Source organism: Apodemus sylvaticus, chromosome X, assembly GCF_947179515.1.
Source record: "Apodemus sylvaticus chromosome X, mApoSyl1.1, whole genome shotgun sequence".
Lineage (NCBI taxonomy): Eukaryota > Metazoa > Chordata > Mammalia > Rodentia > Muridae > Apodemus > Apodemus sylvaticus.
In genome coordinates, this window is record NC_067495.1 from 54774575 (window position 1) to 54836175 (window position 61601).

The 61601-nt window shown below is 45.3% G+C and overlaps 1 protein-coding gene, 1 non-coding gene and 1 pseudogene across 2 annotated transcripts; 1 reads left to right on the forward strand and 2 right to left on the reverse strand.

The window, feature by feature from the left end:
• Positions 1-12102: 12102 nt before the first annotated feature.
• Positions 12103-12221, reverse strand: LOC127675825 (5S ribosomal RNA). The gene has a single exon (XR_007975516.1). It is a non-coding gene; the product is annotated as a 5S ribosomal RNA (ribosomal RNA).
• A 23011-nt stretch (positions 12222-35232) lies between these two features.
• On the reverse strand, positions 35233-38160 carry LOC127674480 (transcription factor SPT20 homolog). The gene is made up of 2 exons (XM_052170246.1): positions 37697-38160; positions 35233-37552 (listed from the first exon to the last, which is right to left on the reverse strand). Exons 1-2 carry the CDS (start codon positions 38158-38160, stop codon positions 35233-35235), a joined length of 2784 nt encoding a protein of 927 aa, XP_052026206.1.
• Positions 38161-48018: 9858 nt separating this feature from the next.
• Positions 48019-50495, forward strand: LOC127674481 (coiled-coil domain-containing protein 167-like; annotated as a pseudogene).
• Positions 50496-61601: the final 11106 nt, after the last annotated feature.

The following is a 61601-nucleotide window of genomic DNA, read 5'->3' on the forward strand; positions in this document are numbered from 1 at the left end:
CTTGGAGGGTGGGGCTTAGGGTGTGGACATCCAAAGTTGAGAAATGTCCTTTGAGAACCGCCCCCAGATGGGAGAAGCCAGCAGCAAGCCCATCGGGGTGTGTGTGTGTGTGTGTGTGTACCCCTTTTTCTGCACTACCTGGAGGTGTGAAACATCAGGAAGCATATACTAGAGACCATTCCGGGCGTAGTAAAGTATACAATAGCCACAGTGAGGGAAGGGCAAGCCAAGCTGAAGAGAGAAAAAGAACAGAGTCAGGGCTGGTTCAAGTCTTGGTTTAACTTCTCCCCTTGGTTAACCACCCTCATATCCACCTTGTTAGGACCTCTAATTGTTCTCCTGTTGTTGCTGACTTTTGGACCCTGCATATTGAACAAGCTTATAGCCTCCATAAAAGAGAGGATAGGAGCAGTGCAGCTGATGGTCCTGTGTCAACAACATGAGACCCTGAGGACAGGACCTGAAGAATATGAGTTAGTTACCCAAGACCCCTGAGAATAGCTCCAGGATTGGAGCTTGTACAAGAAAAAGGGGGGAATCAGGGACTGTAAGGGTTTTTCCAGTCACACATCCTCCTTACAGTTTCACTCTCTTGTCTGGTGTCAAGGCTAGGCCAAGTTCCATTCTGTACCCACAGGAATATTCTTGAGTAAACAAATTCTCAGAATGTACTGACTGATAGTCACCTGACCTTCTGGAAAGTCCCAGGTAGAGTTCAAATGCGTGTCATGCTTGCTAGCCAATATATTTAAAGGTCAATATGCTTAGCCAATAAGTTTGAACTGTAGCCTTGCTGATATAACCTGTGCCCCTAAAGCGTATAAAGACTGCTCGTAATAGCCATTCAGGGGTCACCTTCTAATCACTTCCCTTGAGGGACTAGTTGAAGGTTGACCCTGATGCACTGGAAAAATAAACCTCTTGCTTTTGCATCAAAAAGAAAAAAGAAAGAAAGAAAAGAAATTCTTAGGCAAATGGATGAAACTAGAATATATCATCCTGAGTGAGGTGACCCAATCACAAAAGAACACACATGGTATGCACTCACTGAGAAGCGGATATTAGCCTAGAAGCTTGGATTACCTACAATACAACCCACAACCATACGGAGCTTAAGAAGAAGGAAGACCAAAATGTAGATGCTTCAATCCTACATAAAACAGGGAACAAAATAATTACAAGAAGTAGAGGGAGGGAGGGGCCTGGGAAGGAGAGGGGAGCGGGAGGGAAAGGGTGGGCAGGATCAGGTATTGGAAGGGACAGGAGAGAAATATAAAGGGTCAGGAAATTGAATAGAAACATATAGCACTAGGAGATGGGAAACAGGGTGTAGCTACTAGAAAAGTCCCAGACTCCAGGGAAGCAAGAGGCTCACAGGTGATAACTTTAGCTAAAATACCCAACATAGGGGAGACAGAACCTGTGGAGACCACCTCCAATAGACAGGCACAGCCCCCAGCTGAGGCATGGGGCTACCCAGACAGCTCAAAAATTTTAACCCAGAAATTTTCCTGTGTAAAGGAAATGTAAGGACAAAGAGTAGAGCAGAGACTGAAGGAAAGGCCATCCTTCAGTCCTACCCGGGGATCTATCCCATCTGCAGACACCAAACCCAGACACTATTGCTGATGCCAAAAACCAATTGTTGACAGGAGCCTGGTATGACTGCTCCCTGAGAGGCTCTACCAGCACCTGACCAATACAGATGCAGATATAGCCAACCATCAGACTGAGCACAGGGTCCCCAATGGAGGCTAGAGAAATGATTGAAGGAGCTGAAGGAACTTGCAGCCCCATAGGAGGAACAACAATATGAACCAACCAGTACCCTCAGAGCTCCTAGGGACTAAACCACCAACCAAAGAGTACACATGGAGGGACCCATGGCTCCAGCTGCATATGCAGCAGAGGATGGCCTTGTTGGACATCAGTGGGAGGGGAGGCTCTTGGTCCTGTGGATGCTCATAGCTAGAGCAGTGAGGCTGGAGTCAGGGAGTGGGTAGGGGAGCACCTTCACAGAGGCAAAGGGGAGAGGGAGAGGGGCGATAAGATGGGGGGCTTGTGGAGACGTAACCAGGAAGGAGGGTGTCATTTGAAATGTAAATGAAGAAATAATAATAAGAAGAAAGATCTAGAAGCTGAGTCCCAGGGTAGTTGTGGGACAATATAGGTGGTCTCCAGGTTCAGAGGAACTAGTTTGGATTCTCTCATAGGGTAATTCAAGAGGTATCTTCCTGGAAAACAGTAAGAATTATCAACAAGCTCAGATTTTAACACATCTTTTCTGACTTCAATGTAATGGTGTAAAAATCCATCCAAGAGAGGGTGTTATATGCTGACATTGTCTTCCAACCAAACATATTTATTGAATATATTCTGTCTGTTCAGCATGACACTGATGTTTAAGCACCTCGTCTTACTGTTTCTATGGCTGTGAGAAAACACCGCGACCAAAAGCAAGCTGGGGAGGAAAGGGTTTATTTGGCTTACACCTCCACTTCACAGTTCATCATCAAAGGCCATCAGGACAGGCACTGAAACAGGGCAGGAACCTGGAGGCAGGAACTGATCAGGTTACCTGCTAAGCTTGTCTGTGCTTGCTGTCCCCTGATCTCCTTTGTTCCTCAGAATGGATGCGGTAGCATCCATAGCAGTGGAGAAATGGATGCCAGGTGTGTATGGCAGAGAGAATAGGGAGATCGAAGAATGGCCAAACCAGGAACCAGCTGAACAGCAATGAAACAAAGAAGAAAGTACTCTGACACATCACCAGGCACAGTGTAGCCATATACACTGGGAAGCTCTACTCTGAGATAAGATTCCAGGACCCATGTCTTCACTGTTGTTATAGAGTACAATAACAATGACCTTGCTGGGGATAGTGGCACATGCCTTTAATCCTAGCACTTGGGAGGCAGAGGCATTCAGCCTGGTCTATCTAAAATAAAAGCCCTCTGAGCAGTACCTGGCACCATTGTAACCATTATGGAACGGTTTGTCTTTGTCAACATTATTATGACTGTTGCCAAAAAAGTTTACATTTTCCTCTTCAGACTCCCACTCACTTTTAAAATGAGGCCAAAAAACAAAGCATGCATATTTTAGAAATTTTACAAAGAAAATAAGTCTATTTTAAAAAGTCCCACATCTAGTCAGTTGCTTATATTGCCAGGACAAAAGGTAATTTGACTTTGCTCAATTTGGCACTTGAGCACATTTTGGATGACTGCGGCCATGCACAGTCAAACAGGACTAGACTTGGGTTTTTATTGGGTTCGTAATACTCGACCATAATTCCAGGCATAACACCACATCTCTGCTCTCTATGTCTATCCTACTTGGAAAGTTCCCAGAGGAGAAGAACGGTCACTCCCGTCTGGGCATCTGTCAGAAAGCAGCAGCACTAAGCCAGCCTTTGCCGAATGCCCTGAATGGCGATGGGCCTTGCTTGCTTGCCACAGTTGTAAGCAGGCTGCGACTCCTCCGGCTCAGTGTCCTCGGCTCACAAATGCCAAGTTGTAGCAGAAATAAATATAAGGAGACAAGAAGATCTCAGTGGAGTTTGATGAGATTCTTCTTACAGATTTGTGTGTGTGTGTGTGTGTGTGTGTGTGTGTGTGTGTGTGTGGTTTTTGTTGCCGTTGTTGCTGTTTAATGACTGTTTTCTCCAGCAACTTCAAATGTTTTCTCACACGGTACACGGCCCATCAAAGCCACCACCCGTTTCCACTCACAGGTTCAGAAATGAAGAAGGCTGGCCAGGGTTGCACCCCATGAAAACACGGCATCTGTTCGCAGCTGGTTATTTTTGCTAGCTGCCTGCCAAAAACCACAAGCCAACGGAGGATTCCTTCTCAACATACATAACTACCCTAATTGACACAAGTTCCTCTCTCTATGAAGGAGGCATACCAAGTGACAGTGAAATGCAATAGGAGAATGTGAGGCTTACTGTCACATAAAATGGCCGTTTCTAAACTTGTGTTTTTCAGACAACGAAAAGTGGAGGGGGCAAGAGAGAAGATTGAACAGACTTGTCCATTTCAGTGGTTAATTCTGCTTCCAGCCTCGCTACTGTATGCCCTCCCACTTCCTCTGATCTTCTTTCCAGTTGGCCTGGGGGTCAAAGCTGAGAGCACTGGACCAATCAAACTCTTCCTTTTTAGAAAGACATTTCTGCAGTGTTCCCCTGCGAACCCAGCATGCTTACTGGAAACGAGGTAGGGGACAGAAGCGATGCAAGAATGAGTGTGCACTCTCATAGCACCAAAGAACAGGCTCCTCCTTCAAATCAGGAGCAGCTTTTAAATCACACGGAGCATCAGCAAAGGCAGAAAATGGATGTGCGTATATGAAAAATGTGCTGACGGATTATGCAAAGCTTCGAGTCTGCTTCCAAAAGCTGATAAGAAGTGGAAGAAAGCAATCAAGGCTTGACTCTGTGTAGCAAAGCCCAGGAAAGATCCAGGGCTGTATTGTCAGTACTGTTTCTCCTCCTGCATAATAGATCCTCTTCTCCCTTCCACAAGCAGTTTACAAGGCTATGTTTAGAATAGACGTCAGAGCTCTGAAACCAACTCGCAGAAGCAAGACTTTCCCAAGGGTGCCACTTAGTGGTGCCTTTGTTTATTGCAATATAGCTTAGCCCTGCTGCAGATTCAGAAGGATGCCGAAACACCAATCAATGGGATCAAGTCCCTCCATGATTTACAAAGTTGAACTTTTGGGACTTGGCATTGGAATGGTGTGTGGTGAGTATCAAACACACAGGTGTCGTGATATGATTAAAATGTTAAGGTGAGTGCACAAGGCAGAAACCGTGCATCAGGAAACAGGTCTGCTTGTATACTTGGCTGGTTTTATGAATCATCATATCCAGGACTTTTTCTTCATCTCTTCTGTATCAAGCCATGAAAAGATTTACAAAGGACTACTGAGAAAAGAATTCTGAAAGTGCATCTTCTGGGGATCGGACTTAGGTGCTGCGCAAGACACACACACACACACTAACAATGATAAAAAAAAAAAAAATACTGGCCGGGCAGTGGTGGCACACACCAGCCAGGGCTACACAGAGAAACCGTGTCTTGAAAAACCTAAAAAAACAAAAAAACCTTTAAAATATCAATACAAGTATTTGATATGTAGAGAACCCTGGCATAGCTTCATAGCCTCTACAATGATTCTGCCTCCCATAGCCTTGGCAGATCAATTACTTTGAGTTTAGCCTTTGCTTTAGTGAGGAAAGCCACTATGCTGAAGCAGGTTTTCAAGACAGTTTGTTCCTAAGCATACGGAAGCTCAGACTGAATGGGACTGCACTTCTGCGGAGTGTCCGCCCTTGCCCCAGCGCAGCGGTCTTCCAAGGTGCTTCCTCAGCAGCTCCCACAGAAGCTCAGTGCCCTTCTTCCACACATCTCCTCTGCCACCACAAGCTTTCATTTGCCGTAGTATTTAGAGACTTTGTTCCCAGGTTCCCCTCCCACCCCCCAGACAATGCTTCTTTGAAAATCTGGCACACAAAACCAAATGCACTTCCCCCAATGACAGCCTGTTCCACCTACGGATGGCCTCACTTGAACCTGTTCAAAACACACAGACACCCATATGTCTGCCTCTCTCTAGTTTAACTTTCAACTTTTCCAGTTTAAAGAGCAACAACCAACAATAAGATGGGGGGGAGAACAAGCAAAATCCTAGCTGTGTGGAATTCTTCTTCCCCATCCCACCACCCTTTATCTCAGCAAGCCCATTCCTTCTGTATTTCTGATTCAAATGTAACAGACAATGCCTTCTCGTGGCTAAATTGAACTTGTCTCAAACTTGAACCTTTTCTAGCATGTTGACTTCTGTTCTGAGAAGTGCGGGGCATCTTTGTGTCTCGCCTCTCCTGATGCCGGCTTTCTGGTTTTTGCATGCGGCCCTGTGGAAGCAGAGATGCTGGAGAGCCGTGGGCTTTGCAGTGCTTTAGCGCCAGTGGTTCTTCTCTTCTGCAGTTTCCTCTTGAAGACACCATTTTCTTTTGCTCATATATACATACCTCTTGGATTCTGTGGCCATGATCTCTTGCCTGTATATTTTGGAGAATTTTTGCAATCTTCTTTCCTGAACTCCACACACATTCCTGGGGATCCTTTTTTTTAGGCACGCCCAATTATTCTTGTCCTTCTCCCCCTACATCTTGTTACCCCTGCCTGTCACCTCGTGGACAATAATTAGGATTGGTCTATCAGCTCTCCTCTGGGCTTTAACAACACCGTAAGGTAATGAGAGATAAACAAAAGAGATGTGACAAATGATTAAAGCCAGAAATGAGGCTAGGAAGAAATTCGTAAAACAGATGTAGAAAGAACTCCAGGAGGCCTGACTGTGTTTCAATTTTTTTTTTCTTGGGCTCAGTTCAAGTCCAATAGACTGAACAGAAATACATGAAGTCACAATGGGTGGAAGGTCTTTCTTGGTTCTTACCTTGCGTATACTAATTCTTGACCCAGTAGCACCACATGTCTTCTGGGACTTCATAAACTGGACCTTATACTATTCCTCTGCCATGGGTATTCAGGAAACAGAGGATTCTGAACGTATAATTTGAAGGCATCAGCTGAAGGCCTGAGCAGAGCTGCAGCTAAGTACCCCACCTAACAAAAGTCCTGCAGTCAGACGCCACCTACAGTCAGCAGCCATTGTCTTTATTTGCTAAATGAAAATTCCCTACTCACCTGGCAAGCACTGGCTGGCAATGTCCTGGCTGCATGCGCTCTGCACTTTACCAGCCACACAGTGCTGACAGCTGTGCATTGCAAACAACTTCTGCTCTGCCTGGGACTTCCTTCGTACCCCTGGGATGCAAACAGCCTCGGGCCATTAGCAAAAGTGATTTGATGTCAAAATACACCCACAAGGAACAACTTGGAGGCATGTGCTCTGTATTCCCCCAGATGAGCCCAGCAGGATTGAATCCCTGTTGCCCCGTGTGCTAAGCCACTCATAGATGCCAGCAGCACTGTTCACAGGTGCCAACATCACTCGGCATTGATTGACAGCTTGGCCTGATCCTGCCTCCCATGCATCCATGCTTGCTGTGTGCATGGCCACTAGTAATCTGCTTGCTCTCAGAGCCACTCTCAGGGCCATTGGTAGCTGGGGAAGGGGGCCGAGTGTAAAATACTCTTGTGCCTATAACTAAGTTTCACTCCTTGGTCACTCTTCCCTGGAAAGTGGGCACAGGGACAGTTGCAGGGAAGCTAACATTGTGTACTCTACCCCTAGGCTGACTAGCTAGCTGCTTGTGCCTCCTCAGGAGCACAAGCATGAAGAGTTTTCATTTTTCTTTGTTGGCTCAAAGGTAGAGCATTTGGAAGACCCCACCTACAAGGTACCTGGGCTCACTTTCATCACCTCCCTGTCAGCTTCTACAGACTCCCTAAGCATCAGGTTCTCAGGATATTGTCCAAGGATCACCATATTCCAAGTTACCTGCGATGTGTATTGAAAATAAGATTGCTGCAGTCTCGTCAAGGAGATGTGGCATTCCAGAAATGAAGCCAGGGAACACAATTTTCATTTTTAGTTTACTTTCAATGCTGGAAGTCAACCTCTGTAAATGCTAGCCATGAGGAATAGATAGTTTAAACAGTTTCTTGAGGGAATCTTAATCAGCCTGACATTTTCAGTGCGCCGATCTGAAGTTTGTCAACAACCAGCAGAATCAATTTAGCCCATTAGTTATTTGCCCAGATACCTTCAGCCAAACACAACATTCAGTGTTGGGGGTTTCATCCCATGATTCCCTTTTCCTGTTTCTATCTTCACCCCCTTTAGTTGGGTGGGGATTCTCCTGTCCTCTCCAGCTTCTGACACTGCTTTAACTATACAGAGGGTATAAGTGCCTGGGCTTAGGACTGGAGTTTAGCCCATGAGAAGTAGTGATGATATCTATGAGCGTGTAAAGGTCCAGCTTCCTTATCTGGGATGTGAGTGACCCTCAAGAGAGAGCTCCCAACACTTGGGAGATATAAGCAAGAAGGTCAGGAGTTCAAGGCCAGTCTAGACCACATAGTGAGTTCTAGGTCACCCCAGACTACATGAGAACCAGTCTCACAAACAAACAAAGTCCCCTGCAGAAGTCTGGAGAAGGGAGTTTGCTCGGCTTCCTCCATTTCTCTGCCTTCCGTCTCCATTCCCTTCCCTGCTTCCTCTGGGAACACATCCTTAGTAAACCATTTGCATGATGGTCTTCATCTCAGCGTCTGCTTCTGGAAACATTTACCCAAGGATCTATTTTGCTTCAATTTTTGACCTTTGTGACAACTTGAACGTGGTTAATTACACTGTAAGCAGTGCAGAGCTAGACAGTGGCAGCACATACCCTTTAATCCAAGCACTCGGAAAATAGAGGCAGGCAGAGAATCTTGAGGAGTTTTTGAGGTGTAGTTTGAGGCCAGACTAGTCTACAAAGTGAGTTCCAGGACTGCCAGGACTACACAGAGAAACCCTGTCTCAAAAAACAAACAAACAAACAAATAAATAAATAAATAAATAAAATTTAGCTGCAAATTGTTTACAAAGAGCTAGAGCTAGTGATATAGCTCCATGCTTGCCTACCATCTATCTACATAGGTTCTGATTCAATCTTCAGAGCAGAGGCAGAAGAGGAGGTGGTGGGGGAGAGAGGAGGGGCGTAAGTCATGTTTAAAGAATGTATAGGTCATTTGAGTTTGCTTTCTTTTCATACTCTATTATGTCTTCCTTTCTGTCCATAAGAGCTCATATTAGTCAGCACTAACCCTTTAGTATTCTAGGTACTGTGTATGTCTTTTACATGTTTATAAGAATTCTATGGCATTGGCACTTTTATCGCATCATTTTGTGATGAGGAAACTGAGCACACAGCAAATGACTTGTTCAAGTTCCTATAACTAGTGAGCGGCAGAATCAACCCTTAAGATGGGTGATTTGGTTCTTGTAGTTGAGGATGTGGCTCAGTCCTTTCTGGGAGCCACAGTGTATTTACTTACTTGGCATTACTTTGACAGTATGGCCTGCCTTGTTTACCATGCATTTGGTATGGCTAGCTTGTCTCACCCCAAAGACAGTAAGGCCCTTGACAGTAGGTCCAACTCTTTATACTATTTACAGCTTCTTGGGCCGGGGACAAGATGTACCCTCTGGGTACTTATATCAGTGTCCCTTCAACTTCTTGATGGCCTTTTGCTGTTGCTGTTGTTCTTTCTTCAATCACCTCCACTAGTTGCGAGTCTGGATGCCGTCCCATTCCTTTTTGTTCATCACCATCCTGTGGCATGTCCATAGATTGTGTAAATTTTTAGATACTATAATCCAAGTTGTACACGGGTAGCAAAATTCACGATAGCAGTAAAAATTAAGCCAATATAAATCCTCTAGTCTTCAGACACAAATCAATACATGTTTTGCACACTTTACTGTGTTTTCCAGTTGGGTAGTTACCTTTAACATGTAGCTTTTTAATGAAACTTTAAGTTAACTTAAAATCCAGTCTTTTAGTCACGCTGAGCATATTTCAAGTGCACAGTGGCTACACATGGCTAAATAGACACTGCAGAGACAGAATGGAACACTCGCACCATGAAAAGTCCTCTTGCTGGTATTCCAGAGGCCAGCCACAGCCGTTTTTTCCTTTGAAGACTGAATAAAATTATTTCTTTCCAGTTTCCATGGGCTCCTACCCACAACCACTAAAATTGCATACACATCCTCCCTCCTGTACAAGGGGTCTATTCATGTTTTTCTTCTTATGCAGGAGGCTAATATGGGACTTGGGATGTGGATGAAAGATGATATTGGCAGGAATCCCCTCCCCCATCCCAGCAGTCCCAGAGGACGTTTGGAGTTCTGCCGCCTGTAGTCCTGCTTCTTTACTTTCAGAAACCTTCAGTAGGGTCCCAACCTCCCTAAGGCTGTGACCTTTACTACAGTTCCTCATGTTGTGGTGATTCCCTGAACCATAAAATTGTTTTCATTGTTACTTCATGACTGTGATTTTGCTACTGTTATGAGTTGTAATGTAAAAACCCTGTGTTTTCTGATGGTCATAGGTGACCCCTGTGACAGGGTTGTCCAACCCCCCAGAAGAGCTGCGACTGACATGAGAACTGCTGTTCTAGAACATAAAGCTTCATCCCTCATCTGCTAGCACAATGCTCTCTCCAAGTTCCCAGGCCTTGACACAAAACTAAGTGATGTCGGTTTTCTCCTTCAGTGTTGCACTTACTAGTTAAAGTCAAAATAGAGCAGCTCAAACATTAAAAAAAAATCAAGCAAGCTAACCAAAAAAATATCCAAAGGACTTAAATAGAATCACAAATTATGAGAGAAATAAAAAGTAAAATCATAACAAGGGCGAACAAACATGACGGCATTTGCCTTTACTCCTACGGGGTAGGCATATGCTAGCAGATTTCTCAGTCTGAAGCCAGGGCCACATAGTAAGACTAATACACACACACACACACACACACACACACACACACTGCCTTAGTGTTTCTATTGCTTTGATGAAGCAGCATAACTAAAAAGTAACTTAGGGAACAAAGGGTTTATTTCACTTATACTTGTAGGTAACAGTCCGTCACTGAGGGAAGCCGGAGCAGGACCTCAAGCAGGGCAGGAACCTGAAGGCAGGAGCTGATGCAGAGGCCACGGAGGGACGCTGCTTACTGGCTTGCTTCCCCTGGCTTGCTCAGCCTGCTTTCTTATAAAACTCAGGACCACCAGCCCAGGGATGGCACCACCCACAATGTGCTGAGGCCTTCCCAATCAATCAGTGATTAAGAAAATGCCTTACAACTTCCTCTTCTGGTATGTCTGAAGACAGGAACCGTGTACTTGTATACATAAAATAAATAAATCATTTAAAAAGAGAGAAAGAAATGCATATATATATATATATATATATATATATATATATATATATATATATATAGGGTGTGATGGCACATGCCTTTAATCCCAGAAGTCTGGTTTACAGAGCAAGTTCCAGAACAGCCAGAATTACAGGGAGAAACCCTGCCTTGAAAATCCAAAAGCAATGAAATAAAATAAATACGTCTGAAAAAAGAAAGAAAAGAAAACGTTTTACAGGCTTGCTGACAGTCCCATCTTCTGGAGGCATTGAACCGAGGCTCCACCCTCTCAGATGACGTAAGCGTCTGTCAAGTTGACATAAAACTATCAAGTTTCTAGTACCAAACATGCTTGTAAAATATTTGAATAAAATGGTTGCATGAGTTGAATTTTGTCACACAAATAGGAACTGATGTCTGGGCTAGTGAATTAGACAAAGGCCACAGCATACATATGCTAACAAACTTCTAGATTCCTACTTTGTCATTATTAGAAGTACATTTTGCTCAATTTAGCACAGATTTCCCTTAATATATCTTCCTTACTATAATGTGAACTTTTCAAATGCAAAGCTTTTATAACATTAGTTAGTTAATGCTAAAAAATGCATTACAAACTCTAAAATATCTCAAATAAATTTTATGTTTTTGCAACCTAAAAAAAAAAACAACTATCAAGTTTCCACAATGTCAAATTTACTGAATGCGAATAAAGTCAGGAGGTTTAGTGGCTTTAACGACAGCAATTTGCCATAAAGCCTGCCAAACTTAGTAACTTGGCCTGCGCAAATCCAAGTTCTTTATTTATTTATTCCAATCTTAATTACCAATGTTATTTCTTACCTTACACAGCACACCACACATAGTAAATGTGTGTGTGTGTGTGTTACAGAATGAGTACATGTTATAAAGGTTGCAACAGAGCTGAAGAGACTTCAGAAGCCTGCTGAGAAAGAGTCTGTGTAAATAACATAATAAACCCGATCTGTTCTGAGAGGGAACTGCTCTAGTCAGGCTTAAACAGGAAGTTGCTGAATTCAGCTTCAAGAATAAAAAAAGACCAAACCGTGTCAGACACAGGTGTCAATAGGTCAGGTCCAGGTCCAGACTGGAAAACAGGTCCATCATTTGGAATGGAAAAGCAGGCAGTCCAGGGGGCTCCATCAAGGAAGGTGGTGGGGGGGAGGCAAGTCAGGGAGTAACCATCCTTTTTTTTTAAAGCCTACAGCATCCGATATTCGCAGGCGGTCTCCCATCCAAGTACTAACCAGGCCCGACCCTGCTTAGCTTCCGAGATCAGATGCGATCAGGTGCCTTCAGGGAGGTATGGCCGTAGACGAGTTGTCATCCTTGATATGCACAATATACATCAGATAAAAGTTTTCACGGGGCCATGACTTGTCAGTGCTTTGTGTCCCTCACTTCAGAGTCCAGGCAAGAAAGTCATACCCTTTCCTTCATCCAACTTGTCTGTGAAGTCCTTGGGCCTCGTTTTTCTGATATGATTTGAAGATGTTCAGGATCCTAGTGTAGCCCTGAACCTTTCTCGGAGTGAGTTTCTAAGCACAAAAATCATGTCCTAGGTTGACATACTACAATGATCAAGAACAGCTAGCCAGGAGCAGAATTACAGAATTGAAAAGGCAAGATTAGTCCATTTAGAGACTTTCCCCAAACTCTAAACTTTGATGGATTTGGTGTTTTAGTTTTGGCAGGTGGCACTATCTACATGCTAAGTTTCATGGCCTGAATTGTATTTCGATCATGGAGTTCATTGTGCTAAAGTCTCGGGGCCTACTAAGGTCTAGAGCCCTGTTACAACATTGGGTGGCTAAAGTGTTCAGATTCGTGGAGACAGAAGCCAGAAGTGAGAGAGAAAGAAACAGGAAGTTGTAAATTGGGTTAATAGTTTCAGTTTTACATGATGAAAATATTCTGAAGAACTCTGAAACCAAGTTCAGAAGGTGTCTCATAACCATATACTATACTTCAAACTCTAGTCTATATACTTAAAAACAGTTAAGATGGTAGGCTAGGAGAAGGGGAATCCAAGAGGGCCAGACTAGCAGCGGTGAACAGAATGAGGCAGTGTATCAGGGAGGGCACTGCAGGAAACAGATGACACACCCAAAGTGGAACTTGGGAGAATTCAATAAAGAAACCACACACAAAGCTGAGTGTGATATGCATGCCTATAATCCTGGCACTTGGAGGTGGAGACAGGAGAATTGCCGGTTTGAGGTCAGGGCTGGGGAGATGGCTCAGTGAGGAGATAAGCACTTGTTTGCAAGAATGTAGATTCTCAGCACTCATGTAAAAGCCAGGGGCAACAGCACATGCCCACAACCCCAGCATGGGGGACATTGCAGAGTCAGTTGGATCCTGGGCCTTGTTGCTCAGCCAGTCTAGCTAAACCAAGTTTCAGGTTCATTGAGAGAGCCTGTGTCAAAAAATAAGGTGGTGGGCAATAGAGGAAAGATAAAGCCTCTCCATACATACATACATACATACATACATACATACATACATATATACATACATACATACACACATACATACATACATATATACATACATACATACATACATATATACATACATATATACATGCATACATACATATATACATGCATACATACATATATACATGCATACATACATATATACATGCATACATACATATATACATACATACATACATACATACATACATACATACATACATTTCCCCAGCCACGGGAAGTCAGTAGTCTATCACTGGAATTTTCTTCTTTCTGTCCTTGCTTGTTTTATTTCCATTATCTTTTCTCCAAGAACAACCTAAGCTGAAATGACATAAACTTTGCCCCCTGCCCCAACAACGTGGAAAACTATCCAGTGAGAAAGAGACTATTGACATGTTAAGAGAAGCAGTGCCAAGAAGACAGAGTCCATAACAGAGAGGCTCGATGATGCCATTTGATATAATCCCAAAAATAAATGCTGTCTCTGGATTTGCCAGTTTCCTGAGTCAATAAGCCCCCATGTCCTAAAACTCCATCGATGTGCATTTTTGGTACATGCACCAGACATGGTACAGCACAAAAGGCTTGACTAACACCATGTACCCTCCCTCTCTACTGAAAGCACACTCCCTCTGCCCTCCTTCACTCTTTTCTTATCTCCACCCTTATGAAGGTCATTCATGGAAATATGTCATCTCACCAACCCGCATAGAAATAAGTCAGTGCACCATTTTAGTGTGGTATATGACACCAAGGAACTTTATGGTTTTTTTAAAAAATGAATTTAGATCAGTATATTATTAAAGATCATCTTATAATTTTCATTTTAATCTATTCTTCAATAATATTCATAATATATAAGGACAAGGTTTGACTTTCTTCCATTTAACAAGTGATGCATGCTGCTTAATTTGTTTCAAATTAAGTATGCACGAAAGAGTATGGCTTATCTACAAATTCAAAATGACATTTTAATTTTGTGTTTGGGGACCAAATGTGTATTAATATGTAGATTGAAATTTAACTATGTGTTGGAGCCCTCCAAACTGCTTCCATGACCTGATATTTGGAATTCTTGAATTTCTCTCTTTTAAAAAAAAATCAATTACTTTATTATTATAATTTTCATGTTTTGTTTCTAAAAAAGGAGACGTGAGCACTTTCTGGCTGCTATTTGCAAGTACTCTCCAGAAATAACACACTGTGGGGTTGAATCATTTTATTTCCAATAAAGGAAAAGCCAAATTGAATAAAAATTTCCCCTGTTAACATGTGTTGTGAAGAACTAGAGCTCTCGTGATGTACTCAGAGGTGCTTATAAGTCTGAGGTCAAAATTCAAAACTCTCAGTTTTGTGTCTATTGCTTATTCCCTGTCTTTCTTTCCCATCAGAACCATTTTAAGGGACCAGATCAGTAATTCATTCTGCTCTCAGTCAGGATCGTTGATGCCATCTCTCTTTCCCAAGTTATCCACTTGAGAAGATGTCAGTCACCTGAATAATAATAGAAAGCTACAAAAGGGGCAAGACCACCACCACAGGCACAAGAGCCCAGTGAGCTAGCAACCAAGTGGCGGACGGACTGCAGGCTCGCAGATACCTCATCGGCAGCTCATCAAAGCGGCCCTAAGAGAATGACGGTTTTGCCTGGCAGACAAACAAAAGCCTCATTTTCATAACATCATTAGGCTGAGGCAGGTAGAGTAGAGATTTGCAACTGTGGTCCCCCAGACCTGCATTACTGACTTGAATATTTCTGGAAATATGAGTTATTATTTTTTAAATATTTTATCATTTGTTTTATGTACACAAGTACACCGTGGCTGTCTTCAGATACCCCAGAAGAGGGTGTCAGATCCCATTACAGATGCTTGTGAGCCACCATGTGGTTGCTGGGATTTGAACTTAGGACCTCTGGAAGAACAGTCAGTGCTCATAACCACCGAGCCATGTCGACACTGCCCCCTCCCAGAAATATAAATTAGTGAAGCTCAGCTCAGGCATGAGGAATCAGAAACTTTAAAACTGGGATGCAACAATTTGCATTTTAACAAGCCTGGCTGCGATTCATAAAAATCCATGGCATTTCCAGGGTATACAGAGTCTAACTGACACTGTTTTTCATCATCAAGTGTTAAAGTACATTAAAGCAGTGCCTTCAAAGATAGAGAAAAATATTACAACTTAAAACTCTGTGTGTGTGTCTGTGTCTCTATGTGTGTGTCTCTGTGTATGTGTGTCTGTGTCTGTGTATGGGAGTGTCTTGCTGTGCAGCTCAGGCTGGACTTGAACTTCTAATCTTATATCCTCTGTGTACTAAGTATTGGGATTATAGGCACACCCCCACCACATCCAGCTAGAAGGTAAAATTCTATACCTAAGGCCTTCATCAAATACAAAAGCAAAAGAAATTTTTTTCAGACATAGAGATCTTAATTTAAAAATAAAGTACATACACAGACTTCCATCAAGTCCTGGTGCACACTAAGTGCCAGAACCTGCGCCAGAGCGTGACGCGATTATTTTTGTAATAAGTGTCACGTTCTTGTTTTCCTTTTTTCATGGGTTTTCTGAGACCCAAAGTTATTGTGAGGATGATGTGTGTGCTGCGAAATGTTCCTTTATGGGCAAAGCCGTATGCAAACCTGAAGGAAAGAGAAATGTTGATGAATTTAACCGAAGGTTCTCTATGACACTGATGAATCTGCCCTATAAATAGGTACAGGATTGGACTTTTCTTGTGGTTTTTGGAGATTCCAGGCATTCACTCTTTCTATTTACATTCTTCCTATATGCATTCTATCTATCTGTCTGTCTGTCTATCTATCTATCTATCTATCTATCTATCTATCTATCTTTCGTACTGATTATTAAACCTCAGGGATTTCTTAAGCAAGTACTCTTTTACTGAGCTGCACCTCCAGTGTCTTGCTATGTAGCTCAGGCTGGTCTTAAACTCAGTTCTCCCACCTTTCAAGTGCCTTATAGCTTTGGCTGTGCTCCAGGAACACCTTCCTAGTATGCTCTTAAGTACTGCCCAATGAAACATTCTGTGATGATGAAAATATCCTATAGCCTGCAACATCAGTCTGTGACACACCACTCAATATGTGAGCCACTAGGCGCAAGAAGCACTTAATAGTACAGTTAGCACCACTGGAGAGATGGGGTTTGCATCTCAAGTAATCTTATCCAATTTAAATTTGATCGCCACACATTGATCAGTTATACTGAAAGTTGTTGTTTGTATCATATAATGCTCTATACTTAATGTATGCTGAGGAAAAGTATCCTGTTTCTCTGAAATTCAAATATGATCAACTAGTATTGTTATTTGCTAAGTCTGACCTGAGTCATGGAAAGTTTGATTGAAAGGTTCTCTGGTCAGTATGGTGATGCACAGCTCTGGTCCCAGCACTATGGAAGCAGAAGGCGCATCACTGTGAGTCTGAGGCCAATATAATCTACAAGGGAACTTCTGGTTTAGACGTCACAAAAGAAGAAGGAGAAAGAAAAGGAGAAAGAAGGGGAGGAAGAGAAGAAAGGAAGGGAGGAACAAGGAGAAAGGGAGGAGCAGGTTTGTCATTAGTCACAAGGACAGAGGCACAGCTCCACCCTGTTACTCTCAGCAGCCTAAGCAGTTCCCTTTGATCTTTTAGGGACTCAGGTAAGACCAAAAAGAATTTTAGAACAAGCCAGTGCGAAACAGAATTGGAGTTCCTAAAATAGACATGAAGGAAAAAGAAGAGAGCACGGGTGTGGGTTTCTCAAAGAGGAGTTGTGGTTTTTTAAACAATATGATGTGTGCTCCTGTATGTACATGCGCACATGTATGCATATGCACGCAGAGGCCAGAAGCTGATGTTAGGTGTCTTCTTTGGTCCATTCCCACTTTATTATTTGAGACAGGGTGTTCCACTGAGCCTGGGGTTTGCTGATTGAAGTAGATTGGCTGGCTAGCTCTGTGCCTGGGTGGGTTTTGTTTGTTTTTTAATGCTGGGGCACTGAACTCAGCTCTTCATGGATTCATGCCAAGAATTTTACTGAATGAACCATCTTTCCAGCCCAAAAGATATGTCAGAAATAGAACTTAACCATGGCAGTTAAGAGAAAGAGAGATGCTGAGAGATAGATTACACCAGCCGGGCGGTGGTGGCACATGCCTGTCATCCCAGCAATTGGGAGGCAGAGGCAGGCAGATTTCTGAGTTTGAGGCCAGCCTGGTCTACAGAGTGAGTTCCAGGACAGCCAGGGCTACACAGAGAAACCCTGTCTCAAAAAAAAGAGAGAGAGATAGATTACACTGTACCCAAAGATGAGTGCATGGTTCTCAGTGGAGAATGCAATGAAATGTCTTAGCATGAGCTATAAGTACCATCTCAAGTTATACCTCGAGAGTTAAAACCTTTCTTCTGTTGCTCTCTCCTGTGGGTATACATGATTATAGGACAGCCCCAGGGGTGCCTTGGATGGGATTATAATCTAATAAGGAAAAACCAGGAGCCATGTTGGTGGCACAAGGGGTTTATGACATGTCTCTTACTATATGAGTAGTTTCTGGTGAGATTACTCAAAAATTGTGAGTTTGTATCTGGGAAGGGAGAGGGACCTCGGAGAAATGTTCTTTGGGCTACAAACTTGATTCTCAGGTAATGAGAGGTTTCAACCAGACTCCTGGGTGTCAGCTTCCTATCCCAGGCTCCCACAATTTCTCCTTTGATCTGGCCTCAGAAGAAAGAAGGTTCTGTGTCCATAACCAGAAAAACACATATTTGAGTTCATTTTGGCTAGATAAGGGTACAAGACTAGTTGTTCTCTTTTGAAGTCAATTTTAAGAGGAATAATGGCTAAGAAAATATAAGTGATGAGTTAAAAGACAAATTTGACTGAAGATGAGATCCTCCTTACCTAGTCAATCAATCCCCTAGCCACCTTGACAGCTGATTACTGTATTATAGTCATTGTGGGAATTAAAAAAATAAGGTAAAGATTCATTTATTATTCCTATATGTGTGGCTTTGCTTTGCTTCAAAAACAAAACCAAAAACATATGGCAGCTAGAAGAATATTGCTAGTTCTCTAGAAAACTTAATAGTGTTTTTTGACAACCCTATAATTTCCAGCTGTGATTAAACCAGTACAGGGTGCCTCCAAAGTCATCACTGATATAATAAAGAAGGTATTATTTTACAACTGCATACTAAGTGGATACTTAATAACCCTGGTGTGTGTGTGTGTGTGTGTGTGTGTATGTTTCATTTCTTTATCTTTATTTTCTCTTTAGACAATGTCTCATTATATAAGCTCAGGCTAATCTGAAACTCTATATGTTGCCCAGATTTAACATTCTCCTGCCTCAGCCTCCTGGGTGCTGGGTTTACAGGCATGTGTTGCCACCATCAAATTCACCTTTGAGAACATTATTTTAGAAAAGATTGATTTGTTTTGATTTTATGTATATGGGTATTTGCCTCTAGAGTTTAGAACAGGATGTCAGATTCCCTAGAACTGGAGTTACAGATGGTTGGGAGTCACCATGGAACTGGGAGTTGAACCTGGGTCCTCTGGAAAAAAACCATCTCTCTAGCTTGAACGACAGCATTTTTAACAAGAGAAAGGTATTTTGAAATAGGCCATTCCTTCCCAATAATAGCAGAAAAATCAAACATGGTATTAAGAAAAGAATAATCTTTTAGGAGGCAGAATGGTTCTAGACACTCTTGTTTCTGAGAACTGTTAGAGTTTGAGATGATATTTGTAGTTTTTTAAAAAGAAAAGTTGCAGTATAACAAACGGTCAGCAGATTTTTAAAATAAATCTTGATAAAATCATGTCTAGAGCATCATGTTTGAATTTTTTCCATTTTCTCCGTTTCCTACTAACCTCACATAGATACATACTGAGATTTTTGTTTTGTTTTGGGTTTTTTTTTTTTTTGAGACAGGGTCTCTCTGTATAGCCCTGGCTGTCCTGGAACTCACTCTGTAGACCAGGCTGGCCTCGAACTCAGGAATCCCCTTGCCTCTGCCTCCCAAGTGCTGGGATTACAGGTGTGTGTCCCCTTTCCTGTCACTTTAGAAGCGTTGGGTCTGATACTCTGCCTCCAGGATGCAGGCATGTGAACATACTCCTAGAATAACTCTGGTTTAACTCAAAAACATAGCATTTACCCTGGAGGGGACTCCCCTGTGACTGGCACCCAGACTGGGTATGGGTGCCCTCTCATCCAGAGGGGATAGCATCAGAGCCAAATTAACATCTGGGAGGACTTAATACAGATGCGGATTTTCAGATGTACTTAGATGGTTTCTGTCACCTGAATAATCCATACATTAAGGAAAAAAAAAAAAGCTCTTTGACGAGAGTCCACCTAAAAGATTCCAGCGCACATTCCCAGAATGATAGTACCCTTTAAACACCAAGGAAACTGCGTCCTCCAGACACAAGTCTGATGCCACATGAACTCCCAGGAACTGTAGCAGCACGTACAAGGCCTGCACAGGTTCAAGTCAGATGGGACCCCAGTGTGAGAGAAAGAAGTGGCTACAGGTTCCCACTCCTAACCAAGAAGCCACCTGCAGTTGAGACCCATTTGTAAAGAAAAAAAACTAGTTTTTTCCCCCAATGGAGTTTTATTGAGGATATTAACTATTCTTAAGAGCAGGTCTCGCGGGGCGTGGTGGCGCACTCCTGTAATCCCAGCACTTAGGAGGCAGAGGCAGGCAGATTTCTGAGTTCAAGGCCAGCCTGGTCTACAGAGTGAGTTCTAGGACATCCAGGGCTACACAGAGAAACTCTGTCTTGAAAAAACCAAATCAAAAAAAAAAAAAAAAAAAAAAAGAGCAGGTCTCATGCCCAGCAGGATATGACCAGCATAAAAGGAACTCAATAGTATTCTTATAGGCAGAGTAAAGTCCTGTGCAATAGCCAACTGTTAATCTGGCCAGGACCATATACACTGACTAGGTTAATACCTGAGACACATGCTCAGAATATGGCACCAAATTACATTAGTCAGGGACTCATAAAGACAAAAGGCCACCAGACTACTTACTTCCTGCCTTCGTCTAATCAGGGGCAAGCATACATCCTGACATCCTTCCTGCCTACTTACCTCCTACCTATGTGTGATCAAAGCACACATCCTGTGCATTGGGACAACCAAGCTTATTTACAGAAGCAAAACCACGTAACTTGTTGTCCCATACAAACAACAACCCTGGCTTTCCAGGAACTTATCTGGCCTTGGGCAAGCGGGGCTTATTGGTTAGGGGCATTTTTGTTTTATAGATCTCTCTCTTTTTTTAAATATTTATTATTATATCTAAGTACACTGTAGCTGTCTTCAGATGCACAAGAAGAGGGCGCCAGATTTCACTATGGATGGTTGTGAGCCACCATGTGGTTGCTGGGACTTGAACTCAGGACCTTCAGAAGACCAGTTAGTGCTCTTAACCACTGAGCCATCTCTCCAGCCCGTTTTATAGATCTCTTAAGCATGGCAATTTAAAGTTAAAATATACTGTTAATTGTAGCATCAGACAATTCACCATTGAGTGTTACGAGTCATGTGAGTAAAGTGTACAACCAAAAGGACATGCTCTGCCTGCTGGATATGGCTTTTCCCATAGAGGCATATGAATAAATAATAATAGCCAGTTGTAATTAAGGATATGAAGTAAATTCCTATCTGCTACACCTGGGAGGGACACAAAAATATATTCTAAGAACAACCTTGTGTTTTTGAACTGAGGCCACAAGTCTTGTTTTGTGTTCTTGGAATGTTCTCACAAGCGCTCCTCACATAACTCTACCCTCGGACTGTGTTCCGACAACTGGTCGTTTGCTTGTATATTATCGTTTCCAATTTGTGTTTTTATAGATTTTGTCTCTGTGTATATGGTTCTTCCTCTTTCTCTCTCTCTCTTTTTTTTTTTTAAAAAATTGGCTTTTGTCTGCCTATTTGTTTTCTAAACAGAGAGAACAAGAAAGGGTTGGGTATGTAGGGAGGTAGAGAGGATCTGGGAGGAGTTGGGAACTAGAACCATGTCCAGAATATATTCTATGACAAACTCATAGCCAGTCTAAAACAACAGCTAGACCAAGACCTCATGAATATCAGTGAAGTTTAACAGCACTTCACTTTATGCCCTCCAACCTACATGCTCTCCTGCCCCAGATCCTGGGGGATTCCAAAGTTTACTGTCTTTTAAAAAGATCACCTTTTACATTTATTTTTTTTAATTTACATCACTAATCCCTCAATCCTCTCTTTAATGTGCTACTCCTCCTCAAATTCATGGCCTCTTTTTCTATTTTTTTTAAAGATTTATTTATTTATTATATGTAAGTACACTGTAGTTGTCTTCAGACATCAGATCTCTTTACAGGTGGTTGTGAGCCACCATGTAGTTGCTGGGATTTGAACTCATTACCTTCAGAAGAGGTCAGTGCTCTTACCCAGTGAGCCATCTCTCCAGCCCGCCTCTTTTTTTTTTTGTATTTTAACTTTCTTTCTTTCTTTCTTTCTTTCTTTCTTTCTTTCTTTCTTTCTTTAATTCAGTTAGTTAGTTATTTTATGTAAGTACTGTAGTGTCAGACACACCAGAAGAGGGTATCAGATCCTATTACAGATGGTTGTGGGCCACCATGTGGTTGCTGGGATTTGAACTCAGGACCTTTGGAAGAGCAGTCAGTATTCTTAACCGCTGAGCCATCTCTCCAGCGCCCCCCCCTGCCTCTTTTTCTTTAACTATTGTTACATGTACATATTAATGAGTATGAATTCATTTAATGTTGCTCATATGTATATATGTTCAGAGCTGACCACTCGGGATTGGATAACATATTTGGGGCTTGCCCCTGGAGAAAGGTCTCTTTGTAGTCATTAATTGCTAGTACCTCTTCATCTAGGGGCATAACCATGTGAGATTCACCCCCCTATCCACATTTTGGTGTCGGTCGTCATTATCCAGGTGTTGTTTAGGCAACCATATTGTTGAGATTTCATGGGTGTATCTTTCCTGTCATATAAAGAAGATACTATCTCACAGCAGATACCCTAGACCATTGTCTGTTGTGTTCTGTCCTCTTGTCTGAGATGTTACCCAGGCCTTCTGTGTGTAGGGTTCTGCTGTGCATTGAATTTTCAATCACTTACGGCACTCTGTAACGGTTTATGCCTGCTACAAAAACAAGCTTCTTTGATGAAGAGTGAGAGATTCTCTGTGGCTATAAGAATCAGTATTTAGACTGGAGTTGGACATTATGACTTAGGAAACTGTGGCCGTAGAATGTTCTCTAGGTTCCATGGCCAGTCACAAGGAGTTGGCTATGTTCTGAGCACTAGGCCTGAGTAACTCTTACTGGGTAGGCTTAAATCAGGCGGCTGTTGGTTAGTCCTCAGAACATAATGGGAATTAACGATGTCTTTTTCTTTATCCTTTTTACACCCTGAGTCCTAATACCTATTTGGTTTTGAAGGCTACCCAGGTTACCCAATTCACCTGATAGTCCTACCCAAGGGATCCAGGGATAGTTCTCATTTATTTGGCCAGGTCTCATCTAGGGATCTGTTCCCCTTCCCCAATACTCAAGCCGAGGTTCTCCAATATGTAGGCAATTTCCATATTTGTGCATCCACAGGAAAAGATCCCCAAGAAAGAACTAAGGCACTCCTCAAATTCTTAGCAGATATAGGTGACAAGGTATCCAAAAAGAAAGTCCAATTGTGTAACAGTCAGTCTAATACTTAGGAGTGCACCTATTCAAAGGAAAGGGGAGATCGAATGAAGACCATGCGTCACCTACCTTTCCTTTCCCTTTCCCTAGAACCCTTAAACATCGAGGCTTTTTTAGAAATCACTGGATTCTACAAGATCTTGTTTCCAAAGAAATAGTTTGACGTCTGTATCAGCTAATAAAAAACCCAAGGCACGAAATATACAAACCCTGATCGCAAGGGCCAGAGGAACTTTAGGACACTTAGGCCACCAAAACATCTATGCTGGATTTGTCTTCTCCTCCTCTCCTCTCCTGCCCTCTCCTGTCCTGTCCCCCCCCCCCCAACACACACAACACACTTCTCTCTCCTCTCACCCTCTCACCTGTCTCTTTTCTGTCTCCCTTTCCACCCCTCTCCCCTCTTCTTTCTCTTTCACCCAATCTCGTCCTCCCTCCCCCTTCCTTTCACTCTCCCCTCTCCTCCTCCTCTTTCTCCTCTTCTCTCTCCTCCCCCACTCCACTTCTCTCTGTCCTCTTTCTCCCTCACCTCCCCTCTCTTCCCTCGCTCCTTCCTTGTCCAACTTAGGGATACTAATACTGGGATGAAGGAAGTCAAGGCAGAAGCTCGAACAAGGCAGGAACCTGGAGGCAGGAGCTGATGCAGAGGCCACGGAGCAGTTCCTGGCGTGTTCATGGCTTGTTCAACCTTCTTACTTCTAGAATCCAGGACCATAGCCCTGGGGTGGCACCACCCACAATAGGCTGTGCCCTCACACATCAATCATTAATTTGAAAAATGCTCTAAGGCTTGCCTACAGCCTGATTTTTATGGGTGAATTAAGTTTGTGTCAAATTAACATAAATCAACCAGAGCACTCCCTCTTTCCCTCTCTCATCTTTCTCATCCTCTCTCCTCCTCTCTTCTCTCCTTCCCTCCCTCCCTTCTCCCCTCTCCCCTCCCCCTCTCTTCCTTCCCCTCCCTGGACCTTATCATTCCTGGTAACCAGAAAGATCTGCAGGCCCACATGCACATTCACGCATGTGCACACATTCAAATAAATAATGAAATGAAATTGTAGAAAAACTGTCCATAGTCTTTAGGCTTCTGATTTCTTTCTGCATTTTCCCATTGGAAAGTGGGAGGACAAAGTCTTAGGAGACAAAGGTGAGGAAGTTGCAAGTTATCTCTCTCTTTCACTCTCTCTCTCTCTCTCTCTCTCTCTCTCTCTGTGTGTGTGTGTGTGTGTGTGTGTGTGTGTCTGTCTGTCTGTCTGTGTGTCTGTGTGTCTGTGTGACTGTGTGGTCTATCTCTGTCTCTCTGTATGTATGTGTATCTCTCTCTTTGTCTCTCTCTGTGTCTGTCTGTCACTCTCTATGGTCTATCTCTGTCTCTCTGTGTCTGCCTCTGTCTCTCTGTGTCTGCCTCTGTCTCTCTGTGTATGTATGTGTGTATGTCTTTGTGTGTCTCTGTCTCTTTGTCTCTCTCTTTGTGTCTGTCTGTCTGTCTCTCTCTGTCTCTCTGTGTGTGTCTGTGTGGTCTATCTCTGTCTCTCTGTCTTTCTGTGTATGTATGTGTGTATGTGTGTGTCTGTCTCTGTCTCTCTCTGTGTCTGTCTGTCTGTCTCTGTGTGTGTGTGGGGGGGTCTAGCTCTGTCTCTCTGTCTCTGCCTCTGTCTCTGTGTATGTATGTGTGTTTATGTCTCATGTGTCTCTGTGTCTTTGTCTCTCTCTTTGTGTGTGTGTGTGTGTGTGTCTGTGTGGTCTATCTCTGTCTCTCTTCTTTCTGTGTATGTATGTGTGTATGTGTGTGTCTGTCTCTTTGTCTCTCTCTGTGTCTGTCTGTCTGTCTCTGTGTGTGTGTGGTCTATCTCTGTCTCTCTGTCTCTGCCTCTGTCTCTCTGTGTATGTATGTGTGTGTGCATGTCTCGTGTGTCTCTGTCTCTTTGTCTCTCTCATTGTGTCTGTGTGTGTGTGTGTGTGTGTGTGTGTGTGTGTGTGTGTGGTCTATCTGTCTCTCTGTCTTTCTGTGTATGTATGTGTGTATGTGTGTGTCTGTCTCTTTGTCTCTGTGTCTGTCTGTCTGTCTCTGTGTGTGGTCTATCTCTGTCTCTCTGTCTCTGCCTCTGTCTCTCTGTGTATGTATGTGTGTGTGCATGTCTCGTGTGTCTCTGTCTCTTTGTCTCTCTCATTGTGTCTGTCTCTCTGTGTGTGTGTGTGTGTCTGTGTGGTCTATCTCTGTCTCTCTGTCTTTCTGTGTATGTATGTGTGTATGTGTGTGTCTGTCCCTTTGTCTCTCTGTGTCTGTCTGTCTGTCTCTGTGTGTGTGTGTGTGTATGTGTGTGGTCTATCTCTGTCTCTCTGTCTTTCTGTGTATGTATGTGTGTATGTGTGTGTCTGTCTCTCTGTCTCTGCTTCTGTCTCTGTGTATGTATGTGTGCGTATGTCTCTGTGCGTCTGTCTCTTTGTCTCTCTCTTTGTGTCTGTCTGTCTCTCTGTGTGTCTGTCTGTCTCTCTGTGTGTGTGTGTGTGTGTATTCTGGTACACATAAGGCTGCGACCATCTTGCAAACATGTCTCTTGGAGACTATGATGAGACAGTGGAATCTGCTGTTCTCTTCCAACCCTTCCCTCCATCACCAGCACCCCTTATGCAATCTCAGCTGACACGCGAGAACAGGGAAGGGAGGCATTGTTGTGTTCCTGGTGAGAGGTTTCGGGCAGAGGCTTGCACAGCTATTTGATGCTGCCAAACCACGCGGTGTGCGTGGAAGAGCTCAATGGTCACGACTCAGGGTGGGAGAGAGACTTACAGGAAGGGGACGCTGTGTTCAGCTCCATGCCTTGACTCTAGCAGAGCTACAGAGAGACCCGTTGAGACTGCTTTAGGGAGGATTCTTCTGTGAACTTCAGAAATGCTCTCTGGGGTTGCACAGAGCGTGAACCTGGAGTCTGGTGCCCCCTAGTGGACTACAGATATCTGAACTGGCGCTACCTAGAGTATCTGAGAGGGCTGCGTGGCTTAAAACCAGAATGTGGTTTTCCCACTAATGCCCTGACTCATTGCTTTCAGAATGTGGAAAAGGGACCTCGGGCGTCATCACCAAGGCACAGTGTGCAGCAGCACAGGGCTATCCTGTGGGCGGTCGCAGAAGAGGAGAAACCCGGCTTAAAGCAAAATACAGGGCAGACAAAGTTGTTTACATTTGTAATCCCCGCACACAGGAAGCTGAGACAGCACGATTACAAGTTCTAGGCCAGCCTGGGGGTTGGGTAGGGTAGGTCACAGCGTCCGATCTGGAAAAGGACCTTTCCCTCAGGAAGATCTAAGGCGCCCTTCCCTGGCTACCATTCTCAGACTATAGGAATTTGTAATCAAGATCATTAGCTTTACCAGCCAAGAGAGCACAGAGAGTTCTAAGAGCCATCCAAAGCACCTGAACTCATATGTTCGAAAGCAGGGATTGGAAAAAATAAAATGGAATCACATATAGTCAGCCAGTAAATTGAGACCCATCAACACATCAGCGGCATATGCCCAGACACAGGGCATAAACTTGGGAGGCAGACAGAAGGAGGACTAAATATTAGTGTACTACTCAATAGCTTTATGACCTCAGGAACTCCTATCCCAGTCCCAGTTTCTTCATTTGTAAATAAGGGTAAGCCCTAATGTGAAACTCAAGTGTGTGCTGCAAACCTGTAATCCAGGACTTGGGACTCGGAGGCAGAAGGATCAAGAGTTTAAAGTCATCCTTAGCTGCAGTACAAGTTCGAGTCTGAGCATTCCATCTGGGATACATGAGACAACAATTCTGTCTCAAGAATGAAAGGGAGAATGAGGCCTGGTGGGCATTTCTAATAAGGTAGAAAAAGGACCAGAGGGAACATTACAAATAAACAGGAGCTGCTGCTCACTTGTGCATAGGTTGATGCTTGCTGTCAATTCCCACGGATCTTTATTGGAGAAAAGACCTAAAGAGTCCATGGCAAAAGACAAAAAGAACTAGTAAAACTGAAGTTTAAAAAAAAAATAATAAGCGTGGGTTGAGGCGATGGCTTATGCTTGTTGCCCCATTACTCAGGAGGCCAAGGGAGGTGGGTCACAAGGGAGTTCCTGGCCAGCCTGGGCTACAGAGTGAGACTGTCTCAACCCCAACCCCCTGAACAAAAAATAAAACCATAAAAGAAAAACCAAATAACTCCCTCAAAAAATGAGTAAGGAACGCTGATATGCTAATCATCAATCCAGACTTAGAGATCTGAGCTTCCAATTTGGTTGTGAGTTTCCTGGCTGCTGAGGGGAAGAAAAGAACCATGAGTGGCCACACAGCTCTGCTCATCAGAGAGAGGAAGAAGCAGAACTTCTCAAAGGACATGAGGGGTCTCCTGGTTCCCTGTTTCGGGAGCTGTGTGTCAGGGGGAGATTTTCTAGCTTAGCTTATAAATGACTTCAAAGGTTTTCTTTCCTGGGGTGGGGGGGGTTCCAAGCCTATTAACAGAAGTGATGTACTAATTGAGACTGTGACAATTTCTGTAGCAATTACCAACCATAATCCTTCCAATCTCCTGCTATATTGAGATCATCCAGAGGATTTGTAGATTCACCGCTTCCACCCCCAAGGAAATATTCTGTCACCCACACAGAAGCCTCAGATTGAGAACAAATCTCTTCGGCATATAAGGGTAGTTTTAGATTAAATAGCTAAATTCAAAAGGTTCTCTTTCCATGGCCCAATTCTGGCCCCTCTACTCTTCCATCAAAGGCCATGGTCATCTTTCAGGAGCATTTATATTGGAAGTGAGTCCTTTGCCCCAAAACACTACAGATGAGCTCTCCCTGCCAACCACTAAGGCTCCTTAACTAATCTGCATATGGGTTCCAAGAAAGGCATCAAAAGAAGCCCCTGTCCTCCCTCACCTTTACTTTTAATCCCCACATAGGTTTTGCTTTTACCATATGGTAATTATTTCCAAATCACAAGTGCAAACACTCACTCTGATTGGAAAATTAGCAGATTTCAAACTCAGGTAATTTGTCCCTAATGAGGAACTTGTTGAACTGAATTTAACAATTAACTCGAACACCCTTTGCTGCCTGCCTGTAAGGCAGGGAGTGGGAGACAGAAGGGCAAGGCAAGGCCTTGGGGCCGGCAGGTTAAGGCTGGGTTGGGGGAAGGTGTGTTCATGAGGCTCTTTGAACCTCAGACATTTGGCTGTTCAAAGAGCTATATGTGTGTATAATATGCCCAAATTTGAATGCATATGAAAGTAGAGCGACTAATATAATAAGTGTTCCTATACCCAGAACCTCCAATTGCTATGGGGGAGGTCTCCAGTTCCCAGCAGCAATCTTGGCTCTTGTGCTCCCCAAAGAGAAGAATTCAGATAGGACACAGTAATGGATCGAGCAGAGGGAGGGCTTAATTAGATCAAGCAAGGAAGCATGAGTGAACTCTTTCTGGGGGAAAAAAGTGGGTCTAGATGGGCAGCCAAAACCCCAATCCTAGCATGCATGGGGTTTACATCTCTCTACTACCTGTTGCCCCCTCGTGCCTCTCCCAAGGTAAGCACTTCCAGGAAAGGGGTGTGCTTTTCTTGGAAGCCCATTTTTACCCAGAATCCAGTCCTAATATATAAGATACAAAAATATTCATAGGGGTTTAAAGTTGTTGAAAAATCCAGTAAAGGAAAGGATAGCAGTATTCTGTGCCATGTTCCTTTGGAGTCTTGAAGTTTCTTTAATCTGAGCTCTCTAGCAAGCTTGGACCACTTTCTCCCACTGTCCCTTACATCCTGTTTTTGGTAAGTCCTAAACTGGCTTATCTGGAGTTTATCGCAGCCACTTTCTTTCTACCTGGATCATCACTATTATCTTTATACTGACTGTGTCAGGGACCTCATCAAAGCCTGCTTGTTGTTCCTTACATCTGCTATATTATACTGTAGTAATGTAACATACTTAATAAACTCAGAATCCATAGATAGATGTCCCTGCTGTTGGTCACTATATCCTGGAGCTAACCTCTTATTTAACACCACCACTACCCACTCATGACCAATCTGGTATCAGCGATGTAGAAGGAACTGGAAACCTGGAAGACAGATAAACAAGAGTACTGGAAGAGAACACAGAAGGAGAGGGAATACCTCTCTGTTTCTGTCTCTCTCTGTCTCTCTGTCTCTGTCTCTCTCTCTGTCTCTCTCCCTCTCTCTCTCTCTCTCTGTCTTGTCCACCCTCACTGCCTCAGGCTCACAAGTTCCTGAGAAGGTGAAATCTGTGAGTTTTAGTTAACTGCTAGAATGATTCTATCTTCTTCCTGGGCATTTTGCAGATGATTGTGCAGTTTTTCATACCCCTCCCTTCCACCCCCCCTTAGTCTGTGTCTGGGGGTCCCTTGATTTCTGCAGATCATGGACCAAGTAACCCCAGACTGTAAGGATTTCAAGGTCACCCAATCATAGAACCATTGTTCTTACTGTGATCCTTAATGATCAACTCCAATCTCAAGATCTAGCAGCCAATTCATGCTTGAGACTGTTTTGGTATTTGTCTTTGTTCCCCATCTCCAGAATGCCAGTGGCATTCATTGCCCAGCAAAACAAAACAAACAAGCAAACAAAACAAAACAAAAAACACTAGCCACATGTGACAGTACTCAAAAGATAGCTAGTGAAATTAAAGAGCTAAATTTAAAATGTGTTTACCCACAATTATTTTGAAATTTAAAAATTGCCAATTTTTTTTAAAAATTTAAAAAATGTACACACCTTTAATCCTAGTACTTGAGAAGCAGAGGCAGGCAGATTTCTGAGTTTGAAGCCAGCCTGGTCTACAGAGGGAGCACCAGGACAGCCAAGGCTAGGAAGAGAGAACCTATCTCAAAATAGAATAAAATAAAATTTAAAAATTAGTACCTGATTCACTTACCAGGAAAATCATAAGTGCATTTGAGAAATGAATCTGAATTTTATACAAAGATCCGTTATTTATTTATGTGTACGTGAGCACCTGTGTGTATGCATGCAGACACTGAAGAAGCTAGAGGGGAATTGGCTCCCCTGAAGCAGTAATTAGGGTAGTTGTAAGCCACCTGACAAAGGCCCTGGGAAAAGAATTTGGGTCCTCTGGAATCACTGCAAGCACTCTTACCTCCTGAGCCATTTCCCCAGCCCCTGGATCTGCATTTCAACTGTTAAGTTTTCTACAAATCTAAATTCACATCGTGTATTTTCATATGTGTGCATGTATTGGGAGTTGAGGGCACATGGACATTAGGGGTAACCTCACCTGTCTCTTCAGATGCCATCTATCTTATTTTTTAGCTTTTTATTGATTCTTCATGAATTTCCTATCATTTACCCCAATCCCACTCAATCTCCCTGGCCCTTCATATCTGCCCTCTGCTCTCACAAACTCCCTACCAAGGAAAACAAAAAAAAATTTTTTTTTAATTAAAAATTGAATTAAAGCTGGGCATGTTGGCACACACCTGTAATCCCAGCACTCTGGGAGGCAAAAGCAGGCAGATTTCAGAGTTCAAGGCCAGCCTGGTCTACAGAGTGAGTTCCAGGACAGCCAGCGCTACACAGAGAAACCCTGTCTCAAAAAGAAAAAAAAAAAGAATAAAAAAAATTTTTTTTAAATCTCACTGCAGAAACTGATGTGTGTCACCATGTGTCACAAGAGTATATCCTTTGTCTAAACAGCTTTACTTACAAGTGTTTATTGCAGTGAGTCATTGGTCTGATTTGAGGCCTCTGGCTTCTGCTACACCATCAATACTGGATCCTCAGCAGGACTCTTCTTGGATATCCTGCTATTGCCCTGTGTCAAGGAGACCCTGTAGGTCTGGTTCTGCAGGATCAGCCCCTTCAAATGCTCCAGCAGTTCATGAATGGCATTTGGGCCTGGGTGGTAGCTGAGTTGGTCAGCCCACCAGCTCTCCTGTGCCTGTGCCACCAGGGCCAGCTCTCCTGCCTTACCCGGGCCAGTGACGGGGCCTACTCTCCCAAGTGCTATAGCTGGCAAGGGAGGGCCATTTCGGCCTTCATACTCTGGGCTGGGGACAACTCGTCTGCACCCACATTACTGCAAAGCCAACAAGGCCAGCACAGGGGTGGGGTCAGATGTGCACAGCTCTGGGACATCAATATGGCCACAGGCGGCAGCAAAGACCAGGGACAACCACATGGCCTTTGGTAGTAACATGGGACACAAACATTGACACAGACTCCTACTGCTCCAGGGCCACAGACTCAGACATGGCCCTCGGCAGCAGCAAGGGCCAGGATTTTATGATGGCCTCAGGTAACAGTGCAAGCTACACCCATCAGGCTGTTATTCCTCACCCTCCAGTTTCCAGTTCCTCCTCTCTACACAGTATGCAAAAAAGCTTTTTCTTCCTCTCCCATCTCTCCACCACACCCATTTCCACACACAGCAGGCATGCCTCCCAGTGTCTTATGCCCACCAGCTGCCACATGGCAGCATCTACCTTAACTTTTAAGCAAGATCTAATGGTGAGGCCAGAGAGATGCTTCAGGGGGTGAAAGGGCTAGCCACAAATGATGACAAATCAAGTCCAATTCCCAAAACTCTCATAAAAATCCAAATGTTGTGGCCAACAGCTACAATGCTTTGTAATATGAGAGTTGGCAACTAGAGACTCACCCTGGAGCTCAGGAGCTACCTCTCCCAGAGTGTGCAGAACAGCAGCAGAAACAGCAAGAGAGACACTGTTTCCAAGGTGTGGCACACCTACGCTTACATACATGCATATACTCACACAAAGAAACAGAGAAAGGAGGAGGGGGAGGGACAGGGAGAGAGGGAGACAGGAGAGAGAGAAGGGAGAGGGAGAGAGAGAGAGAGAGAGAGAGAGAGAGAGAGAGAGTTTTAAATATGAATTCCCCTTAGGAAGGAACAGCTGAGTGCCGTAGCACATGCCTTTACGTGCTCTGGAGGCAGAGGAGAGCACATCTCAGTGAATTCTAGGCCAGCCTCGAACACAGTACGCTTCAGGATATATAGGACTATCAAAAGGGATGTGAGGAGAAAGAGGTTCAAGTGAAGTCACAAAATGTAACCAGCTAATATTCTCAATCAGAACCACATTCAAAGGAGCAGGGCAGAGACAATTACGGGGAAATAATAGATGCCACTCGAGCGGTGGTGGTGCACACCTTTAATCCCATCACTTGGGAGGCAGAGGCAGGCAGATTTCTGAGTTCGAGGCCAGCCTGGTCTACAAAGTGAGTTCCAGGACAGCCAGGGCTACACAGAGAAACCCTGTCTCAAAAAACCAAAACAAAAAACAAAAACAAACAAAAACAAAAACAACAACAACAAAAAACCCAAAAACAAAAACAAAAACAAACCAGATGCCACTAATGGGTAAGTGGAAACAAAGGTGAGTTTATTTGTCTGTCTGAAAGGAAGGGTACATCACTGGAGCAAAACATTCTGCCTATTGTACCTGAGTGGGCCACTTACAGAGCAAAAGGAGGAAGGACACCAAAACTGGCGGCGCTCTGAGGGCAGGTCTGCTTCACTCTGAAGGCTGAGCTCAAGTTCTTTGCAACTGCTCACTGGGCCAGTTCACTTCTCCAAGCGCAGGCCCCCGCTCCCAGCAATGTCCAGGATGCTCCAGTCAGCTCGCTGTCACTCTGGTGGCAAATGTGACCAGCGTGCCTGGAGGAGGTCAAGTCGTTGTTGAAGAGCACCAGCGGACCTCAGTACAGGTTTCCGCCAGTGACGATCTCGGTCACCTGTCCCTTTGCTAACTAACCTCTTTCAGAACTGACAGACCAAGTTTCCATTTCTTCTTAGGGAAAAAGGCAAACAAACATACATGTGCACTTGCTTACAGAGGCAAATTTCATGTAGGCAGATCATCTTTCAGAGTTACAAAAGAACAAGACATAGCAGTAAAACAGTCCCCGTCCATGACCGACGGCCGCATCGCTACCCACAATAGCCAAAGGTGGAAACAGCCCAGATGTGGAGAAACAGCTCAGGCCATATACAGATAAGGGACGGTGGACATAAGTGCTGGTACACAGTACAATATGAATAAACATTAAGCACCTGCCAGGCAAAAAGGCAGACACCAAAGGTACAAAGTTGTATATATAAAACACTGTAAAATTCACCTAATATAAACACTTCAAATAATCCAATTCATAGGGACACAAAGGAAATTAGTGGTTACCAGGGACTGGGGGAGGGGAAGGGGGAAGGGGAAGGATGCCTCCCTGCTTAGGGATTCATGGGTCCAGGGCTTCTTTTGAAGTGCTGAGCATGTTTTGGAGACAGAGAGAGGGCTGGCCGCACAGCACTGCCAGTGTCATAAATGCTAAGGAGCTGTGCCTTGCTGTGGAGATGTGGATAAATGTTTGCTACAGAACTGATCCAATCTCAACCCTCTAAAGGGCAGAGCAGCCCAGGCCACTGAAACATGGAACCTGAGATGAGGTGAGCAGGCAGGGGGTGTCAAACAATCAATGAGGACTAAACGGGGTGGGGGCAGAGGAGGGGGACGTCCCACTTGACAGCTGTGGGCACTGAAGCAGTCTGTAAGACTGAGTTTTAAGTGCTTCCTTACTTCCTCCATGCCAGTAACCTAGAATGCTCTAACACATGTAAATGGCTTCACAAGGAGAGCCACAGGGAGCCACCCCAGATGGCCTTTTCCAGGCCCGTGGCAGGGTCTGGAGGAGAGAGGGGCTCTGCCAGGGCAAACCTTCCAAGGGCTGGATGCTCATCAGACAGTCTGCCATGGGTACCCTTGGGCGGGGGTGCAAGCCTCGGCTGTACTCAAAGTCAGTGTGACAACCCTAAGCAAGCAGGCCAGGTGGGGGGTGGGGCACACCTTTACTATCAGCACTCGAGAGACAGAGGCAGGTAGACATCTGTGACTTTTCAGGCCGTCCTGGTCTACACGGTGAATTCAGGACAACCAGAGCTACCTAGAAAAACCCTGTCTCCAAAAACAAACAAAGGAAAAAAAAGTATTAGTTTTTCACAGTGCACCCACATCAATTGCATTTCACATACTGCACTCAAACTTTTTAATCTAAAGAAATACCAACCAAGCTCCCTTGAAAGACATTTCTCCTGGATCACAAATCAAGTTCTTATGTATTTAAGACAGGGAAATTAGTTTTATAAGCCATGACCTTCTGTCACAAGTCACAACATGTATGAATCTTGGTGACATTGCACCAAAAGTAGAAGGATGGCAGCCCTGGTAGGGGATAGGAAATAGGAGTTGATAGTTAATAGGTACAGTTTCAATCCTCCAAAACAAAAAAATTCTAGAACTATGTTGCACAACAATGGGATTGTACTTACTAAGGTGCATCCTTAAAATTGTTAAAACAGGGCAGGTGTTGGTGGTACCCACCTTTAATCCCAGCACTCGGGAGGCAGAGGCAGAGGCAGAGGCAGCAGGTGAGTCTCTGTGAGTTTGAGGCCAGCCTGGTCTATGTAGTAAGTTCTAGGGTTGCCAGGGCTACTGAGAGAAACTCTGTCTCAACAAAAGTCATTGAGGAAGATATGCTCCTCCCTTGCTCCCTCAAAAAAAAATAATAGTTAAAACAGCAAAATGCATGTTTTTAATCACCATTTACAAATAAGCCTCTAAATTATTGAAGTGTGCTGTTGCAATTTTAATAATTAGAGAAATGTCAATATGGAAAAAAATTAACCTAGTTTAGATGTGGATACACATCAGGACTTTACAATAAACTTGACTTTATCAACAACAAAAAATAGCAAGTAAAATAGCACTAGTTTAAAAAATTCTTTCCTGAGTTCTATGCAAAATTGTAGTATTGTACTTTTTTAAAGATATAAAATGCCAGGCAGTGGTGGTTCACGCCTGTAATCCCAGCACTCTGGGAGGCAGAGGCAGGCGGATCTCTGAGTTCGAGGCCAGCCTGGTCTACAGAGTGAGTTCCAGGGCTACACAGAGAAACCCTGTCTCGGAAAAAAAAACAAACAAAAAAAAAAAGATATAAAACATTGGTACATTAAAAACACCAAAGAAATAAAAGAAGTAAAAACTGAAAATTGATTTTGCTCCATACTGGTGCTTATTTTGAGAAAAAGTAAGGCAAGACTTAAGGCTCTGGAGCAGGTGGTGGCCCTCCCCTCCCTGTACCTCTGTATTGGCCACCTGGGTGTCCCCGAAGACTATGCTGAAGGACTGCTCTGGGCAAAGCCACTCTACGTGGCATGAATCTCAGCTGCACATTCTGGCCTCTAGCCTGTAGCTGTTCCACCCTGGCAGCCTGTAGCTGTTCTACCCTGGCAGCCTGTAGCTGTTCTACCCTGGCAGCCTGTAGCTGTTCTACCCTGGCAGCCTGTAGCTGTTCTACCCTGGCAGCCTGTAGCTGTTCTACCCTGGCAGCCTGTAGCTGTTCTGCCCTGGCAGCCTGTAACTGTTCTGCCCTGACAGCCTGTAGCTGTTCCGCCCTGGCAGCCTGTAGCTGTTCCGCCCTGGCAGCCTGTAGCTGTTCCGCCCTGGCAGCAGGGTACTGGAAGCTCTGTGCAGGAAGAGTATGCCCATGACTCTGCTGGGTGGAGCCTAGCTGACAGACCACCGTTGCCTGAGGCTGGCGAGCACTCCCAAGCTCAGCTAGGTTAAGGAGACCACTTTGCTGAGCTGACAGTGCCCATTGCTGAATGCTAGACCTCTGGGGGTAAGCTGGTGGCATTGCCCGTGAAGGGGCAGGAGCCCTAGGTGGCTGATGCTGTTTTGGAATCAATACATACAAAGGCTCTGACTGCCTCTGCCTCTGCAGCTCTGGCCGTAAATACTGCCGTGGCTGGGGCTGCTGCAGTTGCTGTGACTGAGACCATGGCCGCGGCTGCGGTTGCTGAGGCTGCAGCCATGGCTGTGGCTGCAGTTGCTGTGGCTGAGACCATGGACGTGCCTGCGGTTGCTGAGGCTGCAGCCATGGCCGCCCCTGCGGTTGCTGTGGCTGAGGCCATGGCTGCTGCCGCTGTGCTTGTGACTCTGGGTGCAAAATGACAGAGCCAGGTGGAAGCCTAACGGTTACGGGGCCTGAGGTATTTTTCACAATTAATTTCACAGATGTCTGCACTGAGCGCTGTGGTGCTCTGCCCTGGGCACTAAGCATCTGACTTCTAGGAGGTGGCAGAAAGCCTCTAGAAGAGGTTTCTGTAGGTGCTGGGGCACCAGTGGGGTAGCTCAGCACCCGGGATGGGCTACTCATCAAAACAGGGCCTCTCTGTGCTAGGCCAAGCAAATTAATGGCATTTTGGTCAGTGCCGCTGCTGCTGGGGCCCTGGGTGGTGGCTGAAGTTTCTGTTGAGCTGGCAGAGGACCGGGCTGCTGACGGGGGGGTCCTAACACCACCCACTCCCCAAAAGGTTTGCTGAGCTGAGCCACCTGATCTGGGAGAAGGAGCAAGTCTCGGAAGCTTCCTACCTCTGATGGAGGGAGAACTGACTGTTGAAGAGCCCTGCCCAGATGTGGAGGGCTGTGTGAGCAGTGCAGCTGGGGAGTTAACTCTTGACTCCAGGCCTGGAGATACCACTGAATGGGATGTGGCCTTCTTCCCTTGGGAGGGCTGGCCAAGAGGGATGGAGTCAGTAGAGCCCTGCAGGATTTTGCTTAGACATTCTGCTGTGCTCTGGATAGACCCCTGGCCTACACTCGTTACCTTCCCAGGCTCGATCCCTTCCCCAGCTACAGAACCTTGTGAATGATCACTTGGGGCAACAAGGGGAAGATACATCTGGCTATCACACCTGCTCTCTGTTGGTGGCCTTACTTCAGGAGAGAGAAACGGCTCACTAAAGGGCTGTGCGGCACTTGTGCTTGGCTGTGCCTCCCACAGCTGACTGCCCTCGTCACACTCAAATGGATAATCATATTTTACCTCAGGAGGCGACCAGGCTGTGGACTCTGCATCATCACAGGGCACGGCTTGCTTCTCACTAGCATATTTCTGCACATCCACCTCTCCTGGGGCCTCTAGTTCACAGGGTCTCTGCTTCCATGTGTCCACACACTCTCCTGCTTCAGCAATCTTCAGATCATATTGGTCACCTGGTTTTGGTTCTGCTTGTTTTCTGCAAGCAGCCATTGTTGAAACATCAGGAGGAGTTGTACATAGATACTGTTCTTCCTCCAGCTCTAGATAGGACCACTCGTGACTCGTGAAGCATTGTCTCATAGGGTCTGTCATCATCTTCTGCTCATTAAACAGCAGTCTGTTGGCGGTGCAGGCAACAGCAACAGAGGGATCCAGACACAGCGGCTCAGCTGTAGCTAAAATCAGTTGGCTTTCAAGCTCAAGTTTTTCTTCCTCAGTCCACTGAGGGTTATCACTTGTAATGGATTCTACATCCCTTACTAGAGTCTGCATCGTGGGTCGTAAGAGAATATGCCGAGTTTGGTAACCAGGAGGCAATGTAGTAGACGGCACAGTGGATGACACAGCAGATGACTCAGCAGACAACTCAGCAGATGCCTCAGCAGATGTCTCAGCAGATGACGCAGCAGAGGACACATCAGATGACACAGCAGGCTCTGCACCAAGCTCCGCAGGAGGGTGGATGTCACTGCATTGCCGGTAGTCTCGGATCTCTGCTATGACACACCCACGGTGAAATACATTCACAGGAGACTTTTCCAGGACATCAATCAGAAAAGAAGGTAACTCTTCAGCATCCAAGTATTCAAGTAGTTTCTGTCCTAAATAAGGCACTGGAAAGGGCTCAATAAGGATTCCATCTTTGTCCTTCAGCATGAGAGAATAGCCCTGATTTTCTGGGTACAGGTTGACCACTAAACATGGCAACGCCTCCCTTCTCAGAAGCTTCTCTAGCAAGTTGACATTGCTTTGAAGGCCCTCCACCTCGGGGTCTTTTCCACACTCTTCGACATAAATGTCATACAGTTTTTCTTGAAGAGATTTTTCCCCGGTGGATGAGGGTCTAGCTGGAGGAGGCTCACGCTGGACAGTCTCAATAATATCATCTGCCTGCTCCAAAGCCTCAGCTAGATGCCGTTCCATCTTGATAGGCAGTCAGGGCCCTGAAAGAAAAGAAAAACAGATCCTGTTGGCAAAGAGGTGGAAATAACTGCCCTCACATACCTGTCAGTTTACAACCCTATCATAAAGGTGCTTAAATGTGGACACCAAGAAAGCCACTTCCTATTCTCATAGCCCAGCCTGTCCCAAGAGCCCGTGGGCCTAACGCCCTGTCCTCGGCTCTGTGACCACCTTTCCCCGTGAGCCCGGGGCCTAACGCCCTGTTAACGGCTCCATGCCCACCCTTCGCCATGAGCCTACAGGCCTAACACCCTGCTCGCGGCTCCATGCCTACCCTTGGCCGTGAGGCCTTGGGCCTAACACCCTGTCCGCGGCTCCATGCCCACCCTTTGCCATGAGCCCGTGGACCTAACGCCCTGTTAACGGCTCCGTGCCCAGCCTTCACCATGAGCCCGTGGGCCTAACGCCCTGTCCGCGGCTCAGTGCCCAGCCTGTACCAAGAGCCCGGGACCTAACGCCCTGTTAACGGCTCAGTGCCCACCCTTCACCATGAGCCCGTGGGCCTAACGCCCTGTCCGCGGCTCAGTGCCCAGCCTGTACCAAGAGCCCGGGGCCTAACGCCCTGTTAACGGCTCCGTGTCCACCCTTCGCCATGAGCCCGTGGACCTAACGCCCTGTCCGCGGCTCAGTGCCCAGCCTGTACCAAGAGCCCGGGGACCTAACGCCCTGTTAACGGCTCAGTGCCCACCCTTCGCCATGAGCCCGTGGGCCTAACGCCCTGTCCGCGGCTCAGTGCCCAGCCTGTACCAAGAGCCCGGGGACCTAACGCCCTGTTAACGGCTCCGTGTCCACCCTTCGCCATGAGCCCGGGACCTAACGCCCTGTTAACGGCTCCGTGTCCACCCTTCGCCATGAGCCCGTGGACCTAACTCCCTGTCCGCGGCTCAGTGCCCAGCCTGTACCAAGAGCCCGGGACCTAACGCCCTGTTAACGGCTCCGTGTCCACCCTTCGCCATGAGCCCGTGGACCTAACGCCCTGTCCGCGGCTCAGTGCCCAGCCTGTACCAAGAGCCCGGGGACCTAACGCCCTGTTAACGGCTCAGTGCCCACCCTTCACCATGAGCCGGGGCCTAATGCCCTGTCCGCGGCTCAGTGCCCACCCTTCGCCATGAGCCGGGACCTAACGCCCTGTTAACGGCTCAGTGCCCACCCTTCGCCATGAGCCCGGGGCCTAACGCCCTGTCCGCGGCTCAGTGCCCACCCTTCGCCATGAGCCGGGACCTAACGCCCTGTCCGCGGCTCAGTGCCCACCCTTCGCCATGAGCCGGGACCTAACGCCCTGTTAACGGCTCCGTGTCCACCCTTCGCCATGAGCCGGGGCCTAATGCCCTGTCCGCGGCTCAGTGCCCACCCTTCGCCATGAGCCCGGGGCCTAACGCCCTGTCCGCGGCTCCATGTCCACCCTGTACCAAGAGCCCGGGACCTAACGCCCTGTTAACGGCTCCGTGTCCACCCTTCACCATGAGCCCGTGGGCCTAACGCCCTGTCCGCGGCTCAGTGCCCAGCCTGTACCAAGAGCCCGGGACCTAACGCCCTGTTAACGGCTCAGTGCCCACCCTTCACCATGAGCCCGTGGGCCTAACGCCCTGTCCGCGGCTCAGTGCCCAGCCTGTACCAAGAGCCCGGGACCTAACGCCCTGTTAACGGCTCCGTGTCCACCCTTCGCCATGAGCCCGTGGACCTAACGCCCTGTCCGCGGCTCAGTGCCCAGCCTGTACCAAGAGCCCGGGGCCTAACGCCCTGTTAACGGCTCCGTGTCCACCCTTCGCCATGAGCCCGGGACCTAACGCCCTGTCCGCGGCTCCGTGCCCAGCCTGTACCAAGAGCCCGGGGCCTAACGCCCTGTTAACGGCTCAGTGCCCACCCTTCGCCATGAGCCCGGGGCCTAACGCCCTGTTAACGGCTCCGTGTCCACCCTTCGCCATGAGCCGGGGCCTAACGCCCTGTCCGCGGCTCAGTGCCCACCCTTCGCCATGAGCCCGTGGACCTAACACCCTGTCCGCGGCTCCGTGTCCACCCTTCGCCATGAGCCGGGGCCTAACGCCCTGTTAACGGCTCAGTGCCCACCCTTCGCCATGAGCCGGGGCGTAACGCCCTGTCCGCGGCTCAGTGTCCACCCTTCGCCATGAGCCCGGGACCTAACGCCCTGTCCGCGGCTCAGTGTCCACCCTTCGCCATGAGCCCGGGACCTAACGCCCTGTTAACGGCTCAGTGCCCACCCTTCGCCATGAGCCCGGGGCCTAACGCCCTGTCCGCGGCTCCGTGCCCAGCCTGTACCAAGAGCCCGGGGCCTAACGCCCTGTTAACGGCTCAGTGCCCACCCTTCGCCATGAGCCCGGGACCTAACGCCCTGTCCGCGGCTCAGTGCCCACCCTTCGCCATGAGCCCGGGGCCTAACGCCCTGTCCGCGGCTCCGTGCCCAGCCTGTACCAAGAGCCCGGGGCCTAACGCCCTGTTAACGGCTCAGTGCCCACCCTTCGCCATGAGCCCGGGACCTAACACCCTGTCCGCGGCTCAGTGCCCACCCTTCGCCATGAGCCCGTGGACCTAACGCCCTGTTAACGGCTCCGTGCCCAGCCTGTACCAAGAGCCCGGGGCCTAACGCCCTGTTAACGGCTCAGTGCCCACCCTTCGCCATGAGCCCGGGGCCTAACGCCCTGTTAACGGCTCCGTGTCCACCCTTCGCCATGAGCCGGGGCCTAACGCCCTGTCCGCGGCTCAGTGCCCACCCTTCGCCATGAGCCCGTGGACCTAACACCCTGTCCGCGGCTCCGTGTCCACCCTTCGCCATGAGCCGGGACCTAACGCCCTGTTAACGGCTCAGTGCCCACCCTTCGCCATGAGCCCGGGGCCTAACGCCCTGTCCGCGGCTCAGTGCCCACCCTTCGCCATGAGCCGGGACCTAATGCCCTGTTAACGGCTCCGTGTCCACCCTTCGCCATGAGCCCGGGGGCCTAACGCCCTGTCCGCGGCTCAGTGTCCACCCTTCGCCATGAGCCCGGGACCTAACGCCCTGTCCGCGGCTCAGTGCCCACCCTTCGCCATGAGCCGGGACCTAATGCCCTGTCCGCGGCTCAGTGTCCACCCTTCGCCATGAGCCCGGGGCCTAACGCCCTGTCCGCGGCTCAGTGCCCACCCTTCGCCATGAGCCCGGGGCCTAACGCCCTGTTAACGGCTCCGTGTCCACCCTTCGCCATGAGCCCGGGACCTAACGCCCTGTCCGCGGCTCAGTGCCCACCCTTCGCCATGAGCCCGGGGGCCTAACGCCCTGTCTGCGGCTCAGTGCCCAGCCTGTACCAAGAGCCCGGGGGCCTAACGCCCTGTCTGCGGCTCAGTGCCCACCATGAGCCTGTGGGCCTAACGCCCTGTCCAAAAGGCTATGAGAACAATTCTAGAGGCCTAGGCCTGTGACCGTTAGTTGAAGGTCGGTATCCAGTAGACACCACAAAGCCCCCCACCTCAAGCCCTCGACCCCACAGAAATTAAAAACCACACATGAAACTGAAAAAGACCCTAACTTTTAAGAATTTCCTTAAAACTTGGTACCTGTCGGGTGGAACTGACGCTGTTCGCTGAGTCGTCCGAGCCGTCCGAGCCGTCCGAGCCGTCCGAGCCGTCCGAGCCGTCCGAGCCGTCCGAGCCGTCCGAGCCGTCCGAGCCGTCCGAGCTGACCAAGCCGACCAACAGCTGCCAGCCGACTGAGCCACAGGCCCAAGCCTCAAGCTCCTAACTGCGAAGCAGGGTCACATGTCAGGGTCACTCGTCAAAGTCCCACCTCCTTTCCGGTGGGGGCCAGGAAGGACCCACACTTCCGCTGGAGGTATACATACCCCACCGAAGTACACTCAAGCAACAACCACCAACGCCCTTTTGTTTAAGATGCCATAAAGGCCATAGGCCTTTGCCAAGTCTTAATAGGACAGTTAAGAACTGAACTATAGCAAGCTGTTTTGGTGCACACGCCATTAATCCCAGCACTCAGGAGGCAGAGGCAGGTGGTTCTCTGTGACTTCGAAGCCAGCCTGGTCTGCAAAGTGGGTAGCCCAGGACAACCAGGGCTACATAGTGAGACCCTGTCTTAAAATTAAATAAATAAATAAATAAATAAATAAATAAATAAATAAATAAAGGAATTGAACCATGCCTGGAATCTCTTATGGCAGATGTTTCAGTTGTGCCTGGTACCTATCCAAAAAAAAAGTCCACTTTGGTTGCCCTTACAATCACAGTGATGCTGTAATGTGAGCATTGCAATGCTTCATTTTGTTTTCCAGTTAGCTCCCACTACAGGGATTTTATATACCTGAACACATAACATGGTGTTTCTATTCATAACCACCTATTTTGTGTTTCTTTTTGCATTTCAGCTTTTCTTTGTTTTGATGAAGGATTCAAAGTAGGATAATTCTTTGACTGCTGATTGACTTTTGTTTTCTTAATCCCTTTCTAGTACTGTTGTTGCTAGTCTTTTTGGACAGGTATTTGAAAGATTCTCTAATGTTTCAATTTACATAGAGTGATGAAACATATTCACAGTAAGACATCTAATGACAAGAATCCAAGATAAGTTCCTGAGACTCCTAAAGTACAGATTGCTTTATATAAACATTTTTTATAAAAATAATACAGTCAAAAAACATCATATAGTCTTTGGAAATTTGTACACAAATATAATGTACCTAGAGCATCCACTTCATTCAACTGGATACATTCTAATCAATTGGATTAAAAGCTCTTTTATTAAGAATTTTTTTGAAACCTTAAAAAATGTTTTTCAAATAACTGTATTTTTTATAGCTGATGATATATGTTGCTGTTTATTCCACAGAAGACTGGTGCTGACAATATACCAAAAAAACCTTCAAAAATAAAATATTAAGAAAATAATCCAATTAAAATTGGGCTTTGGAACTGAACCAAAACTCTCAAAAGAGGAAATGCAAATACATAGAAAACATTTTAAGAGTGCTCAACATCCTTTGCCAACAGAGAAATTATATAAATGTAAAATTTATGAAAAAGTAAATTATACTACTTTAAGATTCTACCTCATCCCAGTCAGAATGACCAAGATCAATAAAACAAATGACAGCACATGATGGTAAGAAGGCTGAGAAAGGGAATAGTCATTGCTGGTGGGAGTATAAACTGGATCTGCCACTATGGAAATTAGTGAGGTGGTTCCTTGAAAAGCTGAAAACTGATTTACCATCATTTCCAGCTATACCACTCTGGGCATATACACAAAGGACTCTGTATCCTATTATAGAGACACTTGTTGATCCACATTCATTGCTGCTTTGTTCATACTACCCAGAAATTGGAAACAGTACAGATGTCCACCAAATGATGTTTGAATAATAAGAATATGGTATATTTACACAGAGGAATATTATTCAGCTGTTAAAGTGAAATTATGAAGCTTTCATGAATAAATGGATGGACTTAGAAACAATCATACCACCAGTGAGGTAACCCGGTCCCAGAAAAACAAATATTGAATGTATTGTCTTATATGTGAATGTTACTTTTAAGTTTTAGACATGTATTTTTAATCCAAATAAACCACAGAGGTTAGGTAGCTAGTAAGGGACAATAGGGTAGGGTGAGGGTCTTCCAAAGAAGAAGAAATATAATATAGTGTTATAAAAAAAATAAAGGGGAAACTAGGACAATGGGGACTAAATAGGCAGGAGGATGGGGAAGCAGGATAATGGCAGAAATATGAGGAAAGACAACTAACAGTAAAGGCCTGTTCTATGACATAGAAACCATCCTTGACACAGTTAATGAGGCTAAGAGTCTGAGACTAGATACGTCATAGGCTCAGGGGAAAGGCCAGTACTGTTATTCTGCTAAAGGAACATAACAACGGAGTGACTCCTGACCTCTCTACCCAGTGTGCGTCAGTATCAACCCTCACCAGAGAGGCTTCTTTTTGGAGTAGAGGAGAATACAGAAGCCCACGACTGGACAATGTGCAGAGAAAGAACACTTAGCCCTAACTTAAGAACTAATGAACAGTTTGAAGGGGGAAAGAGAGCTTTCTTTAGCATGGGAACTCTAGAAACGGGGAGGGAAATGGACTGAAGTGGAACACTATCCCTGGCAGGAAACAGGAAAAAATTACAATATTCCAGTGGCAGTCAATAAGGTCAGTGTTAGAGATCATGTTAAGGAAGTGCTTGAGTCCTTCCCAAGCCTGATTGACCAGGACCTGAAAACTGATTATCAGAGTTAAAAGCAAGAAAAGAGCCAAGTTTGACATGAAGTTGCTAGCTTAAGGGATAAAGTGGCTTCTGGTGTTGTTGTCACATGTAACTGACACATATACCTCTTTATGGAGAGGAGAGGTCAAGATTCTAAAGCAGTTAGAACATAGTGACTCTATTAGACTTCAAGCAGAAAAAGGAGGGCGATTTTCTTTGTTCACTCCTAGTTATCTAGAAAATAGCACAATTACTTCCATATGAGCAAAATCCCATGAGAAACAGAATCATGACCCTCAAAGAACTCTACTTACTTCCTAATCCGCAAAACCTGTGAGTATATAACTTTCAGCCTTAGGCTTACTATTGCTGTGATGAAATGCCATGAATATCCATGGGTGGCCTGCTCTTTGCTGAAAGGAAATGAAAGGGCAGTGGATCTGGCGGAAAGGGGAGGTGCAGGGTTCAGGGGCTGGGAAGAGTAGAGGGGAGAACTGCGGTTGAGATGAATTGAAAACAAAAATAAAGTTAAATTATCTTTTAAAAAAAGAAAAAGAAATGCCATGACCAAAATCAACTTGGGGAGGGAAGGGTTTATTTGCCTTACACACCATATTGCTGTTCATCATTAAAGGAAGTCAAGACAGGAACTCAAACAGGGAGGCAGGAGCTGATGCAGAGACCTTGAATGGGTGCTGCTTACTGGCTTGCTCCTTGACTTGCTCAGCCTGCTTTGCTGTGGAACTCAGGACTAGCAGCCCAGGGATAGCACCACCCACAATGGGCTGGGCCCTCCCATAGCAATCATTAATTAAGTAAATGCCTTGCAGCTAAATCTTTTATTTTTAATTTTTTCATTAATTTATTTTTTACTCACTTTACATCCTAATATCAGTCCCCCCTCTCCCCCCCCCCCAGTACCCTCTCACACAGATCCTTCCCACCCCACCTTGCCTTCTCCTCTGAGAAGGGGGAGTCCCACCCTCCATATTATCCACCATCACTACCACCACCTGCAATCAAGTCACTGCAGGACTAGGCCCATCCTCTCCCACTGAGGCCAGACAAGGTGGCCCAGTTAAGGGGAACAGGATCCACAGGCAGGCAGCAGCTTCAGGGACAGCTCCCGTTCCAGTCATTGGGGACCCACATGAAGACCAAGCTGCACACCTACTACATATGTGCCGGGAGGCCTAGGTCCAGCCCAGGTTACAGCTGAATTTTATAGAGACATTTTCTCAATTGAGACTTCCTCCTTTCAGATGACCTTAGCTTGTATCAAGTTGACATAAAACTAGCCAGAACACCTTCCAGTGGGAAAACGTCTTAGACATAAATAAGTATGAGACTTAAGATGAAGGTGGCCTTAGTTGAGCATCTACTGCTGTGATAAAACATTATGGCCAAAAGCAACCTGGGAGTAAAGGGTTTATTATTTCAGTTTATCACTCTCAGGTCACATTCCAACACTGAGGGAATCAGGGCAGGAGCCTGGAGGCAGGAGCTGATGCAGAGGCCATGAAGGAGTGCTGCTTACCGGCTCGCTCCCCCTGGCTTGCTCAGCCTGCTTTATTGCACAACTCGGGACCACCAGCTCAAGAGTGGCACCACCCACAGTGACCTGGGCCCTCCCACACCAATCAAAAAGTGCACCACAGGCTTGCCCAGAGGTCATTCTGGTCAGGCATTTTCTCAATTGAGGTTCCCACTGCCAAAATTACTGTAGCTTGTGTTAAGTTGACACAAAACGATCCCTAATTTTTTGGGTTGGCTAAATGGGCTCACGAGGACCTTTATTTTGGAAAAAAAAAAAGGAGATAGGAGAGAGAATGTGAGAGAGAGAGAGAAAGACATTTGAGGAGGCTATGGCGCTGGATTTGAAAATGCAAGGCAGGGCTATGAGTCAAGGAGTACAGATGGCCTCTAAGTGCTGGAGAGTGGAAACAGATTCTCCTCTAGCACATACAGGAAGAATGAAGCCTTGTCAACACCATTGTGTTTTGATTAGTGGGATCTATTTCAGACTCTAATCTCCATAACTAGAAATAATCAATTTGTTTTGGCTTAAGTCACTACATTTGTGGTAATTTATTATAGCAGCACTGGTTTCTTAATCCATTCAGGCTACTCTGACCAAAAAAAAAAAAAATGCCTTCAATGAGTTCTTTTATAAACAATAGGACTTTATTTCTCACGGTTCTGGAGGCTATTAGCTGTGTCTTCCCAAGGGAGAAGGGGCAAGCAAGATCCTCTTTCTGAGGGGCAATAATCCTGATCTCTAATATGATGTCCTCATGAGCTAATCACCTCACCAAAGTTCCACATCTTAATACCATCACCCCAGGAGTAAGTTTCAGCCCATGAAGTTTGGAGGGCATGAAACACTCAGACCATAGCAACTGACAAATAAATGCTTCATTTATATGATGGGCATGGCAGGGCTGAAATATGGAAGCGGCCTGTATTCTGCCACCTACCGTTTTTCTCTTCCACTTGCTTCTGCCTATGCTAGACTATCCTGTCTAGTAAGTGAGGGCTACTTGGTTGTCTGATATGATTGAAAGAGATAGGACTCAGCTTTTCCAGAACGCCTAGTAGCATCTACTTTATTTGATTTGATAAAATGCCTTGTTTGGGGGATCAAAAATGTTAGAAACAAATCAGTGAGGGGTACAATGTCTTTGAAAGATACAAAACAAACATTAAAAAGAAAACCTGGGACAGGGATTCAGGCTCTTGGAGTAGACAGACCAGTTTCACATTCCTGGATTTGCTCTGATTATGTGAGCTTTGCTGAACTTTACAACTTTTCTGAGTCAGTTTCCTCTCTTGCAAAACAGAGGTGATAGCAGACTCAGAGCTAAGTCATATAAGCGGGCAGTATGGTTACCTCTCCCTGACTGGTAGCCACTGTCGTTCTACGGAGCACAGTGGAACTAGAGGACAGCTCACGGCAGTTCATACTGAAGTCTCAAGTCTATACAATCTCATTTTTCACTGTGGACTCATCCCTGTCTTTGGTATACTTACAGGGAAGGGAGGCAGAGTGTAATTTGTAACTTGAGGGCAGATGAGTTGACAGAAATGCTGGAAAGGAAATCAGTACAAAGGCCAGAAAAAGCAGGACCTCTGAGAAGGCAATGGTAACGGCCTTGGAGAACCCTGCAGGGAATGGATTCATTCTGGTGTGATTCCTCAGATCACGTTGTCCCTCTCCCTAAATTAAAATGATACATAGAAGCTTTTAGGCTTCTGTGCTGGCTCACATGAGAATGGCCCCCGTAAGCTCATGTGTTTGTTAGTAAAACTGTTTGGGAAAGATTAGGAGGTGTATCTTTGTTAGAGGAGGTGTGCCACGGAGGTTAAACTTTGAGGTTTCAAAAGTCCATTTCAGGACAGTCTCTCTCACTTTCTTTGCCTTCCTGCCTACCTGTCTCCATGCTTCCTGTCATGATAAGCATGGACTAACCCTCTAAAGCTGTAAGCAAGCCCCCAATTAAATGCTTTCTCTTATAAGAGTTTCCTTAGTCATGGTGTTTCTTCATAGCAATAGAACACTAAGACAGAAGTTGGTACCAGGCACTGGGATATTGCTCTCATAGGCCCGACCATGCTGTTTGTTGGAAGAATAAGAAAGACTTTGGGACTTTGAACTAGAAAATCAGTTGCACACTTTGAGCAGGAATTAATGGCATCTTAGTAGGAACATGGAAGATAGTGCTGAGGGTGATGTGGACTGCAGGGGGCCAGCTCAAGAGGTTTCAGAGGAGAAGACTATTATTAGCTGGCCTTGAGACCATGTTTGTGATATTTTGGCAAAGAATATTACTGCTTTTTGACTTTGTCATAAAAGTCTTCTGGAGGCTATATTTTTTTTTTTTTGGTTTGGGGAAAGGAGATTTCAAGACAGCCTAGTATTGACTGCTTCCCATGGTTAGAAGAGCTCACTCTTAGCAGACCTACAAAGAAAAGGAGTGAGCATGGCAAAGAGAAGTACAAAATGTACAGTTTAAGGAGAAAAAGAGAACTCAGAAATGAAATGTTGGAGCTAAGACCTGTGTTCAAGCTGGGTGGTGGTGGCACACGCCTTTGATCCCAGCACTTGGGAGGCAGAGACAGGTATATTTCTGAGTTCGAGGCCAGCCTGGTCTACAGAGGGAGTTCCAGGACAGTCAGGGCTACACAGAGAAACCCTGTCTCGAAAAATCAAAAATAATAATAATAATAAAAAAAAAGACCTGTGCTCAAGTAGATGAGAAGCTTTAAAAGTAGGCCAATGCTGAATGAAATAAATGGAGTGGGTTACGTTAGGGCAAGAGCCCATCCAACTAATCCTGTGGCATATGAAGGAAAAGGCCTGAAGGTTTTCATAGACTTAAACAAAAATAGAAAGTGTATGCAAATGTAATGAAAAGAGGAGGCCAGGTTTCAACCCCTGAAAGCAGAAGAACTCAACAGTTTTGGCCACATGGTTTTGTTTAGAGTCAAGAAGAACACAAGAAAGAGGTTATGGAATCTTCCTCTGAGTTTAAGGAAAGCCACTGAGGCCACGTGTGCCGTAGGGGAGTCCCTGAGTGGAGGCTGAGAGAGGCCATTTTGTGAGGCTGTGAAGGGAAAGCCTGGGCTGCCTTAGAGACCCCAAGATGTTGGAGATGCCAGAGCTGTGGCACCCAGGAGAGCTGCTGATAGAGAGGAACCAAGATAAAGAAGCGTGTTGCAGTTAGCACAGAAATAATTGCAGGAGGTGTGTTGTTGGGTTAGGTTTTGAGGTTTTAAAAGCCTACACCAGGACAGTGTTTCTTTCTCTGTCTGCTAATTATTGATCAGGATGAAAAGTTCTCAGCTACTGCTCCAGCACCATGCCTGCCTGCTTCCCACATTATGGTCATGAATTAACCCTCTGAAACTATAAGCAAGTCCCCAGTTAAATGCTTTCTTTTTATAAGAGTCACCATGGTCACGGTGTCTTGTCACAGGAATAGAGCACTAAGACAGCTTCTGAACATTTATATTAAAAAATTGTAGCTATTCTAACAGGAATATTGGAAATGCCAGCTGTTGCCTCCCCTACCCAATGCCCATCCCCCATTTCTAATGACTCCCATAGTTAAGTGCTTTACTCAGGTGAGGCTTCTAGTCCATGAGAACCTCAATTGGTGGACCCTCAAAACACAGGAAAGAAGAAAATTACAAGATAATAAGCATTTCGAAAATGTATCCATTCGTATCCATGAGGCATAGAGAAGAGAGCACTCAAGCTGAGGATCCACGGCAAACAAAGTCAGCATCACCACGGACTATGTGTCCTCCCAAAATACCTATTGAAATCCTAACCACCATTGTGGTATTGGGAAGTGGACTTTTGGAGTGTGGTTAGGTCACAAGGGTGGGGCCCTAATGAATGGTTTACTGCCCTCTGGATAGAAATCCTGATGAGTGCTTTCTCTGTCAGTCATGTCAAGACACAAGGAGAGGCTATCTATGAGCAAGGAGGCTTTCCTCAGACCAGAATCTGCAAGCATCCGGATTCTTAACTTCCTAGCTACTACAAGCCTTAGCCATTTCTGTTGTTTATAAGGCACACTGGGTAGTTTGGTCATAGTAGCCCAAATTGTCTAAGATGAACATAATTATTTAAAGATATAATTACAGAGTGGAATGTGGCAGCACATGTAATCTCAGCCACTTTGGAGACTGAGGAAGGAGAATCGCCACAAGTTCAAGGCCAGCCTGGGACTACTAAGTAAGATCCTATATTAGAAAAGAAATATACGGTGAGGACACTGCAAGCAATATGACTAAAAAGAAGGTGGGAGAATCTTGACATTGCTCAGAAGATTGAGGGACTAGAGGAAAAGCTGTCAGTGTCGGAAGGACCTAGAGGCCATGACCTCCCAGCTCTACAGGGCAGCACTGAGTCCTGAGCACAGGAGGTCTCTGGAGAAGGAGGAAAACACCCTCATGGACAAAGCCTCCAAGTATGAGAAGGAGCTAAAGTTGCTTCGACAAGAGAAGTGGAAGAGCATGCTACTCTCTGTGGTCATTTTCATAGCCTTTGCCCTGCTCTATGCTCACAGGACTATGTGAGTCAGCCATGTTTAGCGGAGAAGGTTCCCTTACACTCCCACTCCAGGGACTGAGCAGCCAGCCTTTCAAGCCCAGTGAGATGGGGGCCTTTCCCGTGAGGTTGCCCAGCAGCTGTAGCAGAAGGGCGTGGTACTGCTTCCTTCTATTGCTTAGTAGAGGGGCAATAAAGAGCCCCAGGCTCTGCTGTCTAGTGAGTAAAAAAAGTAAAATAAAGCTGGGCAGTGGTGGCGCACGCCTTTAATCCCAGCACTCTGGGAGACAGAGGCAGGCAGATTTCTGAGTTCGAGGCCAGCCTGGTCTACAGAGTGAGTTCCAGGACAGCCAGGGCTACACAGAGAAACCCTGTCTCGAAAAAAATAAACCAAAAAAAAAAAAAAAGAATAAAAAGTAAAATAAAATACAATGCAATAAAATATACACATAAGGAAACGTAAAGAGAGAAGGGGAGACTTAATAGCTGGTTTCATTTACAGTTTGTATGTCATACAGAATATAAGAGGTTCTTGTAAGAGCTGACACTGTCACACCTTACCATGCCACCACTCACAGAAGTTTCAACAACAACAACTGGAAACAAAAGTCCTTTTCATTAGTCGCCATACTTTAATGCTTAAGCCAGTCCACATAGCACATGTTTTCACAACAACTATCCCATGTAACTTAGAAAATTGAAATTATACTTAGTAAAAGGTCCAGTGTTGGCTCAGGACCCCCCAAGACCAAGTTCTTGGCACAAAGGAGTTTTATTTGCCCCAGAGGAACAAAGAGCAGGTAATAATAGACAAAGATAGGAGATAAAGAACAAGGAAGAAGAAGACCGGAAAACAGGAACAAGGGAAAGGGGAAAGAGATATTTGTCCCAGGGGGACAAAGGACTGCCTGTGGATAGAGAGGAAACAGACTTGGCCCATAGGAAAATGGCTGTTTATAAAGGCGAAAGAGGAAAACTCCATGTTAGAGTGAGGTGTTTCATTTTGATTGGACAGGTTAATTGGCTGAGCCAAAGGGGGTTTGTGGTTGCTGGACTTCAATACTTTGTAGGCTGCTTTAGTAGGCAGTCTCAGGAGGAAGAAGTGGCCAAATAACCTTGATGGTTAGCTTCAGAAATGTAGAACAGTTTTTAGCAAGGCAGAGGGAATGGAGGACGGGTAAGGCCTGGCAGAGCCATGTTTGTCATTCTTGGGTCTACTAGAATGCTTTGCTTAATGCTCAGAAAAATAAAATTGCTTTTGTACATATTTCTGTATGTAATTTTGTAAATAAGCAGTAAGATTGTATGTAATTATTTTAAATGGTAAATATATTAGCCAAATATGAACATATTATAAAGAGAAAACATAAAGGAGCAGGGTTCAAGCAAATATAATTTAAGCATTTATGTATTTATTTATTGAATTAAATTATATTAAAGCTCACTATTTTACTTTGCTGAAAGAAATTCATGTAGAATAATATCTCTTATTCCATTAACTCATCCTACATTTTGAAAAAAAGTTAAAAACTTAAAATAATTTTAAAAGAAAAAATTCATGTCATCAGATCCATTTTAATAAGGCTGACTAATGTTACTAAGTATATAACACTGTCTAATACCAAATTACAGTCACAATAAATTGCTAAGAAAAGATGATAACCCCAACTATAATTTTAGTGTTGTCAGATATAAAAGCTGAATATGACTTCCAGCCTACATTTTTCTGGAAAGATTGTTCATTACCCATTCATCTGGCTTAGAGAGCTAATGCCTTGTGCTATCACCATTTCAATACCAATTTGGTCTTCACAAGGCCAAAGGATGAAGGTGTCAGCTCTTGTAAGAATCTCTCATATCCGGGATGACATTTAAACTGTAAGTGGAGCCCCACCATTACCTCCTGCTTCTCCTTTCACGCAGGTACCTTTTTCTCTATTGTCTGTGCAGAAAGGAGGCTTGTCATATGTCTGTTTCTGAGTCATCTGCTTGGCTCTTCCTTTTCTGCTTTGTAAGCTCCTGCTCTGGGTCATCACCTGTGGCTCTGTCCTCCTTCATATGTCAATTCGCTAGCAAGGGGCAGAGATGATTGATACAGGGAATATCAACTCCCACTCCCTCAATGCCTCTGCAAATACAACTTACAGTATATTTAAGACTGCTGGCCAGCAGGAGATATCTCAATGGCATGGCAAGGCAGGAAATAGTTCTTAGCTAAATGATAACTGTGACTGCATAGTCCAAAGGGAAAGAGTGGGCAACATGAAAACCCGTACCCTGGTCTCTAGATTCATTCTCATCTCCCCCTTCCAGAGACAGAGCACCCCTTTCTTCTAACTTGTTTAATAACACATTTCCCACTCATCTTAGAAAAAAAAAACCTGGGATTTAGCATTGTGCCAGGGGTACATAGTCGAAACTGCCCTAATTCAGTGCCCTTAGGATCCCCCTTTATGCACTTCTATCCCTGGGCTTCCATGGAATTTGTCTAATGGTCTGTACAAGCAAATCTTGTAGACTGGTCTATGGCTACTTAAGTTGCCTTAAGGGAAAGGTATATGAAAGCCTACCTTTATGGCTTGAAGTCCAGTCAGGGTCCTAAGTCACACTCCAGAGCTCCTAGCAGTATTGCTGTAGCTGGGTCTCTTGTCTCATTTCTTATTCTCTGTCCAACTTCCTTAAGCATGACTTTTTGAAAATACACTTGCATATGAATCCTTATCTCCAGGCCTTCCGGGAAAGTGACCTATAAAATGTCTTTCCACCTATATTTTTTTTTAAGTGTGGACAAAAGTTCTCTAACTCTTAAGCAATTCATTCCCCATATGAGTAGAATAGCTCTGTGTCTTTCTCTAGTGTTACATGTCAAATCCTTCTGAGATTTCTCTTCATTTGGGGTGGGATAAAACTACACACTATTACTCTAGTCTGTAACTAGATAAATGCTGGACAAAATGAACACATGTCCCAGGAACAGAAATACCAATAGATTTAGATCTTATTAAAGCGGGCAAACAGCCGGTCAGTGGTAGTGCATGCCTTTAATCCAAGCACGTGGGAGGCAGAGGCAGATGGATTTCTTGAGTTTGAGGCCAGCCTGGTCTACAGAGTGAGTTTCAGGACAGCCAGGGCTACACAAGGAAGCCTTGTCTCAAAAAAACAAAAAAACAAAAAACAACAACAACAACAAAAAAAAAACGGGCAAATATTCCACAGAGGCAATAACACAGTAGCTCACAGAGGTATATTCTACCTAAATTTGCATACCTAGGGCATTCCAATTCTGCTCCTCATTTTTATCTCCTGTCAAAATGTCATAGGACAGTAACCCTATGTGTGCCCTTATGAGGGAACAAGCCAGTTACCTTGCTGGCTATTTTAAGTAGTGCAGATTGCACAGGGACTTTGATATGACAATTGCCCTGACTGTTCTGGTCTAGTAGATTCCCACCTATGGTCTCTAGAGCAATGGATTTAGCATTTGCCTGTGAACTGACTACAAATGCAAATGCTGAGGCCTTATCCCAGATTTGCACATATCAGAAACCTTAGGGTCAGGGGCTAGAGTGATAGTACAGTGTATAAGAACACATGCTGCTCTTACAGAGGACCAGGGTTCGGTTCCCAGCACCTACATAGTGACTCACAGTGATCTGTAACTATAGTTCTAAGAGATCTATCTAATGCACAATTCTGACCTCTGAGAGCATCAGGCATGCATGTGATGCACATATATACATGCAGCCAAAATACTCACACACAAAGTAAATGAAAAAAAAAAAGAATGTTGAGGTTAGGAGTGAATCCAGCAGGCTATAATCTAACAACCCCCTTAAGGATGCCTTTAATCTCTGTTTTTAGTTTCTGTAAACATGAAGGAGGCCTCAAAAATAATGTAGCCAACTAGAGTAAAGAACTCTGATTGCTATTAGGAGTTAAAGAGTTGCTGTCCTTGCATATACATAAACGAGAGACCACTGTAAACAAAATCCAAATACATCTGAAAGCTCACTATTTTGTGATCTTTGGTAAGGGATGGTGGTGACAAAGGAAAGGACCTTAACTAGAATCCTTTTTTTTTTTTATTAATCATTCCATTTGTTTACATTTCAAATGATATCCCACTTCCCAGTTACCCGTCCACAAACCCCCCTATCCCACATTAGCCCTCTCCTCCCTCCGCTTTGCCTCTATGAGGATGATCCCCCACCCACCAACCCACCTTCAGCCCCACCTCCCCAGTATCCCCCTACACTGGGACATCAAACCTCCACAGGACCAAGGTCCTGCCCTCCCATTGCTGTCCGACAAGGCCATCCTCTGCTATGTATGTATCTGGAGTCATGGGTCCTTCCATGTATACTCCTTGGTTGGTGGTTTAGTCCTTAGAAACACTGGGTGATCTGGTCACCCAACATTGTTCTTCCTAAGGGGTTGCAATCCCCCTCTGCTCCTCCAGTCCTTCTGTCACATCTGCATTGGTCAGGTGCTGGCAGTCTCCCAGGGAACAGCCACACCAGGTTCCTGTCAGCAAGCGCCTCTTGGCAACCGCAACAGTGTCATGGTTTTGGTGTCTGTAGACAGGATGGATCCCCAGGTAGGGTAGTCCCCAGACAGCCCTTCCTTCAGTCTCTGCTCCATTTTTGTCCTTGTTCTTCCTTTGTATAGGAACATTCCTGGGTTAAAAACTTTGAGATAGGTGGGTGGCGCTATCCCTTGACCAGGGGCTTTGCCTATCTAGTGGAGGTGGTCTCTACAGATTCTATCTCTCCTTCTTGTGCATTTTGGCTAAAGACATACCCATTGGGTCTTGGGGGGCCTCTGGTTTCCCTGGAATCTGGGACCCTCCAGTGGATGTCCCCGGTTCCTCATCCCCCACTGCTACATATTTTTATTTGATTTCCTCACAACTAGACTCTTAAATTGCTTCTTGTCTCACAAAGAAGTCTGGAAGCTTCTCACCACCACCACCCCTAATATTTTAACCACAAATTATTACTGTTTTACAGAAAGAAGTGTACTCTCTTTCCTGGGCTCTTAAACTTGGTGAGGTTCCAAAGGACTGGGAGACGAGGTGCATTTTGAATGATAATGTTACAGTAAAGAATGGTCTTCATGCAGGCCCCCCAACAACTGGAGTTAACAACTCCAGTTAACAACTATCTATAAAGCTGTTGCCTTCCTATAGGTTCCATTCCCCTAACTGAGCTGCCTTGTCTGGCCTCAGTGGGAGAGGATGGACCTAGTCCTGCAGTGACTATGGGGGGCAGGTGAGTGGGTATACAAGGGTGCCCCCACTATCTCAGAGGAGAAAGAGATGGGGACAGGACTAGGAGAAGGTGGCAATTGGGATGTAAAGTAAATAAATAAATGGGAGGGGGAAGAATGGAATTAACTTCTGATGGGAGAGAAGGCATTGTCTTCCCCCCTTAAGCTTTAATCCAATTGAATAGATCAATCACCAGGCCAGTGATGCTCCTCAGGAAGGCAGTTTCATCTTAAGCTTTGCTCTAGAGGTATGAAGAATTAGTAGCCCTTTGATTAGACAATGTATTTTTCCTTCCCAGAATTCTTGTCCCCATCCCCCATCCCCTAGCACAGTCTGTGCAAACTGCTGTGAGGTTCTGTTGGGCCTGCCTGCATTTCTGAGTCCTGGCCCAGAAAGGTCTACTTTTTCCCTTTGCTTCTTTTTCACTCAGGTGCTAAGGATGCTTTCTATGGTACTCTCCCTAAAGTTCCCCTCCTGGTCGTATGGCTGCCCCTCATGCAGGCTTAACTCACCGGCAGGTACTGCTCTCTCTCTCTCTCTCTCTCTCTCTCTCTCTTTTTCTCTCACTTCAGTCTCCGACTTCCTCCTCTAGGCAATTGCTGAGATTTACAGTTTTGCCTGTCCTGCGGATTTTCTTTTAAACACTAATAAAATTGCATTTGAGCTTTCTTTTGAATCCATTCTTAATTTATAAATGAGCCTAAGAATCCCAAGAGGGGACTCCAACTTCCCCAGTAAGACATAGCGACTCTGATTGGGCTCCCCCAAATCTCTGCTAAAAGTAAAAGATGGATTATGAAGATAGAATATATGAAATGCTTTGGAAGAAGCAGGGAAAAAAACCCTGAAAAGATGGGGATCAGGTGCCAAACAAATGCATTCAGGTTTGTTTGTTTATTTGTTTGTTTGTTTGTTTGTTTGTTTTACCCAGAAACAATGGTAACTCAATTGCTGGGCACAACAACCAGAATCCTAATCTTGTAACCCATTGTACTGGCTGGTTTTGTGTGTCAACTTGACACAGGCTGGAGTTATCACAGAGAAAGGAGCTTCAGTTGGGGAAGTGCCTCCATGAGATCAGGCTGTGCGGCATTTTCTCAATTAGTGATCAAGTGGGGGGGGGGGGGGCTTGTGGGTGGTGCCATCCCTGGGCTGGTATTCTTGGGTTCTGTAAGAGAGCAGGTTGAGCAAGCCAGGGGAAGCAAGCCAGTAAGGAACATCTCTCCATGGCCTCTTCTTCAGCTCCTGCTTCCTGACCTGCTTGAGCTCCAGTCCTGACTTACTTTTGTGATGAACAGCAATGCAGAAGTGTAAACTCAATAAACCCTTTCCTCCCCAACTTGCTTCTTGGTCATGATGTTTGTGCAAGAATAGAAACCCCCGACTATAACAAATTGGTACCAGCGTAGTGGGGTATTCCTGTGACAACCTGACCATGTTTTGGGGAGGACTGTGGAAGGACTTTGGAACTTTGGGCTAAAAGATCCATTCAGTGTTAAGAGCTCTGTGGAATGTTCTGTAGGAGCTTGGAAGATAATGTTGAGAACATTGCAGAAGATGGAGGCCTGGCCTGTGAAATTTCAGAGGGAAGATTAAAGACTCTTATCAGGGCCATGTTTCGATTGTGAAGATTCTGTGGTTTTGGTTAGCTGGGGCTGAAGAATCAGCTGTGAGTAACAAGATACCAGAACCACTAAAGCAAACCTTTGTGTTACTGGGACTATTGATGCTGGTTAGCTGGAGCTAAGAAATTAGCGGTGATTAAGAAGAGACCAGCATCACTGAGGTGAAATCTTCTGGGAAGTGTTTTCTGAGAGCACAGAGGCTGTATTCCAGAGATAGCCACAGTTGTATTTGTGCTGTGGCTGGACTTGGTACTGTGTAAGAGTCACCCAGATGGTTCTTGTTTTGAAGGCATGAAGGGGTCATGAAGAACAGCTGAGGCTCTTGGCACAGTGAAAGGCCACAGAAGGCCATTGGTGAAGGTGCAGCCTCAGTTGCAATTGATGGCCCAGGACTTGAAGGGGTCATGCATAGGAGCAGAGGCTTGTCACCATGAAGAGAGCCTATGAGAGGCTATTTATTGGTGAAGCCTAATTACAGTGAAAGATAGCAGTGTTTTGGGGATGCCAGTACTATGTGATGACCACCAAGAACAGCAGCAGCAGTGGAGTACAGGCATCTGGAGCCTAGAAGACAAGCTGTCTACTACAAAGGGCAGAGCTGGAGAAGTGACCCAAGCCCTTGGAGGAGCCCAGAAGATCGTGAGTTGGATCCCAGATATTGAACCATTGGCATTTGAGTTTTGCCTTTGATTGTGATTGTGCCCTGATATTTTTCCCTCTTGATGGAAGAAAGTATTTTAGTGGAGCCCACAGTTAAGAGATCTTTGGATTTTTAAAAGACTTTGAATTTTAAAAGATATTGGACATTTTAAAGGGATTGAACTTTTAATATGTAAAGACTGTGGGACTTTTAAAGTTATTTAGATCTTGGGGATGAATAAGAAAGTAAGGGTTGAGGCTTAATAGTGATGTGTTTATGTGTCAAGTTGACAAGGGGTCAATTGTACTGGCTGGTTTTGTGTGTCAACTTGACACAGGCTGGAGTTATCACAGAGAAAGGAGCTTCAGTTGGGGAAGTGCCCCCATGTGATCCAGCTGTGGGGCATTTTCTCAATTAGTGATCAAGGGGGGAGAGCCCCTTGAGGGTGGTGCCATCCCTGGGCTGGTGCTCTTGGATTCTATAAGAGAGCAGGCTGAGGAAGCCAGGGGAAGCAAGCCAGTAAGAAACATCCCTCCATGGCCTCTGCATCAGCTCCTGCTTCCTAACCTGCTTGAGTTCCAGTCCTGACTTCCTTTAGTGATGAACTGAAATGTGGAAGTGTAAGCTCAATAAACCCTTTCCTCCCCAACTTGCTTCTTGGTCATGATGTTTGTGCAGGAATAGAAATCCCGACTATGACACCCATATTAAATCTAAATCCTCCAGTGGCCAATCCTGGTGGATTAGCCATCTAATCCGGAAGACACTAGTAACTACATCTTGATCTCTCACTATCCCTGTACAAAAGCCTTGATTCAGGTTTTTAGAAAGGATATGTTAAGCTAATGCCCATTTATTTTAACAGGTGGGATTTAAATATCTTCGAGGAGTGGAAGCAGAGTGTTAATTCATAAACAAGGAAGACTTAACATATTTTAAGACTTAGAAAAATGTTTTATTGTTGCTTTGTTTTGTTTCTGGTTAGGAAGACTTAACATTTTAAGACTTAGAAAAATGTTTTATTGTTGCTTTGTTTTGTTTCTGGTTTCAGTGTGGCGAAGGACACCTTACACCTTTAGGTTTTTCATAAACATTCTGGATTTTGTAGCCCTTTCCATTGCAGTGTGTGTTCACCTTGGTTGTTTTCTGGTCAGTGATGTCTGCATGACTCTGGCTGCTCTAGGTGTCCTTATCCACAGCCTTTGAGGCAGGAAGCCTATGTACTTGAGAAGCAGTAAGGGCTGGAGAGATGGCTCAGTGATTAAGAGCACTGAATGCTCTTCCAGAGGTCCTGAGTTCAAATCCCAGCAACCACATGGTAGCTCACAACCATCCGTAATGAGATCTGATGCCCTCTTCTCGTGTGTCTGAAGACAGCTACAGTGTACTTGCATATATAATAAATAAATCTTTGCCGAGTGGTGGTGGCACACGCCTTTAATCCCAGCACTTGGGAGGCAGAGGCAGGTGGATTTCTGAGTTCAGGGCCAGCCTGCTCTACAGAGTTGAGTTCCAGGACAGCCAGGACTACACAGAGAAACCCTGTCTTGAAAAACCAAAAACAGAGAGAGAGAGAGAGAGAGAGAGAGAGAGAGAGAGAGAGAGAGAGAGAGAGAGAGAGAGAGAGAGAAGCAATAAATGTTGTAGTAAGGTGAGTTTACTTATAGACAAGTTTAGGGAAAGCCTGTGGGTTAGAATCCTTCACAGACTATATAGGAAAACAGCCATTCCTTCACTCAGTATCAGATTGAAATTGGTTCCAGCACTTGTGAGTATGAACTCTCTTATAAAATCCCATAGCATCTGCACAGAACTTACATAAGTTCTTCTGTATAGTTTAAGACATCTCTTCTTTAGAATGCCTGATACAAAGTGAATGTTATGAAAATAGATGCTATACTGAATTGTTTAAAAAATGGCAACAGGGAGCATTTGCAATGCTGACTGCAGAAACAATTTTTCCAAATCCTTTCTCTCTGTGAATGTGGAACCCACAGATACAGAAGGGTGAGTGTATTGGGAAGTTCCTGGCTCTCCCATGCTGCCCAGATGAAGGGTGAGGCCATCTCTCCCTTGTCCATGCCATTAAGTGGCCTGTGGAGCCAGCTCTCACAAGCTCATGCCCTCAGGACTGGCTTACCTGTCCCCCTGCCACCAGGGCCAGCCAGCTCTACTGGGCTGCCCAGGTGCGGTGTGGAGACTGCTCTCCAAAGCCCCAAGGCTGGCAAGAAGTAGGAGCAGGTCTCCTGCCCTCAGGTTCTCAAGGACAGTTCTCCTGCACTGCCCAGGTGAGGGGTGAGGCCAGCTGTTCACTGCCCTCAGACATCAACGTGGCCTATGATGAGAACATCTAGTTCAGCCACTCTTCACAGTGCACAAACTGTTCTGCTTCTCTTTCTCTACCATCTATCTACCACTTACTTGCTCATTTTAGGGTTGCTCACCCATACTACGTGGGAGTGGGCAGGCGTATGGGGGTGTCTTTTGTCCTGCCCACACCTCATGGTTGTGGGCACCCTCCCCACCTTTTAAAACCATTTTCAAAGTAAGTGGTTTCTCGATTCTTCATTCATTCTCTTGGATGTTACTCATTTAAGGAAGCACCGTTGCTTCTATCTTACAGACTTGCAAATCTTCTGTCATATTAAACCAATGTTTGTCAGGAATAATCACATATCGCTTCTTGGCCTTTTGGCTAAGATCAAGTGTAGGAATAATCATATAATTAAAAGTTGATGGTTTACATCTTGAGAGAAAGGGACAAGGTGTAAAATACTCTAGTCTATGTCAGGGGATTTTCAAGTCCATTCCCAGGTCAGATGAGTTGCTAAGAGAACCCACAGGATTCAGCATATAGTCACACTCATAGCTATGGCTCATAAATCAGATATCAAGTACAACCATCAGTAGACTGGGCACATATGAAGAAAGTCAGAATCTGGCATATGCATTCAAGAATTCTCTCTCAGCAGTGCCACATGGGGGAATGCTTAATTCTCCTACTAATGAGCTGTGATTATACATGTGAAATGTATAATATACTTCCCAGACTTAATATGTGAAGACATGTCTCCCTAAAGAATTTTAAGGCCCCAGGAATAGCATACCAATTGGTTATACAATACCAAATAAACAGGCAAACTCATTAAGGATCCAGCACCCGGGAGGGATTCTTACTCCAGGGGATGAACACATAGGTAATCTGTATTTGCAAATCCCAATTTTCCAGGGTGTCAGAGGGAAGCAACAATATTGCTTGCACAGTTTAGAGATAGTGTCTTAGTGGTTTTTTTTATTGCTGTGAAGAGACACCATAGCCATGGCAAGTTATAGAAGAGTTTATTAGGGTTTCTGGTTCAAGTGTTAGAGTCCACTTCCATCATGGCAAGGAGCATAGCAGCATGGAGGAATGCATGGCACTGAAGCCATAGCTGAGAGCTTACATCCTTGAGGCAACAGCTATGAGGCAGAGAGGAGGAGGAGGAGAGAGAGAGAGAGAGAGAGAGAGAGATGTAGGCTTTAGAAACCTCAAAGCCCACCACCACCAGATAGACCTCTCCTCTAGCTAGATCACACCTCCCAATCCTTCCAAAACAGTTCC

Excerpts from the sequence above, each read along its gene's own strand:
- LOC127674480 (XM_052170246.1), bottom strand. The coding sequence starts at position 38,160 with ATGGAACGGCATCTAGCTGAGGCTTTGGAGCAGGCAGATGATATTATT. Across the intron at positions 37,553-37,696 it reads CGGCAATGCAGTGACATCCA|GCCTCCTGGTTACCAAACTC; the intron begins CCCTCCTGCGGA and ends GTCTACTACATT.